We start from the raw sequence: 53,622 nt of genomic DNA on the forward strand, positions 1-53,622 counted from the left end.
ACTGGGACCAGTGGCGGATAAGGACCCTCAAGGGCCCCTAGGCCCCAAGAATTGTGGGGCCTTTTCGTGAGGCAGCCCTCCTCCAGCGTTGTGAAGTCGCGTAGTCATGGCAACGTGTCACCATATGATGTCGCGGCTACATTTGATACTGGGGGCGCCATGACAACGTGATGATGCTGGAGGCGCAATGACAACATGATGCCGCTGGAGGAGGGCCTTTCCGGAGAAGATAAGAGGCACCCCTCTCTCTCTTACCTTGGGTGAGGTCCGAGGACTCTGCAGCTCCCTCCTCAGGTCGGGCAGAAGTTGAATCCCAGCACCGACAGGAGGAGGGAGATACGGCAGACAGTGACCGCAGGGCTCCAGCATGAGAAGCTGGGGAGTTGCAAAATACGGGGAACCCCTAACCTTGGGGGGCCCTAGGCACGTGCCTAGTGGGTAATCTGGCACTGACTGTAACTTTAGCCTCCTATCATGTGTCATGGAACATAGCCCGTGCGAAAAAACCCTAACAGACATTGGCACTGTCCCGCCACACAGTTGAACGCAGAATATCTGATCTGAACGGTGACTCCACTACAGCAGTGTGAGTTCTTGAGCATAGCATTGGACGAGTCCTGCGACGTGCAGGAGAAGCCTTAATTGGCCGTTTTTCTCCGTACAGTATCAGATGACTTCCTTGTGACGGAGGAACGCCTCACTATTGTGACACTGAAGGACAGAACTCGTGGACACGATATTAATGGCGGTTGCAGCCAAAAAATAATCGCCATGACAATGCGACGTAGCCGGAGAAGATGCCTCTATGGAGAAGAAGGTAAGAGGCCCCACCAAAATCCCACCGCACGGCAAAACTCCCAGCCGACCCTGGATTTCGCCCATCACACATTACCTCGTTAGGTAAAGTCGTTAGATGGTTTCTCAAGCTGTTGGCTCCTATCAACTTATTCACAGTCAGGCACAGGTTACAGAGCTTGCAATCCCATGGCGGGTCCCTGACTCATCAGTCCTTGCAGACAAACCAGATGTGGACATTCAGGGAAAATCAAAGATGCTGTTGCATCTAGCGCAGACTGTGATTGCATTTGGTAAACCGACAGCAAGCGCCAAAAGGGAGAACCGACGCGCTTTCAATCAATGACGCAATTTCAATCAGGTTCAGTGGAAGAGCCAGCAGCCGGTGTTTCTTTGCGGAGCACGCAGAGCTGTGCAGGATTGATTGCGGAACTCATGGTGAGTTTCCAAAGTGGTTTCCAAGACCTGCATCAAAAACGGCCACAGGTCACCTTTTTTTGATTGATCCGTTTAGCGCTGAAATCGATTGTCTGTCAGCCCATTTAGTCACCGATTTCAGATTGAAATGATTGGACATCAGGAGGACGGCAGACTCAAATTTGTGCTTAAAGAGGGAATTCTTACAGGACCTTCTGGAAATGTGTACCGAAGGCGAGATGCTCACACATCACACGCTGGAATGAATCCCAAGGTTTTCCTCGGCCTATCTTTGCAAATCAGCTTTTTCAACTTTAACGCGTGAACTCCCATCACCGATCCACTTTCACGGACTGTATCAGAGAACGACGAAGTCGAAGCAGAGACCGCAAACCCCAATTCAAGGCATTGGTTGAGAGAAAAGACGACCAGAGATCCCAATGGGTGCAAACGTGAACATAGCTAATTATGAGTATGGAGTACGGTTTTGGGCACCACCCCATAGAAGAGACATTATGGAACTAGAGAAAGTGCAGAGAAGAGCCACCAAATGAATAAAGGGGATGGACAATCTGATTTATGAGGAGAGACTAGCTAAATTATATTTATTTACATTAGAAAAGAGGCGTCTAAGAGGGGATATGATAACTATATACAAATATATTCGGGGACAGTACAAGGAGCTTTCAAAAGAACTATTCATCCCACGGGCAGTACAAAGGACTCGGGGCCATCCCTTAAGGATGGGGGGAAAGGAGATTTCACCAGCAACAAAGGAAAGGGTTCTTTACAGTGAGGGCAGTTACAATGTGGGATTCATTACCCATGGAGACTGTGATGGCAGATACAATAGATTTGTTCAAAAAAAGATTGGACATCTTTTTAGAAAGGAAAGTTATACAGGGATATACCAAATAAGTAAACATGGGAAGGATGTTGATCCAGGGAGTAATTCGATTGCCAATATTGGAGTCGGGAAGGAATTTATTTTTCCCCTTATGAGACATCATTAGATAATGTGTCACTGTTTTTTTTTTTTTGTTTGCCGTCTTCTGGATCATAATACTGTAATTACAAATATAGGATAAAGTATGGGGTGACCAGACGTTCAAAAGTAAAACCAGGGACACATTAATAAAATATTTATAAAACACATGACATCACTCAAATATAAATATTATAATGGTATTTGTCTAATAGCATCCATATTATCCTGTCTTATTAATTTATTTATCTCTCCCCATCCTCTCTCTGTCCATCTCCATTCTCTTCCCCCCCCCCTTCCCATCCTTTCTCCCCCTCTCCATTCTATCTCTACCCCATCCTCTCTCTTGCTGTCTCCATCCTCTCTATCCCTTTCCCCATCCTCTCTCTCCCTTTTCCCATCCTCTCTATCCCTCCCCTCTCCCCCATTTTCTCTATCCCCCATCCTTTCTCTCCCTCTCTATTCCTCATCCTCTCTCTCGCTGTCCCCATCCTCTCTCCCTTTCCCCATCCTCTCCCTCCCCTCTCCCCAATCCTTTCTCTCCCTCTCCATTCCTCATCCTCTCTCTCCTCCTCCCCTCTCTCCCTCCCTTCATCCTCTCTTCCCCCCTCTCTCTCCCCCCTCCCCATCCTCTCTCTTCTCATCCTCTCTCCCCCCCCCACACACACAGAGTTCTGCAGTGCCACCTGCTGCCTGAATCTAAAATCTGAAGTGCAGCAGCTTCTCTCTGCAATAGACCCCTGCACTCCAGTAGAGTGAGGTGTGAGTGTGCTCTGTGAGAAGGGGTGAGTGTGCTCTGTGAGAAGGAGGTGAGCGTGGAGTGTGTGATAGAGAAAGGGTGAGTGCTCTGTGAGAAGGGGGTGAGTGTGGAGTGTGACAGAGAAAGGGTGAGTGTGCTCTGTGAGAAGGGGGTGAGTGTGGAGTGTGACAGAGAAAGGGTGAGTGTGCTCTGTGAGAAGGGGGTGAGTGTGGAGTGTGTGAGGAAAAGGGTGAGTGAGCTCTGAGAAGGGGGTGAGTGTGGAGTGTGCTCTGAGAAGGGGTGAGTGGAGTGTGTGATAGAGAAAGGATGAGTGTGCTCTGTGAGAAGGGGGTGAGTGTAGAGTGTGATAGAGAAAGGATGAGTGCTCTGTGAGAATGGGATGAGTGTGGAGTGTGTGAGGAAAAGGGTGAGTGAGCTCTGTGAGAAGGTGGTGAGTGAGGAGTGTGATAGAGAAATGGTGAGTGTGCTCTGAGAAGGGGGTGAGTGTGGAGTGTGTGATAGAGAAGGGGTGAGTGTGCTCTCAGAAGGGGTGAGTGTGGAGTGTGTGATAGAGAAAGGGTGAGTGTTCTCTGTGAGAAGGGGGTGAGTGTGGAGTGTGTGATAGAGAAAGGGTGAGTGTGCTCCTGTGAGAAGGGGGCAAGTGTGGAGTGTGTGAGAGAGGGTGAGTGTGCTCTGAGAAGGGGTGAGGTCTCTGTGAGAAGGGGGTGAGTGGAGTGTGTGATAGAGAAAGTGAGTGTGCAAATGGGTGAGTGTGGAGTGTGTAAAAGAGAAAGGGTGAGTGCTCCGAGAAGGGGGTGAGTGTGTGATAGAGAAAGCGTGAGTGTGCTCTGTAAGAAGGGGTTGAGGGTAGAGTGTGTGATAGAGAAAGGGTGAGTGTGCTCTGTGTGAAGGGGTGAGTGTGGAGAGTGTGCTCTGTGAGAATGGCGAGTGTGGAGTGTGTAAAAGAGAAAGGGTGAGTGCTATGTGTCAAGAAGATGAATGTGTAGTGTATGATAGAGAAAGGGTGAGTGGAGTGTGGGATAGAGAAAGGGTGAGTGTGCTCTGTGAGAAGGGGGTGAGTGGGGAGTGTGTGATAGAGAAAGCGTGAGTGTGATTAGGCCCCCTTCCCTGTGCAGGAGAAGAGATCATCTTCATTCAAAACCATAAGAATAAAATCCTCTCCCCCGCGGGGAAGTGGTTACTGGTCCCCTTCCGGCACGAGATACACTGATGCCACCATATTTGTTTCTGACAGCTGTAGGAGAAAGGTCCTCCCTACCTCTTGAGTGGGACACAAGTCTTGTGGAGACTGCGTTCCCCAGTTCCTGAGACCACGGAGCACACAGAAATGTAAGTGATCCAGCAGCCAAGGTTGACATCCCATAGCTGAGTGGACATTCACCCCAATAGTCCATGGGGCAAGGGATCCACTAACCATTTGTGTACTCGCGCCCCACCTGGATCTCCATGTTAGAGCTGTGTAGGACTGCTTGTGACGCCCCTAAAGTGGGTGTAGGGGTGACAGTGAGGGAGAGTTTGGGTGTAGGGGTGACAGTGAGGGAGAGTTTGTGTGTAGGGTGACAGTGAGGGAGAGTTTGGGTGTAGGGGTGACAGTGAGGGAGAGTGGGTGTAGGGGTGACAGTGAGGGAGGGTGTATGGGGTGTCACTGAGGGAGAGTTTGGGTGTAGGGGTGACAGTGAGGGAGAGTTTGGGTGTAGGGGTGACAGTGAGGGAGGGTGTATGGGGTGTCACTGAGGGAGAGTTTGGGTGTAGGGGTGACAGTGAGGGAGAGTTTGGGTGTAGGGGTGACAGTGAGGGAGAGTTTGTGTGTAGGTGTGACAGTGAGGGAGAGTTTGGGTGTAGGGGTGGCAGTGAGGGAGAGTTTCGGTGTAGGTGTGACAGTGAGGGAGAGTTTGGGTGTAGGGGTGACAGTGAGGGAGAGTTTGTGTGTAGGGTGACAGTGAGGGAGAGTTTGGGTGTAGGGGTGGCAGTGAGGGAGAGTTTCGGTGTAGGTGTGACAGTGAGGGAGAGTTTGGGTGTAGGGGTGACAGTGAGGGAGAGTTTCGGTGTAGGTGTGACAGTGAGGGAGAGTTTGGGTGTAGGGGTGACAGTGAGGGAGAGTTTGTGTGTAGGGGTGACAGTGAGGGAGAGTTTGTGTGTAGGGGTGACAGTGAGGGAGAGTTTGGGTGTAGGGGTGACAGTGAGGGAGAGTTTGGGTGTAGGGGTGACAGTGAGGGAGAGTTTGTGTGTAGAGATGACAGTGAGGGAGAGTTTGGGTGTAGGGGTGACAGTGAGGGAGAGTTTGGGTGTAGGTGTGACAGTGAGGGAGAGTTTGTGTTTGTAGGGATGACAGTGAGGGAGAGTTTGGGTGTAGGGGTGACAGTGAGGGACAGTTTGGGGCTAGGGGTGGCAGTGAGGGACAGTTTGGGTGTAGGGGTGACAGTGAAGGACAGTTTGGGTGTAGTGGTGACACTGAGGGAGAGTTTGGGTGTAGGGGTGACACTGAGGGAGAGTTTGGGTGTAGGGGTGACAGTGAGGGAGAGTTTGGGTGTAGAGGTGACACTGAAGGGGGGAACGAGTATTAGTGCTGTTTTGGACATTTTAAGCTTCAGGTAAAGGTGGGACTTCCAGGAGGAGATTGCGGAGAGACAGTTGGTGATACAGGAGGAGAAAGGGGGTGAGGTACATTTGGGCGTCACATTTGGGCAGCACAATCCTATATTAGTCAATGCAAGTGTTTGACCTTAGGGAATAGTGGGACTTGCGGTCCCACCCATCGTAGCGCAGTACAGTACTAGTATCAGCGGCAGAACTACAGCTCACAGAATTCCATGCACAGTGGGACAGCGTCAGAAGCATCCAAAGTGCACTGCAGGATTCTGGGGGCCTGTTGAGTTGTGAGTTGTCCACATGAGGGCAGTGTTGCCACACTCCTCTGCGCACAATAGCTTACAATTCTTGTGTATGACACAGGGACACCCAGCCTGTCACCTCTTGTGTGTGACACAGGGACACACAGCCTGTCACCTGTTGTGTGTGACACAGGGACACACAGCCTGTCACCTCTTGTGTGTGGCACAGGGACACCCAGCCTGTCACCTCTTGTGTGTGACACAGGGACACCCAACCTGTCACCTCTTGCATATGACACAGGGACACACAGCCTGTCACCTCTTGTATATGGCACAGAGACACACAGCCTGTCACCTCTAGGATCTGACACACAGCGTCTCGCTTCTTAAACTGCGCGTCTGCGCCTGAGCACAAACCCGAAATGTCTCCATCTGCGCCAGTAGCATCCAAAATCTCCTTTGCCTTATTGTTTGCACAGAAATGGCTGCGCTGGCGCGCTCATGGCAGGTACGGCATTTCCGTGCGCCCCCCAAAAAAGGAGAAAACACGTCAAAGTTGACCGCAAGGTTGAACTTGGTGTTAACCCTAAAATGTCTGTTAATAGCGTTAGCGCAGAATAAAGTTGCTGTATATGAACCCAGCAAGGAGGCGAAGGTGCACCGCGGGCAAAAAATGCGTGGCAACTCCAGGGTAAAAGTAAAAGTATTTAATAAATCAGCTGCTCGTAACAGGAAAAAGAGAGCCACAAACGCACCAACGCGTTTCGTCCCACGAAACGCGTTGGTGCGTTTGTGGCTCTCTTTTTCCTGTTATGAGCAGCTGATTTATTAAATACTTTTACCCTGGAGTTGCCACCCATTTTTTGCCCGCGGTGCACCTTCGCCTCCACGCCGTTTCGTCTCTACTCTACAGGATTGCCCGCGACCCGCGTAACCCGGCACCTCGGATTTGTTCTACCCCCAGGGACAGGTAACGCCCTCAACTTGTTACCTTTTGCCCTAATTTAGGGGATGTTTCATATTTTTGAGGGATTTATGCATTATAACCAATTGCTGTGATAGTCCAAGGGACATCCCTAGGTGATTGCGTCCACTGGCTTTCATTTCCGGACATTCATACCGGCTGATAGGTGCAGGGAGACTTCTGTGGTTTCAGAGACACTGAACATTATTGCTAGCAGTGCACACCTTCATATTTGAGCAGCACTGTTTCTTCTAATCTATGTATATGAACCCGGAACTGTGTTTGACGCAGCGCGGGCGTGTCGTTATACAGGGGACCCATATGTATTTTTCTCTCCATTTGGCTGTTATAGTGTGACACTAATAATGTATATTTACTATCAGTAGTTATGCATAAATAATACACGTCATTCTGTTTCCATGAACATTGTATCAGTCAGGTGTGCGCGCTGCCGCGTGGGACCGCGAGCGGTGCGTCACACGTGTAAGGCACAGGAGGTTAATGGGGTCTCTCTGGTCCCGAGTCCATGCCTCTGGCAGGTTAATGCTTCCTCTCCGCTCTCTGCGGGGGGGGAGGGATGTGGGTGGCGCGCCATTCATATTTAATGTTCCTCCTGCAGCAGCGCTGGGTTCTGTGCTCTGCGCTGTGTGCTCTGCGCTGTGCGCTGTGTGCCCCGCACTCTGTGCCCTGCGCTCTGTGCCCCGCGCTCTGTGCCCTGCGCTCTGTGCCCTGCGCCCCACGCTCTGCACCCCACGCTCTGCGCCCCGCGCTCTGCGCCCCGCGCTCTGTGCCCCGCGCTCTCTGCCCTGCGCTCTGCCCTGCACTCTGCGCCCCGCGCTCTGCGCCCCGCGCTCTGTGCCCTGCGCTCTGTGCCCCGCGCTCTGTGCCCTGCGCTCTGTGCCCTGCGCCCCACGCTCTGCACCCCACGCTCTGCGCCCCGCGCTCTGCGCCCCGCGCTCTGTGCCCCGCGCTCTCTGCCCTGCGCTCTGCCCTGCACTCTGCGCCCCGCGCTCTGTGCCCTGCGCCCCGCACTCTGCGCCCCGCGCTCTGCGCCCCGCGCTCTGTGCCCCGCGCTCTGCGCCCCGCGCTCTGTGCCCCGCGCTCTGCGCCCCGCGCTCTGTGCCCCACGCTCTGCGCCCCGCACTCTGTGCCCCGCGCTCTGTGCCCCGCGCTCTGCGCTCTGTGCCCCGCGCTCTGTGCCCCACGCTCTGTGCCCCGCGCTCTGTGCCCCGCGCTCTGCGCCCCGCACTCTGCGCTCTGTGCCCCGCGCTCTGCGCCCCGCGCTCTGTGCCCCGCGCTCTGCGCTCTGTGCCCCGCGCTCTGCGCCCCGCGCTCTGCGCCCCGCGCTCTGCGCTCTGTGCCCCGCGCTCTGTGCCCCACGCTCTGCGCCCCGCGCTCTGTGCCCCGCGCTCTGCGCTCTGTGCCCCGCGCTCTGTGCCCCACGCTCTGTGCCCCACGCTCTGTGCCCCGCGCTCTGTGCCCCGCGCTCTGCGCTCTGTGCCCCGCGCTCTGTGCCCCACGCTCTGTGCCCCGCGCTCTGCGCTCTGTGCCCCGCGCTCTGCGCCCCGCACTCTGCGCTCTGTGCCCCGCGCTCTGCGCTCTGTGCCCCGCGCTCTGCGCTCTGTGCCCCGCGCTCTGCGCCCCGCGCTCTGTGCCCCGCGCTCTGCGCTCTGTGCCCCGCGCTCTGTGCCCCACGCTCTGCGCCCCGCGCTCTGTGCCCCGCGCTCTGCGCTCTGTGCCCCGCGCTCTGTGCCCCGCGCTCTGCGCCCCGCACTCTGTGCCCCGCGCTCTGCGCTCTGTGCCCCGCGCTCTGTGCCCCACGCTCTGTGCCCCGCGCTCTGTGCCCCGCGCTCTGCGCCCCGCACTCTGTGCTGGCTTTGATGGAAATTGGCAGAGACAGGGACCTGCTAAGAATAAATCAGGGGCTGAAAGCATCTGAGTGCAGTGTCATGTACCCCCCGCTGTGAGCATCCAGTGTGTGAGTATGCAATGTACACTGTCTGTGTGTATTTAGTGTACACTATGTGTGTGCATCCAGTGTGTGTGTATGCAATGTACACTGTCTGTGTGTATTTAGTGTACACTATGTGTGTGCATCCAGTGTGTGAGTATGCAATGTACACTCTGTGTGTATTTAGTGTACACTGTGTGTGAGCATCCTGTGTGTGAGTATGCAATGTACACTGTCTGTGTGTATTTAGTGTACACTGTGTGTGAGCACCCAGTGTGTGAGTATGCAATGTACACAGTCTGTGTGTATTTAGTGTACACTGTGTGTGAGCATCCTGTGTGTGTATGCAATGTACACTGTCTGTGTGTATTTAGTGTACACTGTGTGTGAGCATCCTGTGTGTGAGTATGCAATGTACACTGTGTCTGTGTGTATTTAGTGTACACTGTGTGTGAGCATCCTGTGTGTGAGTATGCAATGTACACTGTCTGTGTGTATTGAGTGTACACTGTGTGTGAGCATCCTGTGTGTGAGTATGCAATGTACACTGTGTCTGTGTGTATTTAGTGTACACTGTGTGAGCATCCTGTGTGTGAGTATGCAATGTACACTGTCTGTGTGTATTTAGTGTACACTGTGTGTGAGCACCCAGTGTGTGTGTATGCAATGTACACTGTGTCTGTGTGTATTTAGTGTACACTGTGTGTGAGCATCCTGTGTGTGAGTATGCAATGTACACTGTCTGTGTGTATTTAGTGTACACTGTGTGTGAGCATCCTGTGTGTGTGTATGCAATGTACACTGTGTCTGTGTGTATTTAGTGTACACTGTGTGTGAGCATCCTGTGTGTGAGTATGCAATGTACACTGTCTGTGTGTATTTAGTGTACACTGTGTGTGAGCATCCTGTGTGTGTATGCAATGTACACTGTCTGTGTGTATTTAGTGTACACTGTGTGTGAGCATCCTGTGTGTGAGTATGCAATGTACACTGTCTGTGTGTATTGAGTGTACACTGTGTGTGAGCATCCTGTGTGTGAGTATGCAATGTACACTGTCTGTGTATTTAGTGTACACTGTGTGTGAGCATCCTGTGTGTGTATGCAATGTACACTCTGTGTCTGTGTGTATTTAGTGTACACTGTGTGTGAGCATCCTGTGTGTGAGTGTGCAATGTACACTGTGTCTGTGTGTATTTAGTGTACACTGTGTGTGAGCATCCTGTGTGTGAGTGTGCAATGTACACTGTCTGTGTGTATTTAGTGTACACTGTGTGTGAGCATCCTGTGTGTGTATGCAGTATACACTGTGTCTGTGTATTTAGTGTACACGGTGTGTGAGCATCCTGTGTGTGTATGCAATGTACACTGTCTGTGTGTATTTAGTGTACACTGTGTGTGAGCACCCAGTGTGTGAGTATGCAATGTACACTGTCTGTGTGTATTTAGTGTACACTGTGTGTGAGCATCCTGTGTGTGAGTATGCAATGTACACTGTGTCTGTGTATTTAGTGTACACTGTGTGTGAGCATCCAGTGTGTGAGTATGCAATGTACACTGTGTCTGTGTGTATTTAGTGTACACTGTGTGTGAGCATCCTGTGTGTGAGTGTGCAATGTACACTGTCTGTGTGTATTTAGTGTACACTGTGTGTGAGCATCCTGTGTGTGAGTATGCAATGTACACTGTGTCTGTGTGTATTTAGTGTACACTGTGTGTGAGCATCCTGTGTGTGTGTATGCAATGTACACTGTCTGTGTGTATTTAGTGTACACTGTGTGTGAGCACCCAGTGTGTGTGTATGCAATGTACACTGTGTCTGTGTGTATTTAGTGTACACTGTGTGTGAGCATCCTGTGTGTGAGTGTGCAATGTACACTGTGTCTGTGTGTATTTAGTGTACACTGTGTGTGAGCATCCTGTGTGTGTATGCAATGTACACTGTCTGTGTGTATTTAGTGTACACTGTGTGAGCATCCTGTGTGTGTATGCAATGTACACTGTGTCTGTGTGTATTTAGTGTACACTGTGTGTGAGCATCCTGTGTGTGTGTATGCAATGTACACTGTGTCTGTGTGTATTTAGTGTACACTATGTGTGAGCATCCAGTGTGTGAGTATGCAATGTACACTGTCTGTGTATTTAGTGTACACTGTGTGTGAGCATCCTGTGTGTGTGTATGCAATGTACACTGTCTGTGTGTATTTAGTGTACACTGTGTGTGAGCATCCTGTGTGTGTGTATGCAATGTACACTGTGTCTGTGTGTATTTAGTGTACACTGTGTGTGAGCATCCAGTGTGTGAGTATGCAATGTACACTGTGTCTGTGTGTATTTAGTGTACACTGTGTGTGAGCATCCTGTGTGTGAGTATGCAATGTACACTGTGTCTGTGTGTATTTAGTGTACACTGTGTGTGAGCATCCTGTGTGTGTGTATGCAATGTACACTGTGTCTGTGTGTATTTAGTGTACACTGTGTGTGAGCATCCTGTGTGTGTGTATGCAATGTACACTGTCTGTGTGTATTTAGTGTACACTGTGTGTGAGCATCCTGTGTGTATGCAATGTACACTGTCTGTGTGTATTTAGTGTACACTGTGTGTGAGCATCCTGTGTGTGAGTATGCAATGTACACTGTCTGTGTGTATTTAGTGTACACTGTGTGTGAGCATCCTGTGTGTGTATGCAATGTACACTGTGTCTGTGTGTATTTAGTGTACACTGTGTGAGCATCCTGTGTGTGAGTGTGCAATGTACACTGTGTCTGTGTGTATTTAGTGTACACTGTGTGTGAGCATCCTGTGTGTGTGTATGCAATGTACACTGTCTGTGTGTATTTAGTGTACACTGTGTGTGAGCACCCAGTGTGTGTGTATGCAATGTACACTGTGTCTGTGTGTATTTAGTGTACACTGTGTGTGAGCATCCTGTGTGTGAGTGTGCAATGTACACTGTGTCTGTGTGTATTTAGTGTACACTGTGTGTGAGCATCCTGTGTGTGTATGCAATGTACACTGTCTGTGTGTATTTAGTGTACACTGTGTGAGCATCCTGTGTGTGTATGCAATGTACACTGTGTCTGTGTGTATTTAGTGTACACTGTGTGTGAGCATCCTGTGTGTGTGTATGCAATGTACACTGTGTCTGTGTGTATTTAGTGTACACTATGTGTGAGCATCCAGTGTGTGAGTATGCAATGTACACTGTCTGTGTATTTAGTGTACACTGTGTGTGAGCATCCTGTGTGTGTGTATGCAATGTACACTGTCTGTGTGTATTTAGTGTACACTGTGTGTGAGCATCCTGTGTGTGTGTATGCAATGTACACTGTGTCTGTGTGTATTTAGTGTACACTGTGTGTGAGCATCCAGTGTGTGAGTATGCAATGTACACTGTGTCTGTGTGTATTTAGTGTACACTGTGTGTGAGCATCCTGTGTGTGAGTATGCAATGTACACTGTGTCTGTGTGTATTTAGTGTACACTGTGTGTGAGCATCCTGTGTGTGTGTATGCAATGTACACTGTGTCTGTGTGTATTTAGTGTACACTGTGTGTGAGCATCCTGTGTGTGAGTATGCAATGTACACTGTCTGTGTGTATTTAGTGTACACTGTGTGTGAGCATCCTGTGTGTGTATGCAATGTACACTGTGTCTGTGTGTATTTAGTGTACACTGTGTGAGCATCCTGTGTGTGAGTGTGCAATGTACACTGTGTCTGTGTGTATTTAGTGTACACTGTGTGTGAGCATCCTGTGTGTGTGTATGCAATGTACACTGTCTGTGTATTTAGTGTACACTGTGTGTGAGCATCCTGTGTGTGTGTATGCAATGTACACTGTCTGTGTGTATTTAGTGTACACTGTGTGTGAGCATCCTGTGTGTGTGTATGCAATGTACACTGTGTCTGTGTGTATTTAGTGTACACTGTGTGTGAGCATCCTGTGTGTGTATGCAATGTACACTGTCTGTGTGTATTTAGTGTACACTGTGTGTGAGCATCCTGTGTGTGAGTATGCAATGTACACTGTGTCTGTGTATTTAGTGTACACTGTGTGTGAGCATCCTGTGTGTGTATGCAATGTACACTGTCTGTGTGTATTGAGTGTACACTGTGTGTGAGCATCCTGTGTGTGTATGCAATGTACACTGTGTCTGTGTATTTAGTGTACACTGTGTGTGAGCATCCTGTGTGAGTATGCAATGTACACTGTCTGTGTGTATTTAGTGTACACTGTGTGAGCATCCTGTGTGTGTATGCAGTATACACTGTGTGTATGCAGTGTACACTGTGTTTGTATGCAGTATACACTGTGTGTATGCAGTATACACGGTGTGTGTGCATCCTTTGTGTGTCTGTGTGTATGCAATGTACAGTGTGTGTGTGTGTGTGTATACAGTGTACTCTGTGTGTGCATCCTCTGTGTGTGTGTGTGTATGCAGTATACACTGTGTGTGTGTGTGTATGCAGTATACACTGTGTGTGTGTCTATGCAGTATACAGTGTGTGTGTGTGCAGTATACACTGTGTGTGTGTGTGTGTGTGTGTGTGTGTGTGCAGTATACAGTGTGTGTGTGTGTGTGTGTGTGCGTGCGCAGTATACACTGTGTGTGTGTGTGTGTGCAGTGTACACTGTGTGTGTGTGTGTGTGTGTGTGCAGTATACACTGTGTGTGTGTGCGTGCGCGCAGTATAAACTGTGTGTGTGCGTGCGCGCAGTATAAACTGTGTGTGTGCGTGCGCGCAGTATAAACTGTGTGTGTGCGTGCGCGCAGTATAAACTGTGTGTGTGCGTGCGCGCAGTATAAACTGCGTGTGTGCGTGCGCGCAGTATAAACTCTGTGTGTGTGTGTGTGTGTGTGTGTGTGCAGTATACACTGTGTGTGTGTGTGTGTGTGTGTGTGTGTGTGTGTGTGTGTGTGTGTGTGTGTGTGTGTGTGTGTGTGTGTGTGTGTGTGTGTGTGTGTGTGTGCGCGCGCAGTATACACTGTGTGAGCATTCTGTATTAGTCTGTCACATTTCTATGTGCTGAACAGGAATTTGCACTGGCAAAGCCCCCTGAGAATTCTTCTTTAACTATATCACCCCCCAACACTGCATGGCCCCCCAACACTACATGGCCCCCCCAACACTGCATGGCCCCCCCAACACTGCATGGCCCCCCAACACTGCATGGCCCCCCAACACTGCATGGCCCCCCCAACACTGCATGGCCCCCCCAACACTGCATGCCCCCCCCCAACACTGCATGGCCCCCCCAACACTGCATGGCCCCCCCAACACTGCATGGCCCCCCCAACACTGCATGGCCCCCCAACACTGCATGGCCCCCCAACACTGCATGGCCCCCCAACACTGCATGGCCCCCCCAACACTGCATGGCCCCCCCAACACTGCATGGCCCCCCCAACACTGCATGGCCCCCCAACACTGCATGGCCCCCCCAACACTGCATGGCCCCCCAACACTGCATGGCCCCCCAACACTGCATGGCCCCCCCAACACTGCATGGCTCCCCCCAACACTGCATGGCTCCCCCCAACACTGCATGGCTCCCCCCAACACTGCATGGCCCCCCAACACTGCATGGCCCCCCCAACACTGCATGGCCCCCCCAACACTGCATGGCCCCCCCAACACTGCATGGCCCCCCAACACTGCATGGCCCCCCAACACTGCATGGCCCCCCAACATTGCATGGCCCCCCAAAATGCCTTATTCTGGACATTTGCAGCTCGATAAAAATAGCTGAGGTTACCTCATATCCACACAGGTAATGTTATCAAAAGGACCTCATTCTCGCAGGCGTCGTGTCACGGGCAGTTAGCACTGCGCTACGGGGCGACCCGCGCACATCCTGTGTGTGCGTTTAAATAACGCCGTTCTGTAGTATTACATAATACTTACTACCAGAAATTCAACTCTTAACGCCGTTCATTTTCTGAGTATTAAAGCCTCCTCTATAGCAGGGTTAGCCCACCTCCCCAGCAGCGCAAGATCTCTGCCACACTTTCCTGTTTGAGATCATTTGTTGCCCGTGTTCCCTGCAGTTTGAGCTGCAAACTGTAACACTAGATAATGGTACCTTGGTAATATCAGGAGACATTGTAACTGCTGGGTCATATTTCACCTAATTGGCTTATTTATAGGGAACGTTCCTCTCCCGTATTTACTTTCTTTACCGTCCCATCTTAAAACTTGAAATGCGCCCATTTTTTGTTCTGTTTTTGAGGCCCCTCATATTGTGAGGCCCCTCATATTGTGAGGCCCCTCATATTGTGAGGCCCCTCATATTGTGAGGCCCTTCATATTGTGAGGCCCCTCATATTGTGAGGCCCGTCATATTGTGAGGCCCGTCATATTGTGAGGCCCTTCATATTGTGAGGCCCTTCATATTGTGAGGCCCCTCATATTGTGAGGCCCTTCATATTGTGAGGCCCTTCATATTGTGAGGCCCCTCATATTGTGAGGCCCCTCATATTGTGAGGCCCTTCATATTGTGAGGCCCACTGCCCAGGGCGGCCAACTCCAGTCCTCAAGGGCCACCAACAGGTCAGGTTTTAAGGATATCCCTGCTTCAGCCCAGGTGACTCAATCAGTCACTGCTTCAGCACAGGTGGCTCAGGCAGTCCCTGCTTCAGCACCGGTGGCTCAATCAGTGGCTGTCTTCAACTGTGCTGAAGCAGAGATCTTTAAAACCCGACCTGTTGGTGGCCCTTGAGGGCTGGGGTTGGCCACCCCCTGCCCAAAGCTGCAGTTTAGCTGGCTTATGCGTCAGTCCCCGGCACTGCGTCCCCGCGCCCCTCTCCGCACAGCGGGGGCGACGCTATAGGGCAGGCAACCTTTGCAACACCCAAAACCGCTTCGGTGCGGCAAGCAGACGCCGCGCACCCGATGGAATACAGGGGACCGACCCGATGTCCGATCCAATCAACGACGTGACAACCCCGGGCGAACCGCCGGCCTCTCGCCCAACCAAGAGGGGCCGGGCACAGCACCCAGTGCACAGGGGGGCCTGGTGCCAACGATGCGAAGGAGCGGGGAGGGGCGGGAGAAGGGATTCGAACAGGGAAGGAGGGGCCGAGGAGGATGGAGAGAGAGAGAGAGACGGAGAGAGGAGCGAGACAGCCGAGACGTACGTGGAAGGATGAGAGGACCGGTATCTCACTGGCTGACCGAGAGGTGATAAGGGGGCTCGTCTCTCATTAAACATTCCTGTGAGCAGCGCTGGGAGAGGGAGAGAGCGGGGGGGGGGGGGGGGGGGGACAGCGGAGGTTATCCGGCGGAGACGCAGGGAGGAGGACGCTGCTGCTGCTGCTGCTGCTATGGTATCCTTTGCCTGTGAGAGAGCATCAGGAGGTTGGGAAAGGCAGGGAGATATGGATCTTGGGGGGATTGAGGGGGGGGGGGCTGCAGACCCCCTTTGTCCGGTTATACAGGTGGAGGTAGCCACGGCGAACCCACGCGGAGATCCGATCGGTAGCTCGGACGGTGCCGGCTCGCCGTGTGGATCTGTTGGCGCGGGGTAGGGCAGATGAAAGGATACCGGTCAGGAATGTGGGGGTCAGGCGGGGGGAGGGGGGCACCCCGGGGTCAGGCGGGGGGAAGGGGGGGGCATCCCCCTTCTTCTCGCCTCGGCTGGGTTAACCCCCTGCGCTGATGGGAAGGCATGAGCACTCGGTCCTGTCCCGTCTCCCTTCATCCCGCCTTGGCTCGCTAGGTACCACTGTCTGCATCGTGTGTGTGTGCCCCCCCGCCCCCGTGTGCCCCCTGCCCCCCGCGTGCCCCCTGCCCCCCGCATGCATTGATTTGTCACCGTGGGCTCTAAGCTGTCTGCAGATGTTTGGGGAGCTCCCATCTGATGTCTTTGTGAACGGTCAGGGTAGGTCGTCCGGCTTTGCCAGCGCATGCTGCCCCCCCCCCCCCCACACGTGCGCTGTATCCCAGAGGAAGGGACCCCCCCTCCCCATGCAGGTCTGAGCAGACATTTCCTGCGGACATTGCAGCTTTTGCACCACCTGAGTGACGCCGGCACTGTCATTGGGTGGTTAAAATTCAGTGGCTGTCGGTGTGACCTCATGTCTGTTAGGTGTGTGTCCCTGATGTCTGTGTATTAGGAGGGGGTGAGAGGTGTGTGTCCCTGATGTCTGTGTATTAGGAGGTGAGAGGTATGTGTCCCTGATGTCTGTGTATTAGGAGGGGGTGAGAGGTACGTGTCCCTGATGTCTGTGTATTAGGAGGTGAGAGGTATGTGTCCCTGATGTCTGTGTATTAGGAGGGGGTGAGAGGTATGTGTCCCTGATGTCTGTATTAGGAGGGGGTGAGAGGTATGTGTCCCTGATGTCTGTGTATTAGGAGGGGGTGAGAGGTACGTGTCCCTGATGTCTGTGTATTAGGAGGTGAGAGGTATGTGTCCCTGATGTCTGTGTATTAGGAGGGGGAGAGAGGTGTCCCCCCCCCGATGTCTGTGTATTAGGAGGGGGTGAGAGGTATGTCCCTGATGTCTGTGTATTAGGAGGGGGTGAGAGGTATGTGTCCCTGATGTCTGTGTATTAGGAGGGGGTGAGAGGTATGTGCCCCTGATGTCTCTGTATTAGGAGGGGGAGAGAGGTGTGTGTCCCCGATGTCTGTGTATTAGGAGGGGGTGAGAGGTATGTCCCTGATGTCTGTGTATTAGGAGGGGGTGAGAGGTATGTGTCCCTGATGTCTGTATATTAGGAGGTGGTGAGCGGTACGTGTCCCTGATGTCTGTGTATTAGGAGGTGAGAGGTATGTGTCCCTGATGTTTGTGTATTAGGAGGGGGTGAGAGGTATGTCTCCCTGATGTCTGTGTATTAGGAGGGGGTGAGAGGTATGTGTCCCTGATGTCTGTGTATTAGGAGGGGTTGAAAGGTATGTCCCTGAGGTCTATGTATTAGGAGGAGGTGAGAGGTACGTGTCCATGATGTCTGTATTAGGAGGGGCGAGAGGTATGTGTCCCTGATGTCTGTGTATTAGGAAGGGGTGATAGGTAGGTGTCCTTAATGTCTGTGTATTAGGATTGGGTGAGGGTAGGTGTCCCTGATAGCTGTGTATTGTATCTCTTCTCGCTCTATGTTCTTAGTCCTTTAGCTAAAGTGTATACAGGCGGTCCTCGGTTATCCGACGCAATGCGTTACTCAAAATGGCGTCGGATAGCGAAGCGTCGTAAAGCGAAACCCGTTTTCCCATAGGAACACAGTTTAAATTAAACGTTCCGTTCCTGAAGGCATTTTTAATGCTAAAATACACAGAAAATGTTACTCAAGCAATAAGATATGCAGCACACACATAGATTATGATGTAAACATTATATTTATTGATTACAGAACTGTAAAATAAAACTATAAAAATAATACTATGCTGTATTTTGTACAGAAATGTACATGAGCAAAAAAAAACACATCAATTATTGGAGGAAGATGATGGGGGGGGGGAATCTTCAATAGACAACGGACTTTTTGGAGGTGATGTAGGTGCGGTTGAAGGTTTCGGCCTCTTGAAGAACCTCTTCATTGAAGTCTGGACAGATCCTTTCCTTTTCTGCGTGTAGATCTCTCTATAGCAGCTGATTTGGTTAGACACCCCACGACTGACTGTTGAACTCCGTTCAATGTTAGGGTCATTGTCCTCAAATATGGCCAGTGCGCTATCAATGTGCTTGAATGCCGCAGCCAACATTTTGCTAGACAAAGATTTACGTGGCTGTGGCTGTGCCACATCAGCAGATTGGTGGGCCTCCTCTTCAGCAATTTTTTGCTCCTCTAATTGCATGAGGTCTTCATTGCTCAACTCGTTAGAATGTGAGGCGAGCAACTCCTCAATATCCTCGGTTTCCACCTCCAAGTTGAGATCTCTGGCCATTTGCACAACAGTTTCTGTAACTTCTGCAACAGTCTCTGTAATGCCTTGGACATCAGACACAAAATCCGGGCACAAATTACGCCAAACTCCGTTTAGATTGGATTGTTTCACCTCATTCCATGCCTCTCCGATGTTTCTCACTGCATGAAGAATGTTGTAACCCTTCCAAAATTCTTTTAGGGTTGGACCACCTTCCACATCGGTTGCTCTGATGGCCTGGGCAAATGTTCGCCTAAGATAGTAGGCCTTGAAGGAAGCGATAACACCCTGGTCCATCGGCTGTATCAGTGAGGTGGTGTTGGGGGGCATGAACACCACCATGATGTTTGGATGATGGTCATCCAGGTACACGGGATGGCCAGGAGCATTGTCCAGGAGCAGCAACGCTTTGAAATCGAGGTTCTGGTTCATGCAATATAATTGCACAGTCGGAACAAATTGATGCTGGAACCAGTCCTCAAAAAGGCTCCCTGTTACCCATGCTTTACGGTTGGACTTCCAAATCACTGGAAGTGTGTGCTTTGCATAACCCTTGAATGCCCTAGGGTTTTCTGCATGATAAACAAGCAAAGGTTTTAGCTTGAAATCACCTGCAGCATTTGAACCAAGCAGAAGAGTCAGCCTGTCCTTTGCAACTTTAAACCCAGCATAGATTTTTCCTCTCTTGCAATGTAGCTTCTACTGGGCATTTTCTTCCAGTAGAGCCCAGTCTCATCAACATTGAACACTTGACGTGCGCAATAGCCACCGTCCTCTATAATTTTGGCCAATGTAACAGGGAAGGTTTTAGCTGCCTCCTCATCAGCACTAGCAGCATCACCGGTCACTTTAATGTTATGCAAGTTTGCCCTCTCTTTAAACCGCATAAACCAGCCCTTACTTGCAGTGAACGTTTCCTCAGTGGCCCCTTCTCCATGCTGTTGCTTAATGTCCTCATACAGACTCAAAGCCTTGGCCTGAATTAAGGCTAAACTAATGGGCACATGACGCTGGGATTGATCTTCCAGCCATATGATGAGGAGTTTTTCTACCTCAGCAATATGCCCAGCACGTTGCCTTATTGTCGTACCTTGCATAGGTGCTGAGCCCTTGATCTGTTCCAGGATTCTTGCCTTGTCTTTTATTATAGTCACAATAGTTGTGCGAGGTATATCCAAGGAACGTCCAATTTCTGTGTTCGTCTCTCCTTTCTCAGAGCGCTTTATGATGTTGTGCTTGGTCTCCAAAGTTATAGATTTTCTATTCCTTTTTGGAGTAACAGCACTTTGCTTTTTGCTTTGATCAGCCATGGTTTAGGGCCTAAAATACACCACCAAACCTTCACACAGACTGTTCAGAATGATCTCCCTAGCTTGCAGCCGTCTGGTTGTTCATTTGTAGCAATTTTTTAAAGCGTCGTAAGAGCGTCGGATAAGCCGTTCGGGCGTCGTAAAACGGGCCATAGGGATGCATTGACAAGCGTCGGATAAGCCGTTCGTCGTAAAACGAAGCGTCGTAAAACGAGGACCGCCTGTATATATATTTCTGTTTGTGAGTGTACTGTATGTATGTATATATACATAGTGACCCCTTAACCATGTCACTGCCATTAGTACACTTTGCTCCTAGGTGGGACTGACCCCTTAAACATGTCATTGCCATTAGTACACTTTGCCCCTAGGAGGGACTGACCCCTTAACCATGTCATTGCCATTAGTACACTTTGCTCCTAGGAGGGACTGACCCCGTAACCATGTCACTGCCATTAGTACACTTTGCTCCTTGAAGGGACTGACCCCTTAACCATGTCACTGCCATTAGTACACTTTGCTCCTTGGAGGGACTGACCCCTTAACCATGTCACTGCCATTAGTATACATTGCTCCTAGGAGGGACTGACCCCTTAACCATGTCACTGCCATTAGCACACTTTGCTCCTAGGAGGGACTGACCCCTTACCCATGTCACTGCCATTAGTACACTTTGCTCCTAGGTGGGACTGACCCCTTAAACATGTCATTGCCATTAGTACACTTTGCCCCTAGGAGGGACTGACCCCTTAACCATGTCATTGCCATTAGTACACTTTGCTCCTAGGAGGGACTGACCCCTTAACCCTGTCACTGCCATTAGTACACTTTGCTCCTTGAAGGGACTGACCCCTTAACCATGTCACTGCCATTAGTACACTTTGCTCCTTGGAGGGACTGACCCCTTAACCATGTCACTGCCATTAGTATACATTGCTCCTAGGAGGGACTGACCCCTTAACCATGTCACTGCCATTAGCACACTTTGCTCCTAGGAGGGACTGACCCCTTACCCATGTCACTGCCATTAGTACACTTTGCCCCTAGGAGGGACTGACCCCTTAACCATGTCACTGCCATTAGCACACTTTGCTCCTAGGAGGGACTGACCCCTTAACCATGTCACTGCCATTAGTACACTTTGCCCCTAGGAGGGACTGACCCCTTAAATATGTCACAGCCATTAGTACACTTTTCCCCTAGGAGGGACTGACCCCTTAACCATGTCATTGCCATTAGTACACTTTGCTCCTAGGAGGAACTGACCCCGTAACCATGTCACTGCCATTAGTACACTTTTCCCCTAGGAGGGACTGACCCCTTAACCATGTCACTGCCATTAGTATACATTGCACCTAGGAGGGACTGACCCCTTACCCATGTCACTGCCATTAGTACACTTTGCCCCTAGGAGGGACAGACCCCTTAACCATGTCACTGCCACTAGTACACTTTGCTCCTAGGAGGGACTGACCCCTTAACCATGTCACTGCCATTTGTACACTTTGCCCCTAGGAGGGACTGACCCCTTAACCATGTCACTGCCATTAGTACACTTTGCTCCTACGAGGGACAGACCCCGTAACCATGTCACTGCCATTAGTACACTTTGCCCCTAGGAGGGACTGACCCCTTAACCATGTCACTGCCATTAGTACACTTTGCCCCTAGGAGGGACTGACCCCTTAACCATGTCACTGCCATTAGTACACTTTGTCCCTAGGAGGGACTGACCTCTTAACCATGTCACTGCCATTAGTACACTTTGCTCCTTGAAGGGACTGACCCCTTAACCATGTCACTGCCATTAGTACACTTTGCTCCTTGGAGGGACTGACCCCTTAACCATGTCACTGCCATTAGTATACATTGCTCCTAGGAGGGACTGACCCCTTACCCATGTCACTGCCATTAGTACACTTTGCCCCTAGGAGGGACTGACCCCTTAACCATGTCACTGCCATTAGCACACTTTGCCCCTAGGAGGGACTGACCCCTTAAATATGTCACAGCCATTAGTACACTTTTCCCCTAGGAGGGACTGACCCCTTAACCATGTCATTGCCATTAGTACACTTTGCTCCTAGGAGGAACTGACCCCGTAACCATGTCACTGCCATTAGTACACTTTGCTCCTAGGAGGAACTGACCCCGTAACCATGTCACTGCCATTAGTACACTTTTCCCCTAGGAGGGACTGACCCCTTAACCATGTCACTGCCATTAGTATACATTGCACCTAGGAGGGACTGACCCCTTACCCATGTCACTGCCATTAGTACACTTTGCCCCTAGGAGGGACAGACCCCTTAACCATGTCACTGCCATTAGTACACTTTGCCCCTAGGAGGGACAGACCCCTTAACCATGTCACTGCCATTAGTACACTTTGCTCCTAGGAGGGACAGACCCCGTAACCAAGTCACTGCCATTAGTACACTTTGCCCCTAGGAGGGACTGACCCCTTAACCATGTCACTGCCATTAGTACACTTTGCCCCTAGGAGGGACTGACCCCTTAACCATGTCACTGCCATTAGTACACTTTTCCCCTAGGAGGGACTGACCCCTTAACCATGTCACTGCCATTAGTATACATTGCACCTAGGAGGGACTGACCCCTTACCCATGTCACTGCCATTAGTACACTTTGCCCCTAGGAGGGACAGACCCCTTAACCATGTCACTGCCATTAGTACACTTTGCCCCTAGGAGGGACAGACCCCTTAACCATGTCACTGCCATTAGTACACTTTGCTCCTAGGAGGGAAAGACCCCGTAACCATGTCACTGCCATTAGTACACTTTGCCCCTAGGAGGGACTGACCCCTTAACCATGTCACTGCCATTAGTATACATTGCACCTAGGAGGGACTGACCCCTTACCCATGTCACTGCCATTAGTACACTTTGCCCCTAGGAGGGACAGACCCCTTAACCATGTCACTGCCATTAGTACACTTTGCCCCTAGGAGGGACTGACCCCTTAACCATGTCACTGCCATTAGTACACTTTGCCCCTAGGAGGGACTGACCCCTTAACCATGTCACTGCCATTAGTACACTTTGCTCCTCGGGGGGACTGACCCCTTTTTAAATTTTCAACAGCAATACTCTAAATTTGACATGGATTCACAAGGCTGGGGGTTGTTTAAGCTGTACGCTAATGCTTACTCAACATCCCGACTCAAGGGTGTTTGAAGGTCAAGGTGAGGCGATACATTCACGCTAAGGACCAACAATTGGCTGACACCCCACCTGTGTATAACTGAAGTCTTACGTGATGAGTGTGTGTGACCTACCCACGGTTTCCTGGAACCGTTGAGGGACGGACGCCGTACAAGGAATCCGTGCCCAAAACCATGTTGACATCGTAAAACTTGTATATCAACACGTATGTTTGATATGAAAACGTGAGATGAACTTCATGTTTGGGAGCGTTGGGGGGGAAAAGGGAAGCGTTGGAAGTCCGATGCTATTAGGCCATTGATGGGCAACAGATGAAAATGATCAGAAAGATAAACTACAGTACCGTGTAGGGCGGGAGTGGCCGGCTCCCGTCCGTAACGGGTGCCTTAGGGTTTGGGTTTTGAGAATATCCCTGCTTCAGCCCAGTCGAAGACTGAGCCACTGTGATTGAGCCACCTGTGCTGAATCTCGAACTGATTGAGCCACTTGTGCTGATGCTGGGACTGATTGAGACATCTGTGCTGAAGCAGGCACATCCTTAATACCTGACCTGTTGGTGGCCCTTGAGGACTGGAGTTGGCCGCCCCTGGTATAGGGTAAAAGGAAGAAGCTATAGGGGCCTATATACCAAGCTCATATTTGATTTTTTTTTTGCGCATGTTATCGTTAAACAGCAATACAAACTTACATCACGTGTGCGTCACACGTATGAAGCCCCTTATATGACTTCACACGTATGACGGGTAATTTGTTGCTTGATACGTAGTTGGATGCCTTGCGCCAGGTTGATCGCCCGATGGGGACAATTGAAATGAAATCACAATTCTGGGTCTCTCTTTTCATGTAGAACTAGCGTTGGTGAATATCTGTCACATTATAACCGCCACACTGGCAAAATAATACGCATCGCTCACCTATATTCCGAAACTCCCGCGCTGCGTCAAAGTCAGTTCTGCAGTGATCCAGAGCAATGTATTCTGCGCGAACGCTATTAACAGACTTTTTAGGGCTCAGTAGTTGAACGTGGCAGACGATTTTGACGCACTTTCTCCTTTTTCGGGTGCACAGAAACATTCTTTATTATTTGTGAAATACATATCCTTTCCATGTGTTACTTCCTGTTATTTAGCAGACATATTTTACCAAGCTCCGCAACCAGCTCTGCCCCGATGTTTAACCAATGTTGATTCTTTTTAAATCTGACGCAGTGCCACTGCTTCGGACATTGATGGAGGGGTCTTAGGAACGCAGAATAGTGAATTTTGCAAATAGCACAAGCTTTATATACTATATATAACATAGTTACATAGTAGATGAGGTTGAAAAACGACCTACAGTAGGCCCATCTAGTTCAACCTGTGCTAAATGTAGACGACAGATACTTTATCCTATATACGTACTTACAGTATTATGATCCAGAGGAAGGTAAATAAAAAACCCCAGTGACACATTATCCATTGATATCTCTTAAGGGGGAAAATAAATTCCTTCCTGACTCCAAGAATTGGCAATCGTATTACTCCCTGGATCAACATCCTTCCCATGTTTACTTATTTGGTATATCCCTGTATACCTTTCCTTTCTAAAAAGATGTCCAAACATTTTAGAACATATCTATTGTATCTGCCATCACAGTCCCCCTTGGGTAATGAAGCCCACACTGTAACTGCCCTTACGGTAAAGAACCCTTTCCTTTATTAGACCCCCCACAATTGTGAGGACTCCCCTTCTAAGACTGTTCTTCTTCTTTAACTTCTCCTCCCAGAGCGGGGTTGGTCTTTCCCACAGTGAGTTGACCTCTGCTTGACTCACTGGGGGGCCAGAGAGACGGGCCACTGACGGAGGGAGATCTGCCCATCTGGCCTCGGGGGATGCGGGGGGAGTTGGCGTGGCGCCCGCCCTGTCTCGGTGGGCAGAAAGGGTCGGCTCCTTGCCACGTGACAGGGTCGGCAGCATGTCCTCGTTCGGGAAGCTGACGGAGTACTTCAGCCTGAGGAAGTCCCGGGAGGACCTGCGACCGGGACGCAGCACAGGCCGGAGGAGCGGCAGCTACTGCTGCTCTGTCACGCAGTCCAGGTATAAGATACGCCCCGTGCTGGGTGTCTTGTTCACCCCGGACAAGTCACGTACTTATTTTAAGAGAGTCTCTGGTTAATAGAACACTGGTTTGGAAGGAGCCACAAATATGATGTTCTTGAACATGTCTCTCCAACGGAATGGCCCTGGTCCCTCTCTCCCTCCCTCGGAGTCGGTTTGCTTCTCTCTCTAAATCTTTTCTAGTCGGGTTCTCTCCCTTCCAGTTGGTTTGTTTCTCTCACTCTCTCATTCTTTCTCTCACACTTTCATTCTCGCTCTCCCTTCCAGTTGGTTTTTCTCTCCTCTCTCTCCTCACTCTCTCATACTCTCTCTTCCAGTCATTTGCTGTCTCAGATTTGGTCTCTTTCTCTCCTTCTCTTTCTCCCCCCTTTTTTTTCTCTCCCCCCCCCCTCTCTCCCTTCCAGTCAGTTTCTCTCTCCCTCTCTTCCAGTTGATTGCTCTCTCATTTCTGTCTCCGAGCAGGACAGACTGTCCTACAAGGAGTACGGAGCTGTCTCTCACTGCGGGAAATCGAGACAGAAGCGGGGTCTATTCTCCCTGAATGGGATGCAAAGCCAGCGGAACGCCTGGATGAGCACAGATACGTGCGCGCACGCACACACACACACACACACACAGATACACGTGCGCGTGCGCACACACACACACACACAGACACACTGACTCCGACACATACACACACAGAGACACTCACTCCGACACATATACACACACACACAGAGATACTGACTCAGACACATGCACACACGCACACACACATACACAGAACCCCACACACACAGAGACACTGACTCTGACACACACACATAGACACACACACATAGAGACAGTGACTCTGACACATACACGCGCACACACACACACTGACTCCGACACATACACACAGACACACATACACACTGACTCCGACACACACACACACAAACACACACAGAGACACTTACTCTGACACATACATGCGTACACACACACACACACAGAGATACTTACTCCGACACATATACGCACACTCACAGAGACACTGACTCTGACACATACACGCACACACAGAGACACTGACTCTGACACGTACACACACATACACACACAGAGACACTGACTCCGACACATACACGTACACACACATACACACACAGAGACACTGACTCTGACACACACACACATAAATACATACACACAGAGACACTGACTCTGACACACACACACACAGAGACACACACACATAAATACATACACACAGAGACACTGACTTCGACACATACACACAGACATACATACACACTGACACTGACACACACACAGAGACACTTACTCCGACACATACACGCACACACACAGAGACACTGACTCCGACACATATATGCACACACACAGAGACACTGACTCCGACACATATATGCACACACACAGAGACACTGACTCCGACACATATATGCACACACACAGAGACACTGACTCTGACACGTACACACATATATACACACACACACAGAGACACTGACTCCGACTCATACACGCACACACACATAGATACATACACACAGAGACACAGACTCCAACACATAAACACAGACACACATACACACTGCCTCCGACACACACACACACACACACAGAGACACTTACTCCGACACATATACGCACACACACAGACACTGACTCTGACACATACATGCACACACACAGAGACACTGACTCTGACACATACACGCACACACACAGAGACACTGACTCCGACACATACACGTACACACACACACATACACACACACAGAGAGACACTGACTCTGACACATACACGCACACACACAGAGACACTGACTCCGACATACACGCACACACAGAGACACTGACTCTGACACATACACGCACACACACAGAGACACTGACTCTGACACATACACGCACACACACAGAGACACTAACTGACACATACACAGAGGCACTGACTGACACATACACGCACACACACACAGACACTTACTCTGACACATACACGCACACACACAGAGACACTGACTGACATACACGCACACACACACATATACACACACACAGAGACACTGACTCTGACACATACACGCACACAGACACACACATATACACACACACACACAGAGACACTGACTGACACATACACGCACACACAGAGACACTGACTCTGACACATACACACACACAGACACACACACATATAGATACATACACACAGAGACACTGACTCTGACACATACACGCACACAGACATACACACATATACACACACACACAGAGACACTGACTCCGACACATACACGCACACAGAGACACACACATATACACACACACACACAGAGACACTGACTCCGACACATACACGCAGAGCCATCGGATGGAAGGGGGTGAGGTGATATTGATAGGAGTGACATGTTTAGAATGTCACCCGTACAATGTGTACCGAAAACTGCAAACCCGTCACCTGCCTGCCATTAACACGTCAGTTCTTAATGTGTCACTGTACGCCCTGTGCTATCGCAGTAAACAGCACTCTGCTCTGCATACAGCGCGGCCATCAGACGTCTGTAATAGCAGTGAGTGATATGCACGGATGTCTTTATTTATAGAGATCCATCCATATACTCAGCGCTTTACAGCTGTAACACACGGGACATACTAGGAATAACAACACCGCACTTATCACCTGAGATCAGACTCCAAAAGACTGTTCATGGTCCCGAGGTTCAGCAAAGTATCCGGCCGCTCCTCCTCCTCTTAACGTGCACCCCAAAACTGGAACAGTCTGCCAGAGACTCTCACAGCCGCCGACAGTCTAAGTTCTTTCATAACTAAGGCTGTCTCACATTTTAATCTGTAACTGTTACATACGCCCATAATATATATTATCTGTAACTGGGCACTCTCACTCTCCTCTCTCCACCCCTCTCCTCTCTCTCACTCTTCTCTCTCCTCCCCCCTGTCTCTCCATCTCTCTCCCCTCTCTCTCTCCCCCTTTCCTCTCTCTCTCTGTCTCTCTCTCGCTCGCTTTTTTTCTACTTCTGGCTGGATGGGCGGCCCCAACCCGTTTCCCGGATTTTCCTGAATGTGCCATTCCACATCCGTTCCGCCTTGCAAACTCCGCCGACGGATTGTTCCGGTTTCAATCCGCGTGGCTTCATCCAAAACCGCCACTGGATCCAATCCGCCGGGCTATCTTAAGAATCCAATCCGCGGACAGATTGTGGGTGTTAAAAATAAAATCCGCAAAAGGCGAATCGCTATTTTTGAATCTGATCCGAAAGGAACCGGCCAATACGTGGCGGATTCCAAATCCGTCCCCAAAAATTCGACCATCTCTACTTGTGACAGTAGGATCACAATAGGGAGATGTTCTTTTAGGGGGTGATGTTCTTCTAGGGGGAGATGTTCTTCTAGGGGGAGATGTTCTTCTAGGGGGAGATGTTCTTCAAGGGGGAGATGTTCTTCTATTGTAATCCTGTTCTCAATATCTTTTTATAATGGGGGGGGCGGGTATCTTTATTACACTGAAATCACACAGGTACTTACTGAGAGTTTGTTCTTCGCCATGTGTCTTTCCGAGTAGAAGCTTTAGAAGGAGGGTGTTCTTGTAACTGTGGGGTTCACACTGGGAATCTAATCGAAAGCAGAAGGTTCGTACAAGTATTGGACATTCGTTGGAAGGCTGTCGTTCTTGTACTGTCACTTTACTAGGAGGGTACACTTCAAACCACATATTGAGTAAAATGCGGGTGTCTTCATAAGTGTCACGCCACACTGGGGACATGTTCATTCATCGACGGGGTTCAAAGGACCTCATCACACTGGAAGTATTTTCTACAACTTGTACTTTACTCTAGATCAAGGGCGGCCAACTCTAGTCCTCAAGGGCCACCCACTGGTCAGGTTTTTAAGGATATCTCTGCTTCAGCAAAGGTGGCTCAGTTGATTGAGCCACCTGTGCTGAAGCAGGGATAGCCCTAATACCTAGCCTGTTGGTGGCTCTTCAGGACTGGAGTTGTCCACCCCTGACCTTAGGTCATGTTCTCACGTGGAAGATGTCCTTATTACTGTCACATCCCAGTGGGGGAATATGTAAGTACGGGGAACGCGTCCTTTTATAACTCTGGGACATGTTCCTATAAGGAAGGTATCCTACTAACCGTCATCTCACAGTGGGGACGTGTTCATATAAGGAAGGTATCCTACTAACCGTCATCTCACAGTGGGGACGTGTTCATATAAGGAAGGTGTCCTACTAACCGTCATCTCACAGTGGGGACGTGTTCATATAAGGAAGGGGTCCTACTAACCGTCATCTCACAGTGGGGACGTGTTCATATAAGGAAGGTATCCTACTAACCGTCATCTCACAGTGGGGACGTGTTCATATAAGGAAGGTGTCCTACTAACCGTCATCTCACAGTGGGGACGTGTTCATATAAGGAAGGGGTCCTACTAACCGTCATCTCACAGCGGGGACATGTTCATATAAGGAAGGTATCCTACTAACCGTCATCTCACAGTGGGGACGTGTTCATGAAAGTAAGGTACCCTACTAACCGTCATCTCACAGTGGGGACATGTTCATATAAGGAAGGGGTCCTACTAACCGTCATCTCACAGTGGGGACATGTTCATATAAGGAAGGGGTCCTACTAACCGTCATCTCACAGTGGGGACGTGTTCATATAAGGAAGCTGTCCTAGTAACCGTCATCTCACAGTGGGGACGTGTTCTTGAAAGTAAGGTGTCCTACTAACCGTCATCTCACAGTGGGGACGTGTTCATGAAAGTAAGGTACCCTACTAACCGTCATCTCACAGTGGGGACATGTTCATATAAGGAAGGGGTCCTACTAACCGTCATCTCACAGTGAGGACGTGTTCATACAGTATAAGGAAGGTATCCTACTAACCGTCATCTCACAGTGGGGATGTGTTCATATAAGGAAGGGGTCCTACTAACCGTCATCTCACAGTGGGGACGTGTTCATATAAGTAAGGTATCCTACTAACCGTCATCTCACAGTGGGGACGTGTTCATATACTGTAAGGAAGGTGTCCTACTAACCGTCATCTCACAGTGGGGACGTGTTCATATAAGTAAGGTATCCTACTAACCGTCATCTCACAGTGGGGACATGTTCATGTAAGGAAGGGGTCCTACTAACCGTCATCTCACAGTGGGGACGTGTTCATGAAAGTAAGGTGTCCTACTAACCGTCATCTCACAGTGGGGACGTGTTCATGAAAGTAAGGTGTCCTACTAACCGTCATCTCACAGTGGGGACGTGTTCATGAAAGTAAGGTGTCCTACTAACCGTCATCTCACAGTGGGGACATGTTCATGTAAGGAAGGGGTCCTACTAACCGTCATCTCACAGTGGGGACGTGTTCATGAAAGTAAGGTGTCCTACTAACCGTCATCTCACAGTGGCGACGTGTTCATGAAAGTAAGGTGTCCTACTAACCGTCATCTCACAGTGGGGACATGTTCATATAAGGAAGGTGTCCTACTAACCGTCATCTCACAGTGGGGACGTGTTCATATAAGTAAGGAATCCTACTAACTGTCATCTCACAGTGGGGACGTGTTCATGTAAGGAAGGGGTCCTACTAACTGTCATCTCACAGTGGGGACGTGTTCATGAAAGTAAGGTGTGCTACTAACCGTCATCTCACAGTGGGGACGTGTTCATGAAAGTAAGGTGTCCTACTAACCGTCATCTCACAGTGGGGACATGTTCATATAAGGAAGGTGTCCTACTAACCGTCATCTCACAGTGGGGACGTGTTCATATAAGTAAGGAATCCTACTAACCGTCATCTCACAGTGGGGACATGTTCATGTAAGGAAGGGGTCCTACTAACCGTCATCTCACAGTGGGGACGTGTTCATGAAAGTAAGGTGTGCTACTAACCGTCATCTCACAGTGGGGACGTGTTCATGAAAGTAAGGTGTCCTACTAACCGTCATCTCACAGTGGGGACATGTTCATATAAGGAAGTGGTCCTACTAACCGTCATCTCACAGTGGGGACGTGTTCATGAAAGTAAGGTGTCCTAGTAACTGTCACATCGCATTGGGGACCTGATTTATAACCATCACTATGCACAAGGATGGTGTCCTTATAACTATCACACTGGGGACATGTTAGTACCAGTATGGGGTCCTTATAACCAGCATGTCACATTGAAGAAGTTGAAGGTATCCTTATAATTGGTACACCATATGGGGAAAGTGCTTCGGTAAGGAGTTGGTTAGTGGTTCATTCTGACCTCTGTGTCCCTCTCTCCTATAGGTCCTTGGACAGGAAGCTGCAGAGACCTGTTTTAGGAAAGTCCCTGACTCTTCCCAGCATCCCTCAGTCTCCGGTGCTGACCAGAATCCCGCAGCTACAGGAGGGAGCTCCTCGGCTTCCTCAAAGCTGTTCAACCCCACCAGACGCCTACAAATCCTGCAAACTGCCCCCTTCTGGTAAGTACGACCTGCAAACCCGTCTGCGGAGGCTTTCGGAATGAATGGACATGCACAGCAATGCTGTATCGTTGTACTATGCCGTATTAATGGCTTAGAGCAGTGGTTCTCAACTCCAGTCCTCCAGATCCCCCAACAGGTCAGGTTTTTAGGATATCCCAGCTTAAGCACAGGTGGCTCAATCAGTGGCTCAGCTTCAGCACAAGTGGCTCAGTCAAAGTCCATGAAGCAGCTCAGTGGTAATGGCGCTGCCCGTGAAGCAGCTCAGTGGTAATGGCCCTGCCCATGACGCAGCTCAGTGGTAATGGCGCTGCCCATGAAGCAGCTCAGTGGTAATGGCGCTGCCCATGAAGCAGCTCAGTGGTAATGGCCCTGCCCATGAAGCAGCTCAGTGGTAATGGCCCTGCCCATGAAGCAGCTCAGTGGTAATGGCGCTGCCCATGAAGCAGCGCAGTGATAATGGCGCTGCCCATGAAGCAGCTCAGTGGTAATGGCGCTGCCCATGAAGCAGCTCAGTAGTAATGGCGCTGCCCATGAAGCTGCTCAGTGGTAACGGCCCTGCCTATGAAGCAGCTCAGTGGTAATGGCGCTGCCCATGAAGCAGCTCAGTGGTAATGGCGCTGCCCATGAAGCAGCTCAGTGGTAACGGCGGTGCCCGTGAAGCAGCTCAGTGGTAAAGGCCCTGCCCATGAAGCAGCTCAGTGGTAATGGCGCTGCCCATGAAGCAGCTCAGTGTTAATGGCGCTGCCCATGAAGCAGCTCAGTGGTAATGGCGCTGCCCATGAAGCAGCTCAGTGGTAATGGCCCTGCCCATGAAGCAGCTCAGTGGTAACGGCACTGCCCATGAAGCAGCTCAGTGGTAATGGCGCTGCCCATGACGCAGCTCAGTGGTAATGGCGCTGCCCGTGACGCAGCTCAGTGGTAATGGCGCTGCCCATGAAGCAGCTCAGTGGTAATGGCGCTGCCCATGAAGCAGCTCAGTGGTAATGGCGCTGCCCATGAAACAGCTCAGTGGTAATGGCGCTGCCCATGAAGCAGCTCAGTGGTAAAGGCGCTGCCCATGAAGCAGCTCAGTGGTAATGGCCCTGCCCATGAAGCAGCTCAGTGGTAACGGCCCTGCCCGTGAAGCAGCTCAGTGGTAATGGCGCTGCCCATGACGCAGCTCAGTGGTAACGGCCCTGCCCGTGAAGCAGCTCAGTGGTAATGGCGCTGCCCATGAAGCAGCTCAGTGGTAATGGCGCTGCCCATGACGCAGCTCAGTGGTAATGGCGCTGCCCGTGACGCAGCTCAGTGGTAATGGCGCTGCCCATGAAGCAGCTCAGTGGTAATGGCGCTGCCCATGAAGCAGCTCAGTGGTAACGGCCCTGCCCATGAAACAGCTCAGTGGTAATGGCGCTGCCCATGAAGCAGCTCAGTGGTAATGGCGCTGCCCATGAAACAGCTCAGTGGTAATGGCGCTGCCCATGAAGCAGCTCAGTGGTAATGGCGCTGCCCATGAAGCAGCTCAGTGGTAATGGCGCTGCCCATAAAGCAGCTCAGTGGTAATGGCCCTGCCCATGAAACAGCTCAGTGGTAATGGCGCTGCCCATAAAGCAGCTCAGTGGTAATGGCGCTGCCCATGAAACAGCTCAGTGGTAAAGGCGCTGCCCATGAAACAGCTCAGTGGTAAAGGCGCTGCCCATGAAGCAGCTCAGTGGTAATGGCGCTGCCCATGAAGCAGCTCAGTGGTAATGGCCCTGCCCATGAAACAGCTCAGTGGTAATGGCGCTGCCCATGAAGCAGCTCAGTGGTAATGGCGCTGCCCGTGACGCAGCTCAGTGGTAATGGCGCTGCCCATGAAGCAGCTCAGTGGTAATGGCGCTGCCCATGAAGCAGCTCAGTGGTAATGGCGCTGCCCATGAAGCAGCTCAGTGGTAATGGCGCTGCCCATGAAGCAGCTCAGTGGTAATGGTGCTGCCCATGACGCAGCTCAGTGGTAATGGCGCTGCCCATGAAGCAGCTCAGTGGTAATGGCGCTGCCCATGACGCAGCTCAGTGGTAATGGCGCTGCCCATGAAGCAGCTCAGTGGTAATGGCCCTGCCCATGAAGCAGCTCAGTGGTAATGGCGCTGCCCATGAAGCAGCTCAGTGGTAACGGCCCTGCCCGGGAAGCAGCTCAGTGGTAATGGCGCTGCCCATGAAGCAGCTCAGTGGTAACGGCCCTGCCCATGAAACAGCTCAGTGGTAATGGCGCTGCCCATGACGCAGCTCAGTGGTAACGGCCCTGCCCATGACGCAGCTCAGTGGTAACGGCCCTGCCCATGAAGCAGCTCAGTGGTAATGGCGCTGCCCATGAAGCAGCTCAGTGGTAATGGCGCTGCCCATGACGCAGCTCAGTGGTAATGGCCCTGCCCATGAAGCAGCTCAGTGGTAATGGCGCTGCCCATGAAGCAGCTCAGTGGTAATGGCGCTGCCCATGAAGCAGCTCAGTGGTAATGGCGCTGCCCATAAAGCAGCTCAGTGGTAATGGCGCTGCCCATGAAGCAGCTCAGTGGTAATGGCGCTGCCCATGAAGCAGCTCAGTGGTAATGGCGCTGCCCATGAAGCAGCTCAGTGGTAATGGCGCTGCCCATGAAGCAGCTCAGTGGTAATGGCGCTGCCCATGACGCAGCTCAGTGGTAATGGCGCTGCCCATGAAGCAGCTCAGTGGTAATGGCGCTGCCCATGACGCAGCTCAGTGGTAATGGCGCTGCCCATGAAGAAGCTCAGTGGTAATGGCGCTGCCCATGAAGCAGCTCAGTGGTAATGGCCCTGCCCATGAAGCAGCTCAGTGGTAATGGCGCTGCCCATGAAGCAGCTCAGTGGTAACGGCCCTGCCCATGAAACAGCTCAGTGGTAATGGCGCTGCCCATGACGCAGCTCAGTGGTAACGGCCCTGCCCATGACGCAGCTCAGTGGTAACGGCCCTGCCCATGAAGCAGCTCAGTGGTAATGGCGCTGCCCATGAAGCAGCTCAGTGGTAATGGCTCTGCCCATGAAGCAGCTCAGTGGTAATGGCGCTGCCCATGAAGCAGCTCAGTGGTAAAGGCGCTGCCCATGAAGCAGCTCAGTGGTAATGGCGCTGCCCGTGAAGCAGCTCAGTGGTAACGGCCCTGCCTATGAAGCAGCTCAGTGGTAACGGCCCTGCCCATGAAGCAGCTCAGTGGTAATGGCGCTGCCCATGAAGCAGCTCAGTGGTAATGGCGCTGCCTATGAAGCAGCTCAGTGGTAATGGCGCTGCCCATGACGCAGCTCAGTGGTAATGGCCCTGCCCATGAAGCAGCTCAGTGGTAATGGCCCTGCCCATGAAGCAGCTCAGTGGTAATGGCGCTGCCCGTGAAGCAGCTCAGTGGTAATGGCCCTGCCCATGAAGCAGCTCAGTGGTAATGGCGCTGCCCATGAAGCAGCTCAGTGGTAAAGGCGCTGCCCATGAAGCAGCTCAGTGGTAAAGGCCCTGCCCATGAAGCAGCTCAGTGGTAAAGGCCCTGCCCATGAAGCAGCTCAGTGGTAATGGCCCTGCCCGGGAAGCAGCTCAGTGGTAAAGGCGCTGCCCATGAAACAGCTCAGTGGTAATGGCCCTGCCCATGAAGCAGCTCAGTGGTAATGGCGCTGCCCATGAAGCAGCTCAGTGGTAATGGCGCTGCCCGTGAAGCAGCTCAGTGGTAATGGCGCTGCCCGTGAAGCAGCTCAGTGGTAATGGCGCTGCCCGTGAAGCAGCTCAGTGGTAATGGCGCTGCCCATGAAGCAGCTCAGTGGTAAAGGCCCTGCCCAGGAAGCAGCTCAGTGGTAATGGCGCTGCCCGTGAAGCAGCTCAGTGGTAATGGCGCTGCCCGTGAAGCAGCTCAGTGGTAATGGCGCTGCCCATGAAGCAGCTCAGTGGTAAAGGCGCTGCCCATGAAGCAGCTCAGTGGTAATGGCCCTGCCCATGAAGCAGCTCAGTGGTAATGGCCCTGCCCATGAAGCAGCTCAGTGGTAAAGGCGCTGCCCATGAAACAGCTCAGTGGTAATGGCCCTGCCCATGAAGCAGCTCAGTGGTAATGGCGCTGCCCGTGAAGCAGCTCAGTGGTAATGGCGCTGCCCGTGAAGCAGCTCAGTGGTAATGGCCCTGCCCATGAAGCAGCTCAGTGGTAATGGCGCTGCCCATGACGCTGCCCATGAAGCAGCTCAGTGGTAACGGCCCTGCCCATGAAGCAGCTCAGTGGTAATGGCCCTGCCCATGACGCAGCTCAGTGGTAATGGCCCTGCCCATGACGCAGCTCAGTGGTAATGGCGCTGCCCATGAAGCAGCTCAGTGGTAATGGCGCTGCCCATGACGCAGCTCAGTGGTAATGGCCCTGCCCATGAAGCAGCTCAGTGGTAATGGCGCTGCCCATGACGCAGCTCAGTGGTAATGGCGCTGCCCATGACGCAGCTCAGTGGTAATGGCCCTGCCCATGACGCAGCTCAGTGGTAATGGCGCTGCCCATGATGCAGCTCAGTGGTAATGACCCTGCCCATGAAGCAGGTTTGAATCCCAGTGTCGGTTCTTCTTTTGACTTTGGACAAGTCAATAATAATACAAATAAAACACCATTTATCTGTGCAAAAAAAGCCCGTTACCTTTTATAGGATTCATTTTCTTTGGCAAATCTAGTGCTATTTATCCACAATCGTTAATAAATGTCCCCATTGGTCCTTGGTGGAAAGCAGGGATCAGCACCCCAATGTTAAAATCAACACCGTATTGCACCTATTTTAACAGTCTCGGTGTGTTAATGTGTGTGTTAATGTGTGCGTGTATTAGTGTCTGTGTGTTTTTCTGTGTGTTAATGTTCATCAGTGTGTCAGTACCAGTGTGTTAGTGAATTTGTGCAGTGGGCCTCATTGTCTTCTCTGATACATTGCGGTGGGATATATTGAATCTTATGGAAACTGGGGTACATTCTGCCGTACTACAGGATATGTTATATTCTGTTATCTGGGGGAACAATGTCTGTAACCCTGTCTCCTTCCTCTCTGCAGTGGACTCATGGCGCTCAGAAGACAGAGGAATGAACTCAGGGGGGTTGTCTCCCAGGCTCATCTCCTCCCCGGAGGAGGCTCGTCTCAGCCACCAACGCTCCTTCCACATGAGGAAGAGCATCTCTGTGGACAACCACCTGAGTTCCTGCCACTACCCCCTACACCCGCCAGACCCCCCAGACCCCCAGGGGCAGAAGGTGAAGAGCAAGCTCAGGAGGCAGTTTGTAAGTAGATATACCATGTTCCTTCTGAGTATTATCTACGTATGCCTTAACCCCTTTAGTGCTGGGAGGGGGGTGGGCCGTATTCCAAAGCCTGAGGCACAAGAAGATAAAATCATTGCCCAAGGTCACCAGGAAAGCCGACACTGGGACTTGATCGGGGTCACCCAGTGTCTTCACCACTCATCTAAGCGACTTCCTGTTCAAATCTACTCAATACCTCAACTGTACCCAAAGATCACATTGGGTCCTATTCAATATGCTGCAAACTTGTCACTACCTTGCTAGGGATGCTTCAAGCCCCATTTATTTCAATGATTCGGGCCCATTGGGTGCATATGCTTTGTATCACTGAGCCTCCATTGTAATTATTACAAGTGCTAAGAACGTCCATGTATGGAGATACATCCATCACGGGAAAGGCTGCCATTCCAGACGCTGTTAATGCACAGTTAACGATGCGCAGACGGTCGCGGGAAACGCTATTAACTACGTGTTTTGTCACCATATTAAATAGGAGATTTTTTTTTTATAAATCTAAAAGTCTGCGCGCTGGTTCTGTCCCAATCAGCACTGAGCTGCAAGAAAGGGGGCTTCATGTAAAAGAGGCCCAAAGGTACTAAACAGTGCTAAGACGTAATATACCTCTTCACATTCAAGTGAATGGGGCAAAAGTAAGGCTTGTAACTGCCATGGGAACTTTAGGTATTCATGCTTCAACTATCATGATGTCCAGACATGGTACATCAAATGGTCAGCAGATTCGGGGGTGCCGTGTTTCCTTTCCACATCCGCAGGGAATCTGTCCATAGTCACCCTGCTATGGCCAAGTTAGGTTCTTAGCCTAATTGCTATGTTGCTGACGGCTGTGGCAGTGAAGGGGTCGTTGACGGGGTGTAGTACAGGTCCTGGAGATCATTTTGAGTTGGTTTGCAGTGGAGAGGTAGTAATCAGTTTCCTGATCTTTGAACCGTTGGAAGGGTCTTTAAATTTTAATGCGGGTTCCTTGTGTTGAATAGTCTACCAGTAACAAGATATTGGCACTGATACCTCCTCGTCACTCTGTTCCCGTGCCTCATTACCAGCCCTCGGGGTGTAAAGAGGGTCTCGGGTTACTCTTCTGCGAAATCTTAAACCACTATCTTTTTGAAAGGGATTTGGATGATGGAAAACCCCCTCCAGTCTCGAGGGCGGCATTTTTACCTCCATCTGTAACGATCGGAAAATTCCCTCTGGATCCCTCTGGATCCAGTTACTCATTGGTACCAAAGCTTGACTCTTCAGTGGTACCAATCCACACTGTTCAAGATCTCTTGAGTTCTGTTCGAGAGGGCAACTGAGAAAGACAGAGAAGCAGAAGATTCCCGGAGCCCTTTCAAAGTAGCAAAGAGCTTGACTATAGTCTTTTCTCTTCCACCTGTGAAACCTTGAAGACTCTCACTAGATATCTCCTCTCATTTTTTCTTCTGTCTCTATCTAAACATCTCAATGGATGCTCATGTTGTGGATACATTTTGCAAGGGTGACTTTGCTTTCTACGGAGACATGAAGGTTTAGAAGGCATTGGAAACCCCCCTCGTCTTGGTCTTGCTCTATTTCTGTGTGATGGACATCTCGTGTTCAGATACGGCATGGCATGAGGAACTACACCGCTGCTCTCTTTCTAGTGCCTAGCTGAGAAGGTTAGAGCACAGAATACATGCTGCGGAGAGCAGGAGTAGACATGTTTAGAAGAGGGAACCTGTGTTTCGGGGTAAGGAGTAACACAATTGCATGATTGTTCCACGACAATACTGTTTAACAATATATTTGGAAGTGCGTTGGAATCTGCGGCCTGAACTAATAAAACTATTGAAGGCCATGTACAGTAATATCTAAGAGGGACTAGGGGGACCTCTTGTATCTGTGTATATGAGCTGGGGGGACCTCTTGTATCTGTGTATATGAGCTGGGGGGACCTCTTGTATCTGTATATATGAGCTTGGGGGACCTCTTGTATCTGTGTATATGAGCTTGGGGGACCTCTTGTATCTGTGTATATGAGCTGGGGGACCTCTTGTATCTGTGTATATGAGCTTGGGGGACCTCTTGTATCTGTGTATATGAGCTGGGGGGACCTCTTGTATCTGTATATATGAGCTGGGGGGACCGCTTGTATCTGTATATATGAGCTGAGGGGACCTCTTGTATCTATGTATAGGCGCTGAGGGGACCTCTTGTATCTGTATATATGAGCTATGTGGACCTCTTGTATCTATGTATAGGCGCTGAGAGGACCTCTTGTATTTGTGTATAGGAGCTGTGGGGACCTCTTGTATCTATATATAGCAGCTGAGGGGACCTCTTGTATCTACAGTATGTATAGGAGCTGAGGGGACCTCTTGTATCTGTGTATCGAGGAGTTCAGGGGACCACTTGTATCTATTTATGAGCTCAGCAGACCTTTTGTATCTGTGTATAGGAGCTGAGGGGACCTCTTGTACCTGTGTATAGGAGCTGAGGGGACCTCTTGTATCTGTGTATAGGGGATGCTGAGGGGAATCCTTGTATCTGTGTATAGCGGGAGCTGAGGGGACCTCTTGTATCTGTGTATAAGAGCTGCAGGGACCTCTTGTATCTGTGTATAGGGGGAGCTGAGGGGACCTCTTGTATCTGTGTATAGCGGGAGCTGAGGGGACCTCTTGTATCTGTGTATAAGAGCTGCAGGGACCTCTTGTATCTGTGTATAGGGGGAGCTGAGGGGACCTCTTGTATCTGTGTATAGGGGATGCTGAGGGGACCTCTTGTATCTGTGTATAGGGGATGCTGAGGGGTGCCTCTTGTATCTGTGTATAGGGGATGCTGAGGGGACCTCTTGTATCTGTGCATAGCGGGAGCTGAGGGGACCGCTTGTATCTATGTATAGGGGGAGCCGAGGGAACCTCTTGTATCTGTGTATAAGAGCTGCAGGGACCTCTTGTATCTGTGTATAGGGGGAGTTGAGGGGACCTCTTGTATATGTGTATAGGGGATGCTGGGGGGTCTCTTATATCTGTGTATAGGGGATGCTGAGGGGACCTCTTGTATCTGGGTATAAGAGCTGTGGGGACAGGAGGAGCTGAGGGGACGGTTTCTATCTATTGTGAATATTTCTCTAGTCCCTACACAAACACGCTGCTGTTCCCATGGCAACGCAGTGCTATCCACGCTGAGGATTGTTTCGCAAATAGCAGCATATGAATGGGATGCATCCAGGGGCTCTGCCCCTCTCCCCCTCCCGGCAACTGGCCCCAATTTGTCTCAAATCCTATCTGGTAACCCCTCCGCTGCCAGGATATATATATCAGAGAATGGGTTAATAGTACAGATCAATAAACACACTCCCAGCAAGCTCAGAACCCCACAACCCACTACATATATGAACCCAGCTTATATATATATTTTTATGTATGTATGTATGTATGTATATATGTATGTATGTATATATGTATGTATGTCAAAAGGAGTGCTACTAAGCTTGGCCAAATGTGTACAACAAAAAATAGAAAAGCCCAATGCTACGTCCAATGTGACAAAAATACACAGTGAAATACTTCAATATTCTATTGAGTAAAGGTCATTTAGTTAAACCCTTTGGCCAAAGCGTTATAAGCCTGCAGCCACGACCAGTATGCAGCCACGTCACGACCAGTATGCAGCCACGTCACGGCCTGACCAGTATGCAGCCACGTCACGGCATGACCTGCATGCAGCCACGCCACGGCACGACCAGTATGCAGCCATGTCACGACCAGTATGCAACCACGTCACGACCAGTATGCAGCCACGTCACGACCAGTATGCAGCCACGTCACGGCCTGACCTGTATGCAGCCACGTCACGGCATGACCAGTATGCAGCCACGTCACGGCATGACCAGTATGCAGCCACGCCACGGCACGACCAGTATGCAGCCATGTCACGACCAGTATGCAACCATGTCACGACCAGTATGCAGCCACGTCACGACCAGTATGCAGCCACGTCACGTCCTGACCTGTATGCAGCCACGTCACGGCATGACCAGTATGCAGCCACGTCACGGCATGACCAGTATGCAGCCACGTTTGGCATGACCAGTATGCAGCCACATCACGACCAGTATGCAGCCATGTCACTACCAGTATGCAGCCACGTCACGACCAGTATGCAGCCACGTCACGACCAGTATATGCAGGTCCTAACACTACCTGTGAGAATTCTCACTTACCTCTGCTGGAGGGAGAAGTATCTCACTGTGTATTTTTGTCACATTGGATGCAGCATTGGGCTTCTGTCCCGTGTTGTATAATAGTTCAGATAACCTGTAATAACATCCCACCTCTCATTTCCGAAGCACTTCATAATGACGGTGTGAGTGCGGGTACGTGCAGCCACTTCTAGTGTGGAATCCTAACTACTATACTTACGCAAACCTGCCCTCTAATTCCAGGTCAGCCGTGCGGTAGTGAACCAGTTCTGATCTGCTGATCTGTTAGAAACGGGGGGTGTAACCCCTCTGCTTTGACCCCTCGGACTTCTGATTATGATTGCGGGTCGGGGGGGCCCTCAGTCCCTATTAATAACTGACTGGGCCAGGCGTGGCTTGCGGTCAGACAGCGAGAAGAATACGGACGCGGATTTACGGGCGATACAAGTTTACTTATACACCAATCACTTAGATACCCTGTGATCCTCACATAAGGATCACTACACACAGCATACAAGTACAACACAACCCCCAATAGCGCTGCGCGGGTGTGAGTCAGTGGCAGTGGTGTAGTAGCCGCCCAATCCTTGGCGTGTAGGCTTGTGGTGGTGCCGGCACCCTGTGGGAGCACCCCGTGGGAGCACCCCGTGGGAGCTCGTTGTTTACTGAATCTGCTGCAGGCCTGTGGTTCGGTACCACTGTGCTTTATCGCCGTAGAGAGTCCCCTCCCACGGCGCTGTGGCTCTCGGCTCCTGATGCCACACACGCTGTGTGACAGAGTGAAGTTAACTCCTATCAGTTACGCCTGGGAGACATATGTCTGAGTGCTTCATCCAGCACTCATAAGGGTTAACTCAGGTGGAAGTTAGGAAATCAGGAGGCAAGCTGACACCTGAGAGCCAGCAAGGTAGAAAAAGGATCATGTGACTGGCAGTCGCTGCCCTGCCTTAGAGAGGAGCACACTGCTGCGTGAGCCCTTAGCCAGAGGGATTTCACCAAAGACTACTTCAACCAAAGTAAGGATTATTCATTTGTTTACTGACTGCTGAAAGTACCCTTATGGTTTGGTTCTGGTTTAGCCAGCCAGCCTGCTAGATAGGTCTGCTGTGTTATTAGTCAGTTTTTCTCCCAAAGTGGAGCAGGATTTATTTTGTTAAAGGGACAGTGTACCCGCATGTTATGTTGCTGTGGAAAAATAAAGCCACTGAATGTTTTCATTTATCCTGAAACTACACGTGTGGACTGTTCCCATGACCTCGGCTACAGGCCGTCCTGCCACAGGTGGTGTCAGAAGTGGGAAGTTGGACGGGCCCTGTATCTGAAGGGCCACACACACACACAGACGGAAAAAAATAAATAATGGAGACAATTTTTTCTCAGTTCCTTGAGCAAAAGCTCCAGCTAGCAGAGAAGCAAGCTGAGCGACAAGCCCAGCAAGATGAGCGACAAGCCCAGCAAGATGAGCAACAGGCCCGGCGAGAGGAAAAGCTACTCCAATTGCTGGCCGAAGGCCCAGCCCCAGGCAGACCAGGGATTCCAAATAATCCACCGGTGATGCTGCATAAAATGAAGCCAAACGAAGACCCAGAGGCATTTCTCCTCACTTTTGAAAGGGTAGCCACGGCCCACGGCTGGACAGTTGATCGCTGGATAACGACTCTGGCTCCACTCCTCATAGGGGAAGCTCAGGCAGCCTACCAGGCTCTTCCAGCAGACGAGGCCATGGACTATCAGCAACTAAAGGCTGCTATTCTGGATCGCCTTGGCCTCACTCGAGAGACCTACCGACAGCGGTTCCGGACTGTCAAATATACAAACAGGAGACAGACCCCGGGTCGTAGCCCACCGCTTAGTAGACTTATGTACCAGGTGGATACAACCGGAAAAACATGACAAGGCAGAGATCCTTGAACAGTTTGTGCTCGAGCAGTTCATACAGATACTGCCCCCCTCCTCCTGCTCCTGGGTAAAAAGACACGCTGCATTTTCCCTGGATTCAGCGGTCCGCTTGGTGGAAAACTTCCTGGGCGACGACACCCAACAGGATAGCTGGGAATGGCCGGTGCAAACACCAGTTGCTTCCGGTGATACTAGAGGCAGGAGAGCAGACAATCGAGGGGTCTACAACCCACCAGCTCGGGAGATCCAGTCAACCCGATCGGAAGACCCTTTCCCGTCTCGGAGGGTTCCTGGTACAAACTCCCGCAGAGACGCCCGTCCCGGGTCTGAGGCCACTGGATCACTCAAGGGAAGCCGCCACCCACAGTATTCCCCCGAGAACCTGGACTCCTGTCACCCACCCGGTGGAGAGGATAACCCCACCAACCAGAAGGGAGGATCCCATCCAACAGCGGAGAGGTCCAAACGCCGAGCCCCGTCGAGAGCTTCCGCTGACGACCGAGGTTGCGGATTCAGGAGATGATGAGATGGACTGTTCATATGGCAGAACCACCGCCACAGCTTGTCTCCGAGGGGACCACAATCCGTGGTTAGTCCCAGCATCTCTGAAGGGGACAAAAGTAAACGCCATGCTGGACTCGGGCTCTGGAAAAACCTTGATCCTAGAGGGCCTAATTCCAAGCAATAGACTATCTTATGACTCTCCTTGGAATATCGAGTGTATCCATGGGGATACAAAGAGATACCCGACGGCGAACGTTCTACTGCGTATCCAGGATCAAGAGGCTAGCCTACTAGTGGGAGTTGCTCCCTGGCTACCTGCTCCTGTTCTACTTGGCCGAGACTGGCCCTACCTCGAAACATTGTTGGCCCCTACTCCTACGGAGCCTACTTCTCTGGTACCGGAGAAGCCCGGAGAATTGTTCCCTTTTTCCCCAGAGATTTTTCCCCTTAGACACCATGTCCCAAAGACACATAAACAGAGACGTGCGGAAAAAGAGGACTGGTTAAGAAAGGCTGGGACTCTTGGTAACATTAGTCAGCCCAAAGGACTGCAGGTCATGGCCGGGGATGACCACGGTTGGGAACAGATAGATACGGGAATTTTGCCAGACCTGGATCTTCCTGACTTCCGTCAGAGGCAGAGGGAGGACCCAGCTCTGGCTAGCCAATACGAGAAGGTGGTACAGGTCAACAACAAGATAATGGATGAACAGGGTGTAAAAGTGTTTCCACATTTTGAACTGTTGAATGACATTCTATATTGTGTGAATAAGGTTACACAAACAGGGGAGGTCATTCGACAGATGCTAGTCCCAAAAGGGTTGATTAAAACGGTGTTCACCCTAGCCCATACTCTCCCATGGGGTGGTCATTTGGGCAGAGATAAAACCACGGACCGCATCTCGTCCCGGTTTTACTGGCCAGGCATACATGGTGACATCATAAAACTATGTGAGACATGTCCTGAATGCCAGTTAACTAGTCAAAAAGGACAGAAGCCGGCTCCCTTGGTTCCTCTGCCCTTGGTAGCCGTCCCATTCGAGAGAATTGGGGTAGATCTGGTCGGACCTTTAGAACCCTGTGAAAAGGGACATAAATTTATACTCGTTGTTGTAGATTATGCCACCAGATATCCTGAGGCCTTCCCTCTGAGATCAGCCACTGCTAAACAGGTTGCTCACAGGCTGTTAGAACTGTTCTCTAGGGTAGGACTTCCCCAAGTAATGTTAACTGACCAGGGAACAAATTTCATGGCAAAGTTAATGCAGGATGTCCTGAAGTTATTGGAGGTAAAATCCGTCCGGACCTCAGTCTACCATCCTCAGACTGATGGATTGGTAGAGAGGTTTAACCGTACTTTAAAAACCATGCTTAGGAAGTTTGTGGACACTGAAAAGCGAGCTTCGGATGAACTTCTCCCTTTCCTGTTGTTTGCGGTACGAGAAGTTCCCCAATCATCTACAGGCTTCTCCCCGTTTGAGCTCCTATATGGACGCCAACCTCGGGGTATTCTCGACCTACTGAAGGAATCCTGGGAGGAGGAGCCCTCCCCCTCCAAGAATACCCTTCAGTATGTCATAGACCTTAGAAATCGCCTAGACATGATAGGTCGGTTTGCGAAGGAAAACCTCAAATCTGCTCAAGAACGTCAAGAAAGGCAGTACAACCAGAATGCTCGCTTGAGGGTTTTCCAACCTGGGAACCAAGTGATGCTACTACTACCGACATCAGAGAGTAAACTCCTTGCGAAGTGGCAGGGTCCTTTCCAAGTTCTCCGCCGCACCGGGGAGGTGAACTGTGAGATCTCTCAACCAAGGTCCAGGAAGGGTAAACAAATCTACCACGTGAACCTCCTGAAACCCTGGAAAACGATGAGATCGCTGTTCATCCACCCTGGGAAGGAGAGACGGATTTGGGTCCACAGTTTCCAAAGGGTAGTACGTACAATAACCATCAGGTTCCCATGGGAGGGCAGTTAACAACAGAACAAAGGTCAGACCTACTAGAATTATGTGACCAGTTCCCAGATGTTTTTTCGGAGCTGCCAGGGCAGACTGATTTAGTGTCCCATAGGATTGAGACAGAACCTGGCGTAAAAGTACGGTCCCGTCCCTATAGATTGCCAGAGGGCCGAAAAAACCTGGTAGAGAGGGAGATAATAGACATGTTGGAATTGGGCGTGATCGAGGAGTCCCACAGCGAATGGTGTAGCCCTATCGTGTTGGTCCCTAAACCAGATGGGAAGGTGAGGTTTTGCGTGGATCTGCGAAAGGTAAATGCTGTATCCAAATTTGATGCATACCCAATGCCTAGGGTGGATGAATTGCTTGACTCGCTTGGTAAAGCAGAGTATATCTCCACCCTAGATCTCACGAAAGGATATTGGCAGATACCTCTAGCGGAAGAATCCAAATGCAAAACTGCCTTCGCCACCCCTCTCGGTTTATACCAATTCGTCACTATGCCATTTGGGTTACATGGGGCTCCAACCACATTCCAAAGGTTAATGGACAAGGTACTATGACCCCATAGGGCATATGCCGCGGCCTACTTGGATGACATTGTCATCTATAGCAGACACTGGCAGTCTCATATAAAAAGGTTAAGGGCAGTCCTAACGTCCTTAAGAGAAGCAGGGCTCACTGCAAATCCAAAAAAATGTGCCCTGGGTAAATCCACTACAAAGTACTTGGGCTATGCTGTTGGGGGAAGGATAGTAAGGCCACTAGCTAGCAAGGTGGCCGCCATAAAGGAAGTCCCCACCCCACAGACAAAGACACAGGTCCGCTCCCTTTTGGGGTTAGCAGGGTATTACCGGCGGTTTATCCCCAATTTTTCAGAAATATCTGCACCCCTAACAGATCTGACAAAAAAGAGTGCCCCGACCCAAGTTAAATGGTCTTGGGAGTGCCAAGACGCCTTTGACATGCTAAAAAAGTGCCTGTCAGAGGGCCCCGCTCTTCGGAGCCCAGATTTTAAAGAGCCCTTCATCATTCAGACGGATGCCTCAGAGGTAGGACTGGGAGCAGTGCTGTCTCAGCAATTTGATGGTGTTGAACACCCCATACTGTTCATCAGCCGGCAGCTGTTCCCAAGGGAAGGGAGGTATTCCGTTATTGAGAAGGAGTGCCTCGCTGTAAAATGGGCAATTGAGGCCTTGAGACATTATGTCGCCGGAGTACACTTCACCCTGGTCACTGACCATGCGCCCTTGAAGTGGTTAAACACCATGAAGGACACAAATCCAAGGTTGACCAGGTGGTATATGGCCCTCCAACCCTTCTCTTTTGATATTCAGCATAGACCTGGAAAGGACCATGGAAATGCTGATTTTTTGTCAAGAGAAGGATTGGAGGGTCGGGCTTCAGCCGTGTGGGACACTAGCCACACACAAACAGGGGAGGTATGTGACAGAGTGAAGTCAACTCCTATCAGTTACGCCTGGGAGACATATGTCTGAGTGCTTCATCCAGCACTCATAAGGGTTAACTCAGGTGGAAGTTAGGAAATCAGGAGGCAAGCTGACACCTGAGAGCCAGCAAGGTAGATAAAGGATCATGTGACTGGCAGTAGCTGCCCTGCCTTAGAGAGGAGCACACTGCTGCGTGAGCCCTTAGCCAGAGGGATTTCACCAAAGACTACTTCAACCAAAGTAAGGATTATTCATTTGTTTACTGACTGCTGAAAGTACACTTATGGTTTGGTTCTGGTTTAGCCAGCCAGCCTGCTAGATAGGTCTGCTGTGTTATTAGTCAGTTTTTCTCCCAAAGTGGAGCAGGATTTATTTTGTTAAAGGGACAGTGTACCCGCATGTTATGTTGCTGTGGAGAAATAAAGCCACTGAATGTTTTCATTTATCCTGAAACTACACGTGTGGACTGTTCCCTGACCTCGGCTACAGGCCGTCCTGCCACACGCTGCAATCCTCAACCGAACCTGATGGCACTCAGGTCCGCGCAGATCTGAACCAACATGGCCGCCCCCTGTGTTAAAGGCTCCTCTCCCTCATAGTCCCGCCTCTTCCCCAGCCTTCCTACTGTCTCCTCTCCCTCATAGTCCCGTCTCTTCCCCTGCCTTCCTACTGGCTCCTCTCCCTCACAGACCCGCCTCTTCCCCAGCCTTCCTACTGGCTCCTCTTCTTCATAGTCCCGCCTCTTCCCCAGCCTTCCTACTGACTCCTCTCCCTCATAGTCCCGCCTCTTCCCCAGCCTTCCTACTGGCTCCTCTCCCTCATAGTCCCGCCTCTTCCCCAGCCTTCCTACTGGCTCCTCTCCCTCATAGTCCCGCCTCTTCCCCAGCCTTCCTACTGGCTCCTCTCCCTCATAGTCCCGCCTCTTCCCCAGCCTTCCTACTGGCTCCTCTCCCTCATAGTCCCGCCTCTTCCCCAGCCTTCCTACTGGCTCCTCTCCCTCATAGTCCCGCCTCTTCCCCAGCCTTCCTACTGGCTCCTCTCCCTCATAGTCCCGCCTCTTCCCCAGCCTTCCTACTGGCTCCTCTTCTTCATAGTCCCGCCTCTTCCCCAGCCTTCCTACTGGCTCCTCTCCCTCACAGTCCCGTCTCTTCCCCAGCCTTCCTACTGGCTCCTCTCCCTCATAGTCCCGCCTCTTCCCCAGCCTTCCTACTGGCTCCTCTCCCTCATAGTCCCGCCTCTTCCCCAGCCTTCCTACTGGCTCCTCTCCCTCATAGTCCCGCCTCTTCCCCAGCCTTCCTACCGGCTCCTCTCCCTCATAGTCCCGCCTCTTCCCCAGCCTTCCTACTGGCTCCTCTCCCGCATAGTCCCGCCTCTTCCCCAGCCTTCCTACTGTCTCCTCTCCCTCATAGTCCCGCCTCTTCCCCAGCCTTCCTACCGGCTCCTCTCCCTCATAGTCCCGCCTCTTCCCCAGCCTTCCTACCGGCTCCTCTCCCTCATAGTCCCGCCTCTTCCCCAGCCTTCCTACCGGCTCCTCTCCCTCATAGTCCCGCCTCTTCCCCAGCCTTCCTACCGGCTCCTCTCCCTCATAGTCCCGCCTCTTCCCCAGCCTTCCTACTGGCTCCTCTCACGTCTGTTACAGTCACGTCCCGAGCACACTGCCGAGGGAGCAGCCAGGGGGCAGCGTGAGCGTGTGTGGGGCTCATCACAAGAGGGGGGTTACAGGTGTAATAGAGAGAGATCTGAGGAACGATCGGCCTGGATTATTATCCAGGGGTCAGATGGCAGGGGACGCGCTCTAACTGTTGGTAACGAGCTTCGACAGTCTCTTATTAACGCTAATTCTATATACTTTAGCACAGGGTTGCGCAAAGTGGGGAGCGCGCCCCCCGGGGGGGGAGGGGGAAGGGGAGCAAGATTTTTCTGGGGAGGCGCGAGCGGTTGCAGAGGCCCAGTACTCTTCCCTGAGGCTTTTAAATTAAATACCGGTGGGATCGCGTGAGGCCTGTGCAGTGTCTCCTACCTTGTCTTCGGCGACGCGTCGCCATAGCAACGCGTGTCATTTGACGCTGGATCTTAGGTAAGGGGGGGGGCGGGCACGAGCGCAGGGGCTGCAAGGCAGGGGGGCGCAGTGCAGAAAGGTTGCACCCCTGCTTTAGCACTAAGACTCTGTATACCGTCTGTAAGAGGGGAGTTTTTGTGCTGGGGTTTCTGCAGAATCACATGCAGAGGCTGTACGCGCCCAGGAGCAGACATGTCAGCTCTCAGGGATTTTCTTATTTAGGTGGGCCTCTGTAATTTGGAGTCAGTCTCACTGGTTGTTATTACCCACGGTCTCATACACTTCAGTGAAGTCTCGGCTCGCTAGGAGTCAGTGCTCTCCCATTGACACGACCTTTCTGTGTGGACAGGAATATCCACATCTCGCCAATTGGGTCACTTCTGGCAGTGAACAGGTTAAAAGCGAGACATTCACACGACCTCTTAGATCTCCGTATTACAGGTGGCGCCATTTTCCTAAGCCATCGGTTGGGAGGCCTAATATCAAAGCCCCATTACCCATGTCTTCTGGTCTTCCACAGGTCCCCAAGACCTGCTTCTTTCCACCCATGGTCACATCCTACAGTGGTTACACGGCAGAGAAGGATTCTGGGTAGCAACTTGCACAGCAGCGCACACAGCCGCCAACCCACAGAGGGCCATTTAGTAATTTAACATGACATTAGTGTGTATCATCAAAGCTCAATAACATTGTTCTCAGCCTGACGGCATTGTGTTGACCACAACCGAGACGGCATTGTGTTGACCACAATCGACATTAGCCAACACCTATCCACAAGGTGGGAGAGAGCAGGAGCCCTGTTTGTGTAAACATAACCAGCAACCTAGATACCTTCCCAAACATACCATTCTACAACACGTGGAGAGATACCTGTGAACAAAACCTCATACCTGGGACCCCTGGGAAATATGCTAATTTGAATATGCAAATTATATTCAAATGTACCTCCAATTTGAATCTCTCTCTCTTCTCTTTCTCTCCTCTCCATGTTTCAGGGTCTGCATGGGAGTAGCGCCACCTTTTAGGTAAGACGTGATTAACGCCATGTTGTTTGAAGTTAACGCAAGGCTGTGCTAACTTGACATGGCGTTAAGCCGACGCTGGTGAGATGCGAGACGGCGTGTGTGGGTGTGCGTTAACTTCCAGGACAGGATGTCCGTTACCGATTTTGGTAACGTGCGACGTTAGGAGCTCTGTGGATCGGGTCCTCGGGGTGGATCTGGCCCAAAGTGGGGTCCCATTTTAGCTTCCTATCCATTTTAAGCTGGATGTTTTTCTGGAGCAGTTTGGCTAGGGAAGTGCAGAATCAGAAAACCCACTCAGAGAGAGCTATGAGACCCCTTTTTGGATTTATCAATCGGAGTTTAGTTATATGTGACAACGAGGGGGTGGCGGAATAATACCAGTTTCCTTGCGGAAACACATACAGGGCCGGCTTGACGCCATTGGGAGGCAAGAGGCCCCGCGGGTCACGTGACGTCATCGCTATGCTAGGGGAAATGCAGGACGCGATACATGCTGATGACGGAGCAATCACGTGCTCGCGAGTGCCGGAGGGGCCCTGGCACCCTGGTGTTGCGACCCCTCCGGCACTCAAAGGGTTAAGGATCCTACGTACGATGGTCACATTCGCAATTTTATTGTGTGCCAACATTTAAACGCTACAAAATTGTACCAACCGTCACACTCCTGGCGCATGCGGTTGTTTGAAATGAGTTCTGACGCATTTCGCCTCGTATCAAATACCTGATTCATACAATTGAAATGTAAAAAGGGAATGATGTGTATTTTCTTCATTACAACGAGCACTGGGAAATATACATGATCAGCATCACATTATAATAGCCAAACTGTGAGAATAATACATATGGGGTCCCCTATATAATGAAACACCAGCCCTGTGGCAAATACATTTCTGGGTTGATGCAGAGCAACTTAATTCTGCGCTAACGCTATTAACAGACTTTTTAGGGTTTACGCGAAATTGAACTTGGAGGACGATTTTTACTCGCTTTCTATTTTTTTTAAAGAAACATAATTTTTTAGTACATCCCATGTACACCGTTACACTCAGCGTCAGCCATTTCTGTGCGCCTAAAACTAATATGAAAAGGAACTCATTTTTGGCACCGCTGGCTCAGGTGGGGAATGTCCGCTTAATAAACAGGCGCACACATACGTACATACACACACGCGCACATCACGCACACATACGTACATACACGCACATCACGCACACATACGTACATACACACACACGCACATCACGCACACATACGTACATACACACACTCGCACATCACGCACACATACGTACATACACACACACACATCACGCACACATACGTACATACACACACACGCACATCACGCATACATACGTACATACACACACGCGCACATCACGCACACATACGTACATACACACACACACGCACATCACGCACACATACGTACATACACACACGCACATCACGCACACATACGTACATACACACACGCACATCACGCACACATACGTACACACGCACATCACGCACACATACGTACATACACACACGCACATCACGCACACATACGTACATACACACACGCACATCACGCACACATACGTACACACGCACATCACGCACACATACGTACATACACACACGCACATCACGCACACATACGTACATACACACACGCACATCACGCACACATACGTACACACGCACATCACGCACACATACGTACATACACACACGCACATCACGCACACATACGTACATACACACACGCACATCACGCACACATACGTACATACACACACGCACATCACGCACACATACGTACACACGCACATCACGCACACATACGTACACACGCACATCACGCACGCAATTTAAAATGAGATTTCCCTGCACCAAATTTGAGCCGTAATAGCTGTTTGAAACGCATGGTAAATATGCCCCTAATTGTTTTTAATGGGATTACTTTTCTGTGATAAATATAGCACAGTCAGGAGGAGGAAGAGAGGAGGAGGAGGAAGAGAGGAGGAGGAGGAAGAGAGGAGGAGGAGGAGGAAGAGAGGAGGAGGAGGAGGAGGAGGAGGAGGAGGAAGAGAGGAGGAGGAAGAGAGGAGGAGGAGGAGGAGGAGGAGGGAGAGAGGAGGTGGAGGAGGAAGAGAGGAGGAGGAGGAGGAGGAGAGGAGGAAGAGAGGAGGAGGAGGAGGAAGAGAGAAGGAGGAAGAGAGAAGGAGGAGGAGGAAGAGAGGAGGAAAAGAGGAGAGAGGAAGAGAGGAGGAGGAGGAGGAAGAGAGGAGGAGGAGGAGGAAGAGAGAAGGAGGAAGAGAGAAGGAGGAAGAGAGAAGGAGGAGGAGGAAGAGAGGAGGAAAAGAGGAGAGGAGGAAGAGAGGAGAGGAGGAGGAAGAGAGGAGGAGGAGGAAGAGAGGAGGAGGAGGAAGAGAGGAGGACGAAGAGAGGTGGAGGAGGAGGAGGAAGAGTGGAGGAGGAGAGAAGGAGGAGGAAAGAAGGAGGAGGAGGAGGAAGAAGAGTGGAGGAGGAGAGGAGGAGGAGGAGGAGAGGAGGAGGAAGAGAGGAGGAGGAGGGGGGGGAGGGGGATGAGGATGATAATCTCCGTGCGTTGCTTTCTAGTATAACCTACACATGAAATAAGTTATGGCGGATAAAAAGTGACAAAGACCCCCCCCCCCCCCGTACAGTGCACAGCAAATACAAACATCACTTGTGCGCCCATTCACACGTCTCAGACAGGTCTGCAGCCCTTCCCCATTATCTCCTGGCATACAGTGCTTCTTCCACTGCCGCCAGGGATTCTGGGTAACGACGTGCACCCACCTTTGGCATCTTTTCCATTTTGTCATGTGTAGTGTAACCTTCTACTTGCCACTAGATGGCACTCCATCCCCACCAATAATGGCGCATTGAGGCTGACGCGCCCAGCACCCGCAGACACCTCCTACTAACAGATACAGGCACAAATACATACATTCCGTGTGCCAGGAGACCGGGGCGGGAGCAGGATGGGATCATGGTGGCCTAGCACTGCTTAGTACACCTGGGCCACAGTGCATTCTACCCTTTTTCTTTCCTTCCAGATTCTTGGTTGAGTTACAGCAAGTGAAAAATAAAACCCCCCCCCCGTACATTAACGGATCTAAAAGCAGAGAGATAACATATGTGTGCCAGGGGACGGAACCGGTTCTGTAGCCGCGTCCCACACGTGTGCGTGCTGCAGAGCCGGAGCGCAGTCATTCGGAAGGATCGACGGAATACGTGAGAGAAAACTCAGTGACGTCCGTGGGTTACCAGGAAATTAATGAACCCGTGTTAAAGAATGAGCACACAGCGAGGTGCGCCTGTATCATGGCGCCGCGTTCTTGCTAAGCCGGTAATACACAATGGCGGCCCACCAAGATTTATTTATTGATTTTAAATGTTGTGCATGACAATGTAGGGCTAAAAAGTATTCCGAACCCGCGTGAAATGAGCGCCCGACGTGCGGGGGGGGAGGGGGCGGGCTTCATCATGCTGAATACCTGCTTGATCCAACGTGTTGTATTTGCACACGTAAAGGATTAGTCTAATGTTGTGTATATGAGTTGGAGAGATCCCCAGGCCCCCAGGCTGTTTGTTTAACCCCCTGACGCGCAGTGAAACCCCCTGAC

At 50.9% G+C, this 53,622-nt stretch overlaps 1 protein-coding gene across 1 annotated transcript; it reads left to right on the plus strand.

The window, feature by feature from the left end:
* Nucleotides 1-15,781: 15,781 nt before the first annotated feature.
* Nucleotides 15,782-38,212, plus strand: LOC142462888 (uncharacterized). The gene is made up of 5 exons (XM_075565102.1): nucleotides 15,782-15,884; nucleotides 24,827-25,137; nucleotides 31,457-31,632; nucleotides 36,652-37,099; nucleotides 38,026-38,212. Exons 2-5 carry the CDS (start codon nucleotides 25,016-25,018, stop codon nucleotides 38,210-38,212), a joined length of 933 nt encoding a protein of 310 aa, XP_075421217.1. The 5' UTR covers nucleotides 15,782-15,884; nucleotides 24,827-25,015.
* Nucleotides 38,213-53,622: the final 15,410 nt, after the last annotated feature.

Source organism: Ascaphus truei, chromosome 11 (genome assembly GCF_040206685.1).
Source record: "Ascaphus truei isolate aAscTru1 chromosome 11, aAscTru1.hap1, whole genome shotgun sequence".
In the NCBI taxonomy this organism is placed as follows: domain Eukaryota; kingdom Metazoa; phylum Chordata; class Amphibia; order Anura; family Ascaphidae; genus Ascaphus; species Ascaphus truei.

Excerpts from the sequence above, each read along its gene's own strand:
- LOC142462888 (XM_075565102.1), top strand. The coding sequence starts at position 25,016 with ATGTCCTCGTTCGGGAAGCTGACGGAGTACTTCAGCCTGAGGAAGTCC. Across the intron at positions 25,138-31,456 it reads TGCTCTGTCACGCAGTCCAG|GTCCTTGGACAGGAAGCTGC; the intron begins GTATAAGATACG and ends TCTCTCCTATAG. Across the intron at positions 37,100-38,025 it reads ATCTACTCAATACCTCAACT|GGATTTGGATGATGGAAAAC; the intron begins GTACCCAAAGAT and ends TCTTTTTGAAAG.